The sequence below is a fragment of the Hemibagrus wyckioides genome, linkage group LG01, assembly GCF_019097595.1.
Source record: "Hemibagrus wyckioides isolate EC202008001 linkage group LG01, SWU_Hwy_1.0, whole genome shotgun sequence".
NCBI classification, from domain to species: Eukaryota; Metazoa; Chordata; class Actinopteri; order Siluriformes; family Bagridae; genus Hemibagrus; species Hemibagrus wyckioides.
The window spans coordinates 25,356,860-25,428,948 of NC_080710.1; the positions used below are offsets into that span (position 1 = coordinate 25,356,860).

The following is a 72,089-nucleotide window of genomic DNA, read 5'->3' on the forward strand; positions in this document are numbered from 1 at the left end:
AATTTCAAAGATTGCTTTCAAATTGTTTAACAAGCAATGCTTCATGTGCGAGACCACAATCAGGAAACCATTTCACCAGGGTTAAACAAGGCCAAAGCAATAAACAAAGCCAAACAGTAACACTCCAAACAAAAGTACCTTCACTAAAAACAAAATGTTTCTTCATGAAACACAATACGCACCTCAACAAGCTTCCTAATCTAAAACCCAGAGAAAAGTTATTAAGAAAATGACATACCACCTTCCAGCAGTTTAGGCACGATTACACACAATTTATACAGATACAAACATAATAGCAAAAGGATTCAACATTTTCTCCTCTCTTTTACACTCCTTGCTCAGAAAAATGCCCTACCTGTAGCACTCAACACAACAGCCCAGCATGATGATGACGACTCCCCCTAGGGTGAGGGAGGACTGATGCAAGCAAACAAGAGAATACAAAGCACAAAATACATACAAAGTGTTCCATAACATCTAGAAGTATGTATATCCCTAACCCTTTTAGTGATGCCACCTCATATATTTCTAACGCAGTAAAAAATTACAATCTGAAATTACTGTTTTAAAGCAATAAGTAATTACGTTTTTATTTTGTTTGAGTGTTCTTGTAAGTCTGTCTCCACAGAGAATGATGCAATGAAATTATATATAATGCAGTAAATGGCACACGAGAAACCACTAACACTAATTATCTCCAACAGGAAATTTAGCACTGAAATTAAGCCAACACTTCAATTTGTACTTAAGTATATTGCCTCCAAATGGAACATGAGTCAATAAAAATAGGAAACAATCAGAGCAAAGTAATCGACATTCAAATTCACTTTATTAGTAACAATAAGACCCTATTTACCACTAAATTAATCCCCAAGGAAGCAATTAAATACACACTAACAGCTAATTTAAATGATTGGCATTGACCTCAGTGTTTGCATTCAGACCATTTCTAATGCGGCCTTTTAGATTTCAAAACTAGGAAGTGATTATGAAACACTACAAAACCCTTTCATCTCCCTTTTACCCATGATTGAAAAAGCCAAGTCTTGCTTCGGTTCATCTTCCACTAGTGCACTTATGAGGGATTCCACGATCTCTGTTGTCCTTTGAAATAGAAGGCTCTTTATTAAGTAACCAAGCTAGAATTAATTTATAGCATCTGCTATGACTTTAAGAAACGCATAGGCCAAATTTAAAAATAAAACAAAAGTAAATGAGCAGTGGGATATGCTGACAGCGAGTGTTCATTTAGAGAAAGAGTCTGAGGAAAAGCAGATTAAAGCTTAAGGCAGAAGGGGCTTGGATCAGGACTTGGAATATGCAAATTAAAGGAAGAGTGAAACTAGATTACTACAAAACATTTTATGCTCCATGACATCATTAGGGACATACCCAGACTCTCTCTGCCATGCAAAGAAGGCAGATTAGTTAAAAGCTAAATGGGCTGTGTTAAAAAATAAATGGACTGCTAATGTATTAATGTGCAATGTTTATTTCCGCAGGCACAAGTATATATAGTCATTACACAGTCAATATACGTTTGCAGTTTAACTTTTTTACTTTTCTTACATATATACATATATCTTATCATATATTTCTTACATACGTATACATATAGTGTATATTCTCTCCTATGTGTAAGACACGTTTTTATATAAGCAGTGAACAGTGTACACTGTCAATGTGTCCTGTGTTATATTTACCATTTACTTTCTTGAAATAGATATCTGTTTTTTATTGTACTTTTATCCAGCCAGACTAAATAAAAATAAGTTAGTCAGGTCCATAAATATTTGGTGATGAAGTTTTTTTCCAAATTAGATTGAATGCATTTCTCTGTAATTTGGCAGACAGAATGTTTCTGTAGCATTCATTCTGCTGCAACCGACATAAGTTCCATCATCAGTAGAGATTAGTTAACCTGTTCCAGAAGCAGCCATGAAAGCACAAACCATGACTCTACCTCCACTGTGCTTGACCGATGAGCTTGTTGGCTTTGGATCAAGAGCAGAGCCTTTCCATCACCTTAGTAGAAGTTCATCTTGGTTCCAGAACTTTTGTGGATCATTTCCCAATTTCTTTGAAAATTTCAATCTGGGCTTGTTGGCATCTTGTGGTATGGCCTCTATACTTTTGCTCTTTGAGTTTTATTCAAATTGTACCATCATACTGCCACCTCTCCCCAGTGGAGGTTGTTGGTGTTGTCACTGGCTGTTGTCTTTTTTTTTTTTTTAGGACATTCCAAATTGTTTTACTGTCTATACCCAATATTTCTGCAGTAGCTCTGATTGATTTACCTTCCTTTCATAGCTTCAAAATCTACTTCCTTTTCCTCCCCATAGACAGCTCTCTGGATCTCACATTGGTTTACAGTAGACATCCAGAGCTAATCATTATTTCAACAATCTGTGCAACAGGACACTCCTGGGCAATAAGAAACACCTTTGAGTTACATGTTCCAATATTTTTGAAAACTTGAAAAATGGTGGGTTCAAACATAAAGTGCCAGTTTCTAAGTTTAACACATCTAGATGAAAAGAAAGAGAAGCTGAAATTCTGATCTATAATCTCATTTTCATTTTTCGATCTAAAATTCAAATGTGTAGCAAAAAAAAAAGAATTTTCCTTGCCATTCCAATACTTTTATACGGGACTGTATATAATGACTATAAAGTGTAAACCCCCATGAGACCAAAGGCTATTAGACAAAACAACATAACTATAAATTTATTTGTCATTTTTAATACTTGGCTGCAAATCCTTTGCTGTCAATGACTACTTTAAGTCTGGAAACCATGAACACCACCAGACATTGGGTTTCTTCCCTAGTGATACTCTGCCAGGCTTTTAATGCAGTTGTTTGTGGAGCAATATGCCTTCTGTTTTGCCTTCAGCAAGTGAATGCATGCTCAATTGGATTCAGGTCAGGTGATCGACTTGGCCATTACAGAACATTCCTCTTCTTTGCTTTTGAATTATGCACTGTGAAGCACAGTTGAGCACAAAATGGGGTTTGAAGCATTTGGCTGAATCTGAGCAGATATTTTAGCAATAATATATTCAAGGTGATATTTGTCGCATCTGTCGCTGGTTCACCGGTTGTCATTCCTTGGAACAATTTTGGTAGGTACTAACCACTGCATATCAGGAACACCACAACAACAGCTGTTTTGGAGATCACTATTTGGACCTTGTGACAGTCGCTCAGCTCCTTGCACTTGCCCATTTTTCCTGCTTCCAATACATCAGCTTTGAGAACTGACTCTTAACTTGCTGTCTAATATATCCCACCCCTTGACAGGTACCGCTGTAATGGGATAATAAGTTTTAGTCACTTCACCTATCATTGGTTTTAATGTTATAGTTGAACTGTGTGTGTGTGTGTGTGTGTGTGTGCGTGTGTGTGCGTGTGTGTGGCTTTATACTATCTGATAATGTCTTTTTTTAATAAACAAGAGACCAAGAACAGTAAATGCAGTGCTTATAACAGCCATCATATTCACTATATTTTCTTTAAATTATACGTAAATTTATACCATTAGTAATATTTAATAATAATAATAATAATAATAATAATAATAATAATAATAATAATAATAATAATAAAATCATCTACTTAATTAAACACTAACCCTTCAGGTTTCACTATGATGCAACACTTGTGAAACTACCTCCAAAGTGAGGGGGTTTATCTATCTCCTTTACTCTCTTTTTTATTAAAACATTATGGACTCAGCTGGCAGTTGTATGACATGTATGATAGAAATGTTTCATCATACAATAACGGTGATCAAGCACAAGAACGTTATATTGATTTGCAGCGACTCTACCCTCTAAGGGGACAAGTGGCGCCAAACCATGTCAGTGCAATTTTTCACAGAGCATAACAGACCCACCATTTTTACTTTAATTTGTCACCCAGCTGTAGTATTCATACATGAATTGAACAGACTGGGAAGTGAAACCAATAGTGGTAACATATTGCAACAAGCATTTTAATTAAGAAAAGCAAAGAAAACAAATCAAGTTTTTACTGTGTGCTCCTACTAGGTTCTGTTGGTGCTTCATCCACATATGCCTGACGGCTGATCAGTGTTTCTGATCTCTCTCTATTTAGATTTAGTTGTAACACAGTAATCCAGGTAATGAAAAATGAATAGCAGCTATCATGAATAAAGGAAATGGTGATGCATTAGATCTGTTGCATCTGATTAACCTGCGGTCAATCAACTAGAAGGTCTTTCTTGTGGCTGAAGTTGCACTGCAGACCTCCCCTGCTATTTTCCCTCATAGCAAGAGTTATGATCATCTGCCACTTGTGAAATGTCAAAGCCTCATTAAGCTTCCAGCACTCTGAGACACTTTTCATGAGGAAGAGACAAAAACAGCAATATGATAATGAAGTAAAACATGCGGATGAGCAAGAAAGTGAAATAGAGCTAACTGGAATGGGAGACAAAAAAAGAAGTGGAAAAAAAAAAAAAAAAAAAAAGAGTCAATGTGTGCTCTTCTTTTCAGCTGTGAGGAGTCCTGCAGAGCTAATTTAATACCCTATGTTTAACAGTATGTCAGTCTGTTTACAATTCGCTCTCTGCATAATACAGCCCACTTCAAAGCAATCGCCTTCTGGAACAAATGGTGCATGTGTGCATGCATGGATGCTTTCCGAAAGATAAATCAAAAGATGTAGGGCTCACCCTGTCAAATTCTGCACTGTGCATGTACATACTGTGGTTAGTCAACAGTGTCATACAGTAAAAGTGAATGTTTGAAAGACTATAGTTTAGGCTCAACATGTGCACAAGTGTTGGCCTAAATAGTGAAGCAATTTTACAAAACCTAGATCTCTGTCTCTTTTGATTACTCAAAAAGGTATGACTAAAAGAAAATGAAACACACATAGAGAGAGAGAGAGCGTGAGAGAGAGAGAGAGAGAGAGAGAGAGAGGGTGGGTATGGAGGGGCAAAGGTAAAAAAACATACTTGGCATAAATGGAACACATTTTTCAAGGACATTCCAAAACAATTAAATTGTGCTTTGGCTAACTTTCCCATCAGTCCTTAAAATTTAGAAATCAAAGATTGATTCTGGATGCCAGCCAATTTCATTTGATCAGAAGTGCATTAAATGGTAAGGAAGAAAGCAGATTGAATTCACTGTTCAATTATTTGTGATGTTATATTAGTTATATAGCCATATGAAACCAAGCAGGAAAGAAAGACACTTGTCATGCAGCTGGGTTTTTCTGTTTAATGTCGGACGATTTTTATGTTTGCAAATGTAAAATGACACACAGTCTTGTCTGTACCTAGTTTCCTTGTCACTTTAGGCTGCGGATGGTATATATTTATATATTTAATTGTACTCATATATTAATATAAATGTGATGCCCAAAGAGGTCACAGAATTTCAATTTCTAATTCAGGGGATGACTTGACTTCATTATCCATGCGATAAATGGCTGAATATTTATAACCTGCAAGAATCTCAGTCTCCTAAATTTGCTGAAATGAGATCAATTAAGATTCATTTTTTTTGAGCTTTTATGTGAGATATGCAATAAAAAATGAGAGCAGCTGTCATTAATGTGCAGTCTTTAATTCCTTTCCTCTTCTTTAAATCAATAAGTATATGCATTGATCTGTGTATATTTGGATATTTTTCATGAAACATTCAAACTTATGAAAGTCCTCTTGAAAACATCTGTAGTTGTCTCTTTGTAAAAGAATCTTTTACTCTGCAAAAAAAAAACAACAAAAAAAAAACACCATATCAATAAAAAACAGGCATATTTACATTTGATGCATGATGTATGATTCTTGGCTTATTTGAGGGAGTGGTTCATAATCACAGGTTTGCTTTCATATAGAAAAAAATCTTCCCAAACCCGTGTTGGATAGAACACACATGTCTATGTGCTGTTGGGTTTGCAAAATGGAAGGTCATAGGTCCATCTATTTCATTTTTTCCTTTTGGTACTAACACTCAAGCAGTAAAAAGCACCATTTTGTGGATGCATGGCATGCCGTCATGCTGGAATACCACCTGCAAAAGAGGACCCAATCTCAGACAAGAAGATTTTTAGTTATGGTCTGGTTTTATATATCAATGAAGTGTTCCCTATCCTCTACTGACCACAAAAAACCCTTTCCCCACCATTGTGAAACTTAAAATAGGAAGTAACTTGAGAAGCTGAACCATCAGGTCACTCGGCATGGCAGATAGCTTCTATACCTGATGCCACCTACACAGGAGTTCAGAGGAAGCGAACTCCAGATCACTGTTTTCAAAAGGTTTTCTGATTTATATTTATTGCATTTGACAGACACTCTTATCTAGAGCAACTTTCATTTTATACAACTGAGGGTTAAGGGACTTGCTCAGGGACACAGCAGCAGCAGCTTAGTGGACTGGAGATTCAAGCTCACAGCCTTCCAATCAGTAGGCCAATGCCTTGACCGCTAAGCTACCACATCCCTCCAGTTTTTCATTTCACCAAATAGAAAACTGCCCAGGCCAGAAATAAAAGTGTGAAAAATGACCTTAATCACATTAGGTATCACATCTTTAGCCAATAGCCTACAGTCACAGTGACATGCCCTCACTTTCTTTTGTGTTCCTGTACATGTTTCACCAATTTCAGGAATCCTACTCAAGGTCCCCAATCCACTGTGTGTCCCAGTTATGTCTGTTCTTTTCCTGTTGTGTATGCTAGAATATGTATCAGGGGACAGATGCATACACAGTCAGAAAAAAAAAAAATCACCTGCAGGCTGCCCTTTCACTGTACTCAACTGTACAGGCAGAGGCTTGTGAGAGAGTCTACTCTCAGTGGTAGTGTGGAACTGCCATACGATCAGTGCAGAATAATCAATGAAAAGAAATATATGGGACACGGCTCACAAGTAAGTGGATGTTCATAATAAAAGCTTCATCCAGACTGGCTGCTTTTTATTTGGGTCTTGTTATTTTTATGTAGCCTAGATGCAGATTGCTTGTGTTTAAATGTTCTGGTCTTTGTTTTCAAAGTGTATTTGTTTATCTATTTGTTTGTTTGTTTAATAATAGTATAATCTCAGTGTATTGTGACTATCTTTTATCATTGTACAAACAAAAGAACTCTTAGATGTACTGTATATGGCTGCATGAACCAAAAGGAGCTCAACATAAATGCTCTGACATCAAGATGCCAAATATCTAGAATATGGTTCTGTCTATAGAATATTATTCACAAAACTTGGTTTTAAACTATCGGTCAATATACATTGTTGTTGTTTGTGGTGGTGGTGGTGGTTTTGTTGTGGCACCTTTAACCCATTGGTTGGTCTTTTGCTAGGACACACAACAATAAAACATACTTTAAGATCTAACTAAATAATACATCAGGACCTTCTAGGGATAAACTCATGAAAAGTTTGAAGATGTTAAGAGTGAGGTTGCAGTAACTTCAGTGTGTAGTTCAGTACTTCATGATCAGGACTGGGTTAACAGTAATCTATAATGATGTGAAAACCATCATAATAGTTGAAATAAAGTTTATATACATCAGAATGCCAAATGATAAATTAAGATCACTCACTTTGCGATTTCAACAGTACTTCACATGCACACTGGAAACAATGGTACGTGTTATATATAAATACCTTAAATTGCCTTAGCAATGTCATCTTTACTAGCAAGGGCATTCTTAAATATTCTCAAAAATGATGATGGACAAAATATATGTTGTCCTTATATTAATCTGGGACCTTTTTTACAGTTTCTTTATAAATATATTTTCTGATGTATAGCATTTAAAACATACAGTATAGGATATTATTAAATGCAAATTTCTTTAATCATCCCCATGTCTGAACACATATCACTAGCACAATGCGTATTATAATAATCATTAACAGACGCTTCACTAACTGATTTATCCTAGTTTTGCTTGTGGTGGACCCAGGGCCAAATCCTCGAAATACTAGGCATAAGGTGGGACAACTCACCCCAGATGGGATGCCAGTCTTTAGCGGGGCACTGTGCACTCACACATTCACACACTCATTCACACCCAAGGGCAGTTTAGCATAGCCAAACCATCTATGTATTTGGAAGGTGACAGGAAACCAGAGAACCTGTAGGAAACCCATGATAACATGCAAAACTCCATAAAGCCAATAACTGGGGAGCCACTATACCCATTGCACCAACATACACCCTTAATATTTCAGAACATTTAATAATAATAATAATAATAATAATAATAATAATAATAATAATTATTATTATTATTATTATTATTATAAGAATTTCCATTTTGAAGCCTTTGTGATAAAAGTAATTATATTTTAATGAGCTGAGTTACTACATTAAATTCTGATAAATTGTTGCAAGCCTTGAACTTGAACTTATGTCATTTTATAACAGTAATGAACTGAACAGAATTGAATTGAGCAAGTTGTTACTCATTTATAGATTAAGTTATCTTAAGTATCCTAGTCAGAGTCTTGATGCCTGGAGCCTATCCTGGAAACACTAGGCTCAAGGCAGAAATACACTTTAGCCTCTAATCCATTCCAGTAGCTGTTATTATATCCCTGATAATTACATAGACTTTTTCTATCTTTGATCTATCTATAATACCACCAGGCACTAAATTTAAGTCCCTAAGTAAGTCTCCATGCTAAGAAAAAGTTCTTGTGTTAAAAGAAAACCGAAGCAGTTTTCACACATATAATTACCACGTGTCAAGTCAGTTTAACAGGCATTGAAAAATAATGGACCTACTTAATAGCTATAATAATGTGACATTCCTTGAAACTAGGTGTATACTGTATGCAGCATATTACACAATGTTATAATAGTTCTGAAAACAAGATGGATTTAAACACAGTAATAAGAAATAAATAAATAAATAAATAAATAAATGGAAAACTGTTGGACCCATAAAACAGTGTGTAACACATGAATTGAATTTACTATGATAGTCAGTATTCAGTCGTCCACATCTGACTGGTTCCAGACACGAGAAAGAATCTATTGCTCTCACTTAACACAATAAAATATGTTGGTGGAACGAAAGAATTCCCACATGAGACAGGTATCTAATAAAAGAAAGGTCAAAATCAGCAGCTCCTGCAAACAGAGGTGGACGCTGACAGGTCTGGTATTTACTCTGCAGGAGTTCCCATTGAGCGGGTGAGCAAACTGAAGAGGAGAAACACGTGCTTCAGTAAGGGAGAGCTGACTGTATTTGCATTCTGCTACTCACTGACAGCAGCAGAAGGCATGAGGTGAGGGGAATCACGGTCTTGGTAATAACTTCACGCTGCAAATATTTTACAAAACCAGTGTGGTATTAGAATTTATGTCCAACACACCAGTAAGAAGACCTAGATTTGACCTCAGCTAAACCCTCTAAGGGAAATTCAATATTTATTTTTGACACGGTTTCCTAAGCAGTGTTTACTGCTGTGTCAACAGCATCACCAAGGATAAGAGACTATGTTTAATCAATTAATTATTTAATTACTGGGTTCCTGATTCTAAGCTCAGGTTACTGTCTGTGTAGAGTTTCAATACTGGACTATCCTTCTAATTGATAATACATATAAATTTTATAAAAATACATTGAATCTTGAACACATTTCTGTCTTTTGAAATGTTACATTTTATTATTTTAAACATTTCCAGTCAATAATATCAAATAATTTTTTAGCCTTAGTTTACTGGTGCTTATACAAAGGAATACTAAATATTTCAAATGTATATATTGGAGTGTTTGGGCATTTCAAAAGCAATGGCGCAAGGTTCTTGATAAGCTGTGAAATAACCACACACATGTTAACACAGGAAAGTAAATACCTATGAGCAGGCACAATCCACTTAAATCTACAAATACATATATTAGAAGCTTATTACTATGGGAATCTAAATGCCAGGGCATTTAATGTGTCTGAAAAAAAAACCTTTTGTATATTGGACATCTGCTCTGGGGGTTTGATTATAATCAGATTCTCCACAGACAGGCTGGAATTAGTGTAACTCAATAGCCATGACTTGAAAGTAGGAGTAATTCCTCTGTAAATGAAACCTCCCTGAGCTAAATCCAATACAGAACAATAAGCATCCTGACTTTGTTCTATTTATGGAGGTTTATGCTTCTTCCTGCATTAATGAATTGATACTTACCCTTATTCATCAAAGTTGTGTAGAAATGAGAATAAATTGCTGAAATTGCTGGAGAGTGCATGGAATATAATATGAATCTGGGTCTTAATCAAGAAAAACATTCTCAAAAAAAATGTTGGTTTGAGATCAAATGATGAATCTGCTTCCATTGCATGGACACCTGGAAAGTGGTGCTGGATTTTATACTGATGAACTGTAATGGCTTTAAATTCAAGGTCATGTTCTAAGTCAAAATCATTTATAACATGCATGCCGCTGATGTGGTCAAATGCCACCCTACATACATAACTCTCACGTAACATTTGACTCATGCTTAATATATGAGGTCTGAATTTAAAGGTACTCGCAAACTATGAATTATTATCATTGGAAAAAATATCACTTGGTCTTTTTTCCAGTTTTCAACTGTCCAGTTTTGGGGTTGTAGCCCATTCACCTCAAGATTTGACAGGCATTCTGAGATGCTCTTTGCTCACAATGGTTGTGAAAAACGCTTATTTGGGTTGCTATAGGCCTCCTGTCATATCAGACCAGCCTAGTCATTTTCCTTTGATATCTCTCATCAACAGTGTGTTTCAGTCTGCAGACCCTCCTCTCAAAGGATGTATTTTGTTCTTCACATACTATAAATGTCAGGAGATCATCAGTTTCTGAAATACTCATGTCAGCTCACTTAAGCCACAGAGATAGACAGACACTTTTTCTCTTATTCTGTTTGATGTGAGCATTAACTACAACTACAACATTAACTACTCATGAATTTCTCAAGGCATTTGATTTAGTGACCTTGTGCCACAGAAAGGGTGATAGCATGGGGAGTTTCAGAGTAGCGTAAATTCACCTGAGCTTGCATTCTACAAGACCCTGAATGCATCGTGTAGGAATACATTGCCATGCTGAAATGATTGCATTGTGTCCTTTCCAAGTCATCTCAAAGGATATTGATAGATCTGACATCTTGGTATGTACATGAGACCAATATTTTTTTCACGCAGATGTTCTTTTTTGAAGAAAGAAAGAAAGAAAGAAAGAAAGAAAGAAAGAAAGAAAGAAAGAAAGAAAGAAAGAAAGAAAAATATTTATTCCATTCAAGAAAAGGAAGGAACAAAAAGGAACGGAAAATAAAATTTATTTCCACCAAATCTATAATTCAAAATATAATTCTATAATTAAAAAATATCAAAACAATATATATATATATATATATATATATATATATATATATATATATATATATATATATATATATATATATATATATATACAGGGGTTGGACAATGAAACTGAAACACCTGGTTTTAGACCACAATAAGGCCTCCTTTTGCGGCCAATACAGCATCAATTCGTCTTGGGAATGACAGATACAAGTCCTGCACAGTGGCCAGAGGTATTTTAAGCCATTCTTCTTGCAGAATAGTGGCCAGGTCACTACGTGATGCTGGTGGAGGAAAACGTTTCCTGACTCGCTCCTCCAAAACACCCCAAAGTGGCTCAATAATATTTAGATCTGGTGACTGTGCAGGCCATGGGAGATGTTCAACTTCACTTTCATGTTCATCAAACCACTCTGTCACCAGTCTTGCTGTGTGTATTGGTGCATTATCATCCTGATACATGGCACCGCCTTCAGGATACAATGTTTGAACCATTGGGTGCACATGGTCCTCCAGAATGGTTCGGTAGTCCTTGGCAGTGATGCGCCCATCTAGCACAAGTATTGGGCCTAGGGAATGCCATGATATTGTAGCCCAAACCATCACTGATCCACCCCCATGCATCACTCTGGGCATGCAACAGTCTGGGTGGTACGCTTCTTTGGGGCTTCTCCACACTGTAACTCTCCCGGATGTGGGAAAGACAGTGAAGGTGGACTCATCAGAGAACAATACATGTTTCACATTGTCCACAGCCCAAGATTTTCGCTGCTGGCTCCATTGAAACCGACGTTTGGCATTGACACGAGTGACCAAAGGTTTGGCTATAGCAGCCCGGCCATGTACATTGACCCTGTGGAGCTCCCGACAGACAGTTTTGGTGGAAACAGGAGAGTTGAGGTGCACATTTAATTCTGCAGTGAGTTGGGCAGCTGTGGTTTTATGTTTTTTGGATACAATCCGGGTTAGCATCCGGACATCCCTTTCAGATAGCTTCCTCTTGCAACCACAGTTACTCCTGTTGGATGTGGTTCGTCCTTCTTTGTGGTATGCTGACATTACCCTGGATACCGTGACTCTTGATACATCACAAAGACTTGCTGTCTTAGTCACAGATGCGCCAGCGAGACGTGCACCAACAATTTGTCCTCTTTTGAACTCTGATCTGTCACCCATAATGTTGTGTGCATTGCAGTATTTTAAGCAAAACTGTGCTATTACTCTGCTAATTAAACCTTCACACTCTGCTCTTACTGGTGGAATGTGCAATCAATGAAGATTGGCCACCAGGCTGGTCAAATTTAGCCATGAAACCTCCAACATTAATTGGCCAGTGTTTCAGTGTCATTGTCCAACCCCTGTATATATATATATAAATCTTTTATTATTCTTTGAAATTAAAAAAGTGTGCAAGTGTGCAAGTATCATTTGCATAACCTACAATGTTAGTTATTGTTATGTATGCCATAACAAAAAATATTCTTTATGGAGCATTACACAAGTTTTTATCCAGGTTCATGTGATACATATTAATAGTAGAAATTTGTTAGACATTCATTTTGATCTTGGAGGGCAGATAATAAATAAATATATTGTAAAGAATTCTGCATAATGCATGACAAGGTGTTATTCATGGGTAGTATTGCTACTAAAGTAAACACACTCACAGGTTCCTCACCTTTAGATTATCAGATGCACCATGTATAATGTCTGTGGATGTAATTGTTCAATGTTACTCACATCTGTAAAAGCATTCCTAAATATGACATATTTATGTACTGTTGGAGCAGCAGCCCAGAACCCCTAACTGCCAACATTTTGTCCCCAGAATACTGATGCAACCTCTGCATTTCATGGGCTCTCAGTATGTAAACATGCTGGAAATATTAATTTGCAAATCTTGCTAGACATTGTGGTTGTGTATGTGAATGAATTGTATTTGGATTGTGCCTCCAATCAATGTGATACTCCAGTAATTGTCAAAACTAGGTTTGATGCTTTGTAAGCCATGGATCCTTGCTCTCTCAAGGTCAGCTACTAGAATGTTCAATGGATCCAGCAGATCTTTTTTGCTCTGGAGCAGATAATAAGGAAAAGCATAGAAAACTGACCCAGCACAGCTTATGCCCCCAGTTTCATGCACAACCTCCCAAAACAAAATCAGTAACTCCTAATCTCAACATGCAATACCCCCATGCTGCTTATTTTAATGTTTCTCTGAGCAAACCACTTCAGTAATATGGAAGGGTGGTTAATTTACTGATTAATTGGACCAGACATGTTGGAAGCAGAGAAACATATATAGCATTGGGAAAGGGTTAGGAACTTGTGATCTACAGCAATTAAATGATCAAAATAAAGGCTTTCTTTAAAATCCATGAGAATGGAACCAATGTGTGGAATAAGGAATAAAGATAGGTCACTCATTGTTGAAGAGAAGATTTGTGCTATGGAGAAAAGAGCCATTTCTGGGAAGGATGTCAAGCATGTCCTAGGTGGGAATTGCTGTCACAAACTTGTTGGAATGTACACTCACTGGATACTTAATTAGAAAAACCTGTACACCTACACATTCATGCAATTAGCTTATCAGCCATTCATGTGGCAGCAGTGCAATGCATAAAACTATGAAAACGGGCCAGCAGCTTTGGGTAATGTTCACATCAACGATTAGAATGTGGAAAAAGTGTGGTCGCAGTGATTTGACCATAGCAGACAGGCTGGTTGTATATTTGTATAACTGTGAATCCTGAGATTTTCAGGACCAGTCTCTAGAGTTTATTCAGAATGATGCAATGAAAGGAAAATATCTAGTGAGCAGCAGTTTTGTGGATGGAAACACGCCCTTGATAATGGACGTCAACAGAAAATGGCCAGACTGGTTTGAGCTGGCAGTAATTCAGATAACCATGCTGTACAATTGTAGTGAGCATCTCAGAATGCACTAAACATCAAACCTCTGGATGGACTACAACAGCAGAAGACCACATCGGGTTCCTCTCCTGTCAGCTGAGACCAAATATATGAGGATGCAGTGGATGACAGGTTCACGAAAATTGCACAGTTGAAAACATTACCTGGTCTGATGAATCTTGATTTCTGCTGAGGCAAATAAATGGCAGGGTCAGAACAGCATGAATCCAACGTGTCAACAGTCCAGGCTGGTGGAGGTGTTATACTGGTGTGGGGAATGTATTCTTTGCACACCTTGGTCCTTTCTTAAAATATAAAATATCACAGCCTATTTAAACATTGTTGCTGACCATGTGCATCCCTTAATAGCCACAATTTATCTATTTCTATTGGCTTCTAATGGCTACTACCAGCGTGGTAATGTCACAAAGAAAAGGTTGTCTCAAACACAGTTCAGTGTTCTTCTTAGCACTCTTCTGCCTCCTAAAACACTGAAGAAGACTGGAATCTTCCCTAACATCATGAACAATCTAAATAGAAAGTCCATCCATTTAACCAGCAGCTACAGGATTCGTCTTTGTCTCTTCATTGATGAGAGAGGCTTTACAATCTCTCATAATTACTGCCATCAGCCTTGGAACAGGTATGAAGGATCTTTACGAGCCTACATTTAAATAGTGCAAATAGTACAAACTCATTCAGATCAAAATGTCAGGTCATTATGCCACGGCCATGCACCTTTTCCTTTTAATTTACACATGGAGAAATAAAAGTAGTCTTAGAAGAATAGTAGTACTGGGTGGAAGGGTTAGAGTATCCTTTGTTGTTTCTCCCATACTGCCTCAACCTAGAATATGTGAAATCAACAAACAGACTGAATTCCTTACAAGCTTGATGGACACACATTTTCAGACAATTCAAGGTTATCCTAACATACAGAAGTAAACAAACACAAAGGTAGATGCCTTCTCTGGAATTTATGAAGGAAGCCTTGAACTTGAACAGACCATCCTTCCACCTATTTACATTCTAGCCATTATTTCATCCTCATCCTACTGGAAATCATAGAGGAACTCATTCGGGCACAAATATAGAAAAGCCCAGAGCTTGGTAATGTCCTCTGGTCAAAACCATTGTCCATAAGGTAAAAATGAATCTGAAGAGTTTATCCTTCATTAAGGACAGTTTTCTTTAGGTTTTGAGAGCCCAAATGTGGTTGCCCTCTTTTAACAAGACAATCACATATTTTGTCAAAGGCTGTCTAGTCTGTGCACAAACTAGTCTTCACTACCATCATTCCACAGGACTCTACCTCTACATTCACTACCATAATCATCATCAACCATTCCTAAAGACCACTGTCTGGTACCTCTTCCTAAACTTCCAACTATCCAATGAACATAAGGTATAATATTCCAGGGTTTTTAGGGATTATAGAATGAACAATTAGATTGATTACTAATTCATCCCACTATCTTGTACTATCACTTGGTAATGTTCAATACTGAAACCAAAAAATATGAAGGACATATTTTGCCCAACAATACACAAAACTGTCAAGAAAGTGGAGAGTCTGGAATGGTATTACAAATACCGCTCTTGTGTTAATACATGTAACCCTTTCAGGGGTTCATGAAAATGGTGCCAAATGTGGAATAATAATAAAAAATAATGGTGTTTTTAAGGACATTGCTGTCCTAACACTGAACCTCAATTTTCCATCTTCCTTTCACTTTTTCCAAATGACCCACCAGGCTTGCTGGAAGATGGTTTTCAATTCTCCATTCACTTCTTTCCACTCAGGCTTGCTGGGATACCTTTATCATTATAATTTTCATTTGCAGAGGAAACACTTAAGAGAATATCTCATAGATAGAAAAAAGGGAGGCTGGTCCAGTGGCTCAAGGTATAAAAACATGGATTCTTTTGGGATACAGCTTACATGCATGTAGCATTAAGTGAACAGTAAGATGGTCTCAGATGCCAAATTCCTAGCTCTACCACGGTTATACCTGCTATCAATCGTATCTATGTAGCTATATATAGACCATGTACATATATTTTTCTCCATGTCAAAAAAATTCTTTCCCACTCACTTAATTTCTAACTTTTCTGTTATTTGGCACCATATTTTGGTCTTTCGGGTGCTATTAACCTGTTAAATAATAAATACTTTTATATGTATAAAGATAGATTTCATGCCTTTGGCTCATTTCACCTGTGTGAGCTTTACCTTTCATGGAATTTTGTTGGCATCACCAAATGCAAATCAGCTCTTTTGTGCATGCGTCTGGTAAATTATGGGTAATTGGCATTTAACAGTATACACGATAAATGCTGTTTCTGAAACCTTTGTAAACATTTACAAATATTTAAACAAATCTTTATTAACAGGTTGATAAATGAGGGCCATTTTGCGGCCAGCTATAATTTTCTGAATGCCTTTATGATCATACTTAAATTCATACGTAAATTGCATAGTCTGCACAGGTGTCAACTGGCCCTTCTAATAATTTACTCTCACTCCTAGAGCTCCCACATTTTCCACATCAGGATCTTTGTCTTGCTCATCACTATCCACATAGCAACCATCCATGTACTTACACGAGTATGCGCAAACCTTTGCTTTGCATGGGTTCACTTTTACTATTTTATATCTAAAATGGGATGAATTCTACCACCTTTTTGGGAATTTTTGGGAACGGTCAGGTTGAACATTCAAATCAAGTAATGATTATCTTGTGGTTTCTATTGCCTGGTTCTTAGTAATGACTCTTGCCATTTACCTGTGTGGTCAGTATAGCTACTGGGTTCATCCTCATACCTCTGAAGTCAGTATTGAAACTGTAAATGATGCTATGTGGACAGCCTGTTCATTAACCACTGATCTGTTGTTAACAAGCTCTACTGCTTCAGTTTCAGAGAGACAAACTGACACCAGGATCCATTGGTAGTTTCACTAAAAGCATGCTCTAGAGGTTTGATTGTGCTTTGTCATGACAGGAGACTACTTTTGTGTTTTGGGCTGCCACAGCAAAGCTGATGCAGTTTGTGCTATAACCCTGCAGTCTTTGAAAACTGGAAATAATGTGATAGCTCATATGAGAAGCTAGAGGCAATCTGTTGCTTCATCTGTTTGTATGCCTTGAGAAAAATGAGGTAATAATTTAATCTTTCCTGGTTGTGTATGCCTATGACAAGTCCAGGTACAGGTGTACAGCTGGGATAGCCCATTTTTACCAGGCTCCAATAATGGCATTTTGGCCAGTCAAACCAAAATTTTAAAATCAGTGGTTTGTTGCTTGCTGATGCTAGAACTTACTATACATAAGTGCTGTCTGCAAGATTTCTGTGTCCACTGTAACTCCTTCTGAAATCATTATCTCTTTAAGGGCTCGAGTTTATAACTACTAAAGATTTTAACATTTCTTAATAACAGTGTTCTGCATCTGCAATGCCCATACTGTTAAATGATATTTTAAATAAAACTTTGTAAAGTATTATGTTTTATATATACTTTTGACTGTGTATAGGTCACAACTAATGCAAATGATGATGACCACAACTGGAGAAGTTGGATAATTAACCTTAGGATACAAAATTGAGTTTAGGATCTTTCAATCCTTTTGTCTGGAACAATGCAATGAAATAGCAGGCAAGGGCGAAAACAGAGACAGGGAGAGATAATTAACTAGATAATTAACTTTTCATTTTTCTTATATAATGAGTAACTTTGAGTAACAAACATTTATGGCTTCATTTATGACAAATGCAGATCCAAGTTTGCAAAATCTATACCATTTTATTGCACATTTGTTTATGGTAGATTTCTGCCAAATATTAAGCTTTGAGTTGAGCCAATACTTAAAAGCAATGCAATGTGAATCCTCTCTAGGCTATTTTGGAGTAAGCAACAAATGGTGTTGCTTTAAGCAAAAAGATATTATCCTGCTTTGCAATTGCAGTCGTAATACTCAGCATATTTGGATCCAATTTACCACCCTTTCGGCTGGTTCATACAGAGTGAGCAACATGAAGGTACAATAAAAGCAGGGTAAAAGAACTAATAAAACAATAGTAAAAAAAAAAAAAAAAAAGTATGGTAAAAAAAAATACTTGGCAGTATTTTAGATAAGAACATGAAAAGCTCCTATGTTTCTCATAAGTTCATTGCCAGCTTTTTTCCAAACATCACAAACAACAAAAACAAGCTCAAAGCCATCACTGTATTCATGTTTTACTGAGATTGTTGCTCCATTTTCCAGCTTCACTGAAGATGCCACTTAACCTCAATACTTCTCTGAGGATGTCTCTCCACCTTTGTGATATTCTTAAGACATTGCACCTCCCTGCTGCTGAAATTGCGCCACCCCTAACTTGCAGAGGATGACACTTCACTTTGGGCTTGGTGGAGACCATTGCTTTCCCCTCTGGCATTGTGGACGATGTCACCTAACTGTCTGACCCTATACAAGATGTTGTTCCACCCTCACTCTTCACAGAGGGTACTAATGTGCTACCTCACTCTGTTGTGGACACCCCTCTGCCTCTGTGTTCTGCTGATGATTCCACCTATGTGCTCTGCTGAGGATGTCACTCTTCCTGGCCAATGCCTGCATCAAGGCCCATGGAATGCTGTGTCCATCACATCCCTCAGATGTTAAGGGTATTCAACCCTCTTGGAGAAGGTATAGTATGCATTCTGGATGGTCCCTCCTACTGACTCAATAGTGCTACTGGAGGAATTCAGTTCTCAATCTTGGCTGGTGACAAGGACCTGCAGTTGTGTTTCAGTTTTAGTGGAATCATATCACTTGGCCTTCCTGGAAGTCTGCAATGGATCTGTTGAAGATACTCTGATAGTCTGATAGTTCTCTACTCTTGCACAGCTTTGATTTTGGTCATAGAAGTAAATTAAAGTCTATGTGTGTTTGTGAATTTGATCTATAATCATATGATTATGGTGGGAGTTATTACTAAGAGCGTACTGGGTATCAAAGTCGATGCTTTGGGTGATCTCTCTTTAAGTGCAGTATCTGCATTCTGGGTGGATATTGGACTTTATCAAGGGCGTGTCTTCTGTCTGAAGGTTGTGAAAACCATACACTATCAAAGTGCAAGCATTAATAGCTTTCAAGGCACAATGGGTAGTACTCTTTCCATTTACTGCTTTGAGTTAAATGTCACTGCTTGAGTCTGGGAATGACTTTTTGACCTCCCTTGGAGAGCCATCTTCTAATGACAACTTTGCAGGTTGAGAAAACTAAACCACTATGAGCTGGTGGTGTGGACCTGCGAATTGTTAATGTGGGGCAGATATAATCTTAGGCATTGGAATAATTGCAGTATGATGCCTTTTGATTTTATATGAATGGTGACACAGGTCACGTGTGTACTGGAGAGCTTCTGACCATTAACATAGTTGCTGCTTCACAACTCCACCACTTAACTTTCTCTCTTAACATCTGTCTTATCTATCTTAACATCTGCCTATGGAAAACCCTCTTAAAACACACTACCTGTATTTGTTTAGCTAGAAACCATATCTAGTTCCATATTGCAGTCATGGCCAAGAGAATCCATAGTAGTCTATGGATATTAGTAGTCTAAGGCTCTTCTGCCTGACAACTACTCTATCTCTGGTTGAACTCTCTCAGTACCACTGCAATGGCTTCTACCCAGTATCAGCTGAATACCATACCATAATTGCTAAGGTCAGCCATTCCTTGTCTGACACTGTTCTGTACCCAACAAGCCAGGAATTGCCCAAAGGAATACAGCTTATTGCTAAGGTTCCTTTTATACAGATATCCTGATAAGGAGTGGCAGTTTAACTACAGTAAAACCTGATTCAATAGGCATCACACAGGGTATATACACTCCTGGACACCTGTTTAGGGGTTCTTCAGTTATCCCCCTGGGGTAACCGATAAAGGTTTTATATAGAACCACACTGCAGTGTTTACCTATGAAAAATGGTTTAAATTAAACCCGTTCGAATGTGAAAGTTTGTAAAATTGAGTTAATGCTATAAATATTTTATATATGTGCCAAGGGATATGTCAAGTGTTATGCCAAAATATTTAAATAAAGAGTTAGACTTTTAATGTTGTTGTTCTTTCAGCTGCTCCCTGTTCGGGGTCATCACAGCGGATCATCTGGTCCGCATATTTGATTTAGCATGGGTTTTATGCCGGATGCCCTTCCTGACACAACCATCCCCTTTTATCTAGGCTTGGGACAGGCACTGAGAGTTAACCCCTCAGTGGCTGGGGTTGTTCCCTGCGCAGGAATTGAATCCAGGCCACAGCAATATCTGCCAGGGGACATTTAATCAATTAGTTAAAACCACAGAATTTCTCAGATAGACTCTTATAATTTCAACATCTCTAAATGAGCAATTTTAGATGTGCCATTGTATAGATGTGTTTGATACAGCAAATATGTTTACTTGCCCCTATTGTGTCTGGGATGCTGTCAGGAATGGATTGTAACAATGGATGCCAGCACAGGATAGTGTAAATTATAGCTAAGCATAGAGGAAGAGGAAAAATTCTCAGTGAAACAAAGAGGCAGTGCAATATTAGCAATACTGTAAGTGTTACCGTGATTCTCTTTGGCTCAGAGGTTGGCTCAGAGGGGAGAGCAACAAGACAGCACAATATCGTGAGGTTAAAAGGATGAGAGATGGTCCTAGCCTGGTCAAGAACGGGACAGGGCTTGCATTGCATCCATTCGCTCTTTCCCTGTTGCTCCCGCATCAGGTGCTAAAATTTCAAAAATCGTGCTGCATTCATTGTTTGGTCATTCTTTCTGTCAGGAATGGTTTACAGAGACAGATGCAAGTTCAAGACACAATACATATCAAAGTGACAATGACTAAAGACCAACAAGGAGTGCTATAATATGCATGACTTAAATAACAGTAATAATCAGAGAATTTTATAATCCCTCTTTCTTTTTCCTTTTTTACATCATTGACAAACTGTTAATAACTCTTTAAGATTTGTGCAAATCTATTGATTTAAATCAAATTTTGCTTTTCCTTTGCTATGAAATAAGCAATTGACTGCTGCAGAGTATTATTATTATTATTATTATTATTATTATTATTATTATTATTATTATTATTATTTAAAAATAGCACAATTCAGCAGCCCTGTCATTAAATGTCCTGTACACTTCCCACTTGAACATCTACTTGAACATGAGCATGCAAGGTGTTCCCTGCCCCAATGGGCCTCTACTACTGCTTGCTGCAGATTCCATTTCTGTGGAATTAAGTGAGGAAGTGAGCACACTGTCCAGTGATTACACAACATCTACAGCATTTGTTTATACAAAATCAGTGGAACATCCATTTTATGTGTCAAATAGAGACATTTTAAATTGCTGGTCACAGAAACATGCATTCATTTGGAAATGATGAAGATTATCATTTGTGGAATTGCTTTTATGTATCCATGGCCCACCTGCCCCGGTGGACAAGCCCCTTCTGATGTGTACAGTTAGTGGCAAATAAAGACATTGAAAAATATTGCTTCTTTTAACGTGGACTATTCATTCACCAATTCCAGTGACCCATGTCGGTCTCCTCATGTGGCATATCTGCACTTGCTTACACCCAAACACATCCCTGTACCCAACCAGTCTCTAATTCCCGAATGCGTCCAGTTTTTGTGTGTTTGTGTATAAACAGAAACCTACTAGGATGTGCATTTTCATGCTCACATTCATCTTGGAGAGTCATTTAGCATGCAGTGAGGGGTCAGCTGTGACGTAATCACCCGGTTTTAAAACCCCCAGAAGCAAATGGCACCTCACATCAACTCCACTTGGTTGCTTTGAGGGCTTTTAGAGCCAAATCTGACGAGGGAAAAAAAAAAAAAAATCAATGTTGAGAAAACATATTTATATTTATTTTTGAGTGTTGCTGTTTTTCAGGTATGATTTTTCATCCCTAAACTAGCGCATACTTTACATAAACGGATGCTCTTTAGTTTTAAACCGTGGTTAGTTTTAAGCCTATCGGTTTGCAGTCTGATGAGCAGTCAGTAGCTTGGCGCCGTTGGCGGGAGCCGCGCGCGCTGACGTTTCAGCAGCAGTAGCGGCCACGCGCGCCGAGAGGGAAGGCATCGCGCCTCTTCTCACATCCATCTGAGCGGCTCGCGCACACAGAGCCCAGCAGCACCAGCGCACAACTTCACCGGGAGTCGCATCTGAACCTGAAGTTAGAGCGATGCAACACAGTCGCCATTTAAAGTCCAACCACATCTCGTCGACTTCTTTTTAACAACCACAAAACGACATTTTCTTTCTTTTTTTTCCCTTTCTTCTTCGGAACATATTGTTTTTTTTTTCCCCCGGTTGATGCGAGACCTTCTCCGTCATATGGAAACGATGTGGACCTTACACGACTCTGTTGGATTGGTTTTCTTTTCCTGTTTGTCGATCCAGATCGGATTTTCTCTTCAAGGTGAGCGATTAAAAAGAAAAAAAAAACGAGATAGATCATAATATCCGATCACACTTTAATCAAAATTATTTGTTTTGGGGTTTTTTTTTTGGTCGTATTGGATGACGGTCTAATATCGATCACAGAATTAATCTCGATTGATGTGATTCGTAGGCAGAATGATGATTTTTTTAGGGCATGTTGCCTGTTATTAGTAACAACTGTTGATTTTGGAAAACTGAATAACGTGCCTTTTGGCCCCGCTAGTGACTATGCATGGGGCTCGCGCTACCAAAGCTCGTGATGCTCTTTCTTGGCGTTAAGCGCGAGGGAATAAACTTTGAAGGGGCGTCACGCGCGAGCTGCATCTCAAGTTGTCGGATGTGCAGACGCTAGGCTCGATTTTGGGGCTTCGGGGTCTCACATACAGTCAAAAATAAATAAAAATCGTGAATGCAAAAGTCAGCGTCGACCATGTGGACGCATATTAATTTGTTTAGACCTCAAAGCTTTTATTTTTTTAAAGAAAGCATTTGGAAAAAAAATATATATTTCCCTTAAATTTGCCCATACTCGTGCGCAAACAGAACCAGTATTGATCTTGAACGTTACCAAGCAGTTTTTATTGTGTGATGGATGATATACTTCGGCTGCATTTTAAGTAATCATAAAAAGAGTAGCAGCGCAACAGACTGTGCTTTTCTATTGCGCATGCATTTGCGATAGCTTATGTATGGGCGCATTTGCTTCGCAGGCAGATTCACCGATCTGCCATCAAACATCACTGCCAGGGAGGGCCAGAACATTGAGATGGCGTGCGCTTTCCAGAGCGGCACCTCCTCCGTTTACTTGGAGATCCAGTGGTGGTTCATCCGCGCTCCTGAGGAGCCGAGAACGAGCGAGGAGGAGGAGGAGGAGTCGGAGGAGGAGGAGACCGAGGTAATCACGCGTTATGGCGCTACAAGATGGGGAAAAATCTGGGAAACTGTGAATGATGGTGTATATGTATATATATATATATATATATATATATATATATATATATATATATATGCACATACTCTATTACTTTATACTTTATTTCATTTACAACAGATTTTTTTTCCTTTTCTGCAAGTAGAAAACAGATGCTATACAAATAAATAATGATCAATGTGTTCTTACTGTTTGGACTAAATAAGAAGGATGGGAGGACATGAATATTATATTTGAGACAGACAGACAGATAGATAGATAGATAGATAGATAGATAGATAGATAGATAGATAGATAGATAGATAGATAGATAGATATACACGTCCATGTATATACTCATTTTCCTTGTGTTACAGGCAGAATTTATCATTCACCTACTATACTAGGAAAAGCTCAATCCATGAACATTATATAAATAATTAACTAAAACATTAAAAGCTTAACACAAACAGTATGTCAACACCAGTGGCTTTAGTAAGTATGCATTTGCGTTGTCTAACCAAACTGATCGTGAAGGGCTACTTTCTCCTGTAAAAACACATTTCACTTTCTAAAGCAATCTGCTCTTGATGTTAAAATGAAGTGATTTAATGGCATTCACATTCATGTATATAAATGGCATATAAATAAATATGGACAAATTGATCGATCTTCACATATAGAGATAATTAATGTTCATCTACTGACTTGACTTGACTTGAGCTGGAAAAGCCTCGCTTTGTAAAGTTAGAACATCCATATCTATTGTGCAGAAATGCTCTGAAATGCAAAACCATCCATTGTCTCGCAACTGCAGAAACAGTTCTCAAGTCTTTATTCTGATCCTGCTTGACAGAGCTCAGAAACCTGCTGCATTCTGTGGTGTTTTATCTATGTTTGTATGGTTTGTTCAATTGTTTACTTTATATTCTGCACACACACATACACACACACACACACACACATACAGAATATAGTGTTTATATAATTGGCTGTTTATATAAAATACTGTCATATTCAGTGTCAGTGAAATTCCACCAGCATGATTCCCACCAAATTTAAGTTGCACCTTTCGTGAGATCCCCATAGATTTGTGTGACATACTCGCCGTGAGGCAACTGGGCTCATTTTGAAGGACAGGATGTAGGACTGGGGCATATCTGGAGATGGCATCTTAGGCTTCCAGCCGGCTTATTAGTAATGGCATTGCCTGAATGACAACAAGTCTGTGTGTGACAGTGTGCGTCTGTGATGTTTCTAAAAGGGGCTGATTCTGAAACATTTGTGACAGCATTACAAAAGCACTGTGACATTCATTTGTAGTGTGTGACATGTTCTGTGTTTATTTATAAAGTAAATTGTAATCTGTGTTATACCTTATCATGTCTAAGACTGCCTTGTGGCTCACATTTTAGAGAGGCACAGATATACTTAACCTTGTCACAATGCTTGATAATCACTTTGAGCAAATGCCATGGCTTGTTGTGACATTCCATTAAGTCATCAGAGCTGTTTTTTTATTACAGTGGAATTGCAGTCAATGGCACTGCAGTAATACCACTGCTTGCTCGTATTAAGCCTTCACTCAGTCACTGTGTATTTGGGGGCATTTTACAGTTTGTCATCACTGACACCAAGCGCAGGATTGCTTCCTTTCAAAAGTGCCTTTTCCTTCACCTGGACTGCACAATGAGGTGAAGGTGGCTCTTTTTTCCTCTCCCCAGAAAAATCTGCTTGGGTTTAATACCACTATTACTGCACTATTGTGGTCACTCATCATGCACATATTGCTGAGGCTTTGATCCACGATTTCTATCAGTTTCAGATCGGGAATGACAATAGCTGCTGTGCTGTATGTGGCGTTGTTCATAGAAACTCATTCTTTCCAGAACAGCATGCTTCACATGACTGGGTCTCTGGTGAGCTGAGGCTTTGACAAAAAAACAAGGATTGAAGAGGTATTCTATAAAAAGCTGTTATTGACAAGTCAGAGTAATAAGATGGGTGACTACTGCAAATGGGCTCCGAGATGTTACACTAAAAGCGCTCACCTATGAAGGGTATCCATTAAGAACATGAATATGAATTTGTGTTGAGCATACTGGTGATCTGGACTGCAGCAGTGATGTTATTGTGTAAGCATAATATAAAGCATGTCATGAGAGCTCTCTGAGACTGTTCACCCTTAAAAATAATGAATGAAGTCATATTTATTCAAATAGTTGTAATTGTGAATTTAAGAATACACACCTGCTTGTGGTAGGATTTTGTCGGCTCTGATCCTTGCTATCGTAATCCTAATGGGTGAATCAGATTTGTCTCCAGTAGGTTCAGTGACAGCTGGTAATGATACTGAATGCCATATAGCATGGGGTGTCATAGTAGGCACTTTTGTGCATACGCATAAGAACCCACACATTAATTGCTTTCTTTTTTAATTCAAGGGTTCCAAGCCTGTAATCACGCCATGTCTGTTCCAAACAGCATGCATGGAAAACACTTGCTATTAGACAATTCTTTCATTTAGAACACAAAACATACTGTTTGTTTCTGCCATATGTGCCTTTGCATATTTTGCACTGTGAATGCACAAAGTAAGCTTAGTCTATTTATTTCTAATATCTCCCCTCCCAAGACGATTTTAAAAATGTATTACCGAGAAAGAAATCCACTTCTTTTATGTTTATGACCCCTCCAACTGTATTTGGTGCGCTTTTTCTCAGTTACTGCTGATGATATGTTTTAGATGTTAGATGTTTGAGCGAAGCAGGCTTAAATAAATCTCAGTGGACACTAAATCAAGGGAATGTTTCATCTTGATACTCTGCATGAATCTATGGTCAAGGTTAGAAAGAAATCAGCTCAATCCTATTACTTATACTACTCTGCCCTATACACGTTCTTACTTAGTGGCGTTGCTATTTTATTTTAAATCATTTTTTATTTATTTTACAAATAAAAAAATCTGCTTTAGCAGATGCAACACTCATAAGATGACGTGTATGTCAAACATTAGATTCATTATTTTTTTTTTTAAAGAGAAAAGCTCTTGTCCATTTGTAGAACCCAACCTTGAGAAGAATAAAAAAATAATAATTCCTGGAATGACATTGCTTTTGTTTATTACTGCCATTTGATGTTATCATTGTATACCTCTTGAAGAAAGAAAAATGCTTTTGTAAATCTCTGCACTTCATTTATTTGCTTAAGTAAACAATTAAATCACTAGATTTTCTTTTTCTTTTGCTAGTGAGTACTTTCTTGTTCAGCACCTCTTTTATTATTCAGTTAAATCAAGTCTCTTTGTACTGAGTATTGGTAACTATATAGCTTGCCAGATGTAGAATGAATCACAGTTATATTATCAAATGGCAATAATTACTTGAAAGGAACATTGGTCCACGGACAAGTCCTGTTTGAAGAAATCATGTTCACTTTTCCTGAAAATACTTTTGTATCCGAATTTTGAGAGTGGTTCATAGCTGGTACTACCATGGCAGAGACACATCAGCTGTTCTTCTATGCATACAGAAAATGATAGCTGAATGTCAAAAACAAAATCATCCCCCAGCTGAGATTTGGTCTGAGATTCTCAAAAGCATATTCATGTTAAGATGATCTTAAGTGCTACATATGTATGTTTAAAAGAACCCCTTTTCTCCCATCTTCTTATGATCTTTTGCCACTCTGCTTTGGGGAAACCATATTCACAAGAAGCTCAATTGAGGTTTTACCTTTTTTAGATCAAGAGAATGTCATGCATAATACACTGCATATTCATTTAAAAACCATTAAACCAGATGGAGTATGCTCCAAAAATAATATCTTTTTTATTTTCCACTCTTTAGAAAGTCCCCCAAATTACTAGCATTAAAATGTCCATTAGTGTACTCATGCCATTCATTAATATATGTTAAAACCAAAGATTAGACGACAAAACAGAAGTGAGCTGAATGAACCAGAGTCATCAGCAGATTACTCAAAGAACTTGCTCAGCCATAACATTGGTATGTCCACAGAACATAGACAGACACATTTGATTACCCTGACCCTCACCAAACCTACTTCAGTGGTGTAGTTAGGAATTACAGTGCTTCTGACCGGTAGAGCAAACAGGTGCCTAGTAGTGAGGCCATGAGCCTGACAGCTGGGGTTCATATGGCATCTGTGATATCAGACCACCAAAAAAATCATCTGGAATTTCTGAAACGTAACAAGTGACACACTGTCAAGTTGTGAATCTCCAAAACGTGGCTGTGTGCTGGTTATGCTGCCTACCATGCATGCCATAAGGTTGCCTACCATGCATGTCCAAACACTTGACTTAAGCATTTAAAATGATATATTGACAGGATTCATAAGCGACAATGTCAACCTTCTTCAATGAGAATAGAGGGAAGCCTGCATCACTGATAATTGTTTGTAACTAAATGCATTAAAGATATTTTAGCTAAACAGTCAACAAACATGTGTTTAAAATTCTTACAACCACATCAGCATCTATACATTTTATAATGCACAAATGATGCAACATGTGATATGGTAAAACATGGATTATAAAGTTCCTACCTGTTTTGGGTTTTTTTTTTTTTTTTGCTAATTGGAAGGAAAGTATTCAAATGGGAATGTTACATGTGTGATTGTGAATATTGAATTGACTAGTATGCCTCGTTTATTACATTTTGGCTGCTGCTGATTTTTCATACAAACAACTGTGATTATAAAGTCAATTATATTAATTTTTCTGTTGGAAATAATGTAGGTATAACAGTAATGGTAGTGTAAAAACACAAAAACACATATCTAAGGTAGAGCCATTTATCAATGCTGAAACTGTATGTAAGGTTGATTTCAGTCTAGCATTTAAACTGTCAAAAATTGCAAAGAGAACCATGGAGCAAATAATAAGCTAAAGGAATAATTTAAACCCTGCGGCTACTGAAAACATGGTCGCATAAACAATGTGCCACAGAAAAAGTTCTGTAAATAAATAAATTATTATGGCAAACCAAGCCATATTCTTTTAGTAAAACTTACAAACCCAATAAACAATACTTTCAGGGAACAGAAAACACTTACAAATACTGCACTGGTCAAATAATTTTAGAATAATGGATAAACTGTGATGGAGTGATTTGATAACACTGATAAAGTCAATGAGAATAAGTTGTATATTTGCAGTCTACGTATATTTCTACGGAAACATGATTTGATTCAGAGAGCAGACCCTTCACAGGCACAAGGAAATACAAAATCCATCTTTCAGGTTTTCTCTTTCAGCCTGGTTTTAGGTCAGTTTTCTAGCAGGTTCCCTAACCCCGATGGTTGATGACAATAAGGATGGCAGCTCAATGAAAACGCTTGGCTCTGATAACTGCTCCCATCGACCAGCTCCTCATTAAGAAGACACATTGACAATCAGTGTTGTCGCTGTCCTGATCATTCTGTTACCTGTAGATGGGTTTTGGGTCTCAAAAAATGACTCCTTATGCTGATCTATGACCAGTAAGTTGTTTAAAGCAGCATATTAGAAACCACAAAACCAATTTGTCTTTGTAATTAAATCATGTTACTGTTTTACTTGCACAAGAAACAGATCTGTTCAAATCGTACACAGTTACAGTAAAACTGATAATGAAATTAAAGACAATATGCTTACCTCACACTTTACACAGTGAAAGTGTTAACCTGTGATAATAGTGGAGTATGTTGTCTTTGTGAAAAAAAAAACATTGTCTATTGACTCAATACGCAATTAAGGGTACTGTTTTACACATTTAAATGGATCATTAATGCAAATATCTAATAAATATAAAATACATTATTGGGCCATTATGGTTCATTAGCTGTACTCAGCATCCCTCAAACATTTTGTCAACAAAAACTTAGATAAAAATCTATTTTTAAATCTACTGATTTAAGAACCATTTCTTATGGCATGTTCATTCTTTAAACCAGCAGTTGTCATACCTTCTGCAGTCAAGGACGAAATAATTTCCACTGACTCCCTTAAAACAGATTTCATTCATGACCATAATCAAACGGTTCACATGAGGCACATTATTTAAATGTAAGCAAAAAGTTTATGCTTGTTTCTAATAATATTCTGTTGGCTACTTTTCATGGACACACGGTGCTCCCCAGAGCTCACTATGAGTGGCACCACTTCAATGTGTACATAATATACAGTACATCCGAGCATCACATCACATCACTTCACATGTACTGATATTCATACATCTTAGGAATGACTGGAGAATACATGCCTGGAAAATGGGAACTGTAAAATTGGGTCTATCTCTGTTCCTATTACTTATAAACACTTCCCAGTGGACATGTGTAATGGAATGGATCTCATTGTCTTTGCAAATGGCAGTTAATAGAATTTGAACTAAGAACTGATCCAATAGGGAGCTGTATTTGCACACATAGCCATAGTTTACAATACTGCTGTGCAATACAAAAGAAAGTGTGGGAACAGCAAAAAGAGAACAAGAAGTCATTGATCAGGGCCTTTTTGTTTGTTTTCTTTCTTAGTGTACATAATTTCATTAGAACTTCTTTGAAAAGTTTAGTGGAGCATGTCTATATGATATATAGCTGGCCTAATTTAGGAACACACAGCACATTTGACCTTTAAGACCTGGGTGGAAAAAATATTGTGGAGTTTATAATGCAATGCATGATTTAATTAATTAAATAATACATCCTGCGCTTGCTATTTTGTACTGTATACGTGCACCAATTAGATGATAATTGGGAGACATTCAGAATGTTCTCAGTAAATCTATCACAGAGCATGATGAACCATTAGTAGAGTACATTTTTCTCATTTAGATGACAGAAATAGATCAACATAGTGGTTAAAATATAAATATTTTTCCTCAAATCTTGTTAAGTGTTGGTACACCGTTTGGCATGGCTGATTAGCTTTGATTGCTTCTAAATGTCATGACATTTGACCTTAATAATCTGGGAGTGAGCCAACATGGCAGAGTAAATGTTTGTCCTCCGTGTGGAATGCATGCTGGTGCAGGTTGGACTTCAAAAAGAGGACTGGCTTCAAAAGTATTATACATAGCAAAAATAAAGAAAAATAATAAATAAATAAATAAATAAATAAATAAATAAATAAATAAATAAATAAATAAATAAATAAATAAATAAATAAATAAATAAAAAAAAAGGAAAAAAGAATGACACTGAGAATAAACTGTTAGGGCTATAGAGTCAGAGTAAAATGCATTTATACAAATGGAATAATGAAAAATTTGTTATTCTGACATTTTGGTATATTCATAATAATGTCACACTGAAATTATGGGTTGAGCTGTAGATACACTCAAAAGAAGGGCGTATTAATTACACAAACTTGTATGCTCCTTTAAAGTATATGAAATTTATTAAACTATGAAAAGTATTTTTTCTTTTCCCAGAGGAAGCTTAGGTTTTCTTTACAGAAGAGCATTTGACTTAAACAAACAAACAAACAAAAAAAACAGCATTATTATATCCATATGACAATTCACAATTCAATTAAATGCATAATAAAATTGCTTATATCCCGTGCACACATTACAATTTCATGACCTTCATAACATAAAATGCACAATACTATGATATAGTGCAGGATTCAGGATGCAGCAGTATACGGGCAATATACTTAACTATGTTATTAACCGTTTCATTGCTTCTCATGTTATCATTCATATATCATTCTACCAGAATTCTAATTTTGGGGGGATTTTTGTCTCATTGTCACTTTTTTGTTGCATTTTACTAAATATTACGGCAAAGATAAACATGTTTTCCATCTACAGCCTGCATTTTTTATCTGTGAATTTTGGGTGGCTTAAAAGCAAGTGTGTTTTTGAAGACAGTGGTCCAAATACTACTGAAAATCCCAATCTTAGACACCTCATGTATGGTAAGACCAAAAAATTGACATAAGCAACGGTGTAACCGGGGTAATCTCTGATTATACGTAACATTCCCAGCTTAAATACTGTTTTATGTTGGTCATTAATTTCTAAATATTGCACAGATAATACAGTTACATACAATTAATTTTAATGTTTCAAACTCTAAAAGGATCGGATTGAGAAAACCTTCAGTAAGCTGTTGGAGAAAACCTTGAGAGGTAAAATCATCTTCAGAAATTCGTTTACTCTGTGATTTGCCCGAAAGCCTAAGATTTGTTTTAGAAGACATTTCAGTGAAGGTGCTCATATATCATGGGTGAAAAGTCAATTTTTCCTGAAAGCAGACAAATAAGAATTGGTGTGACTGTAGTGTTAAATGAGTGCATCTGCAGTGTATATGGTGTGTGTGTGTGTGCTGGTGTAAATTATAATGACTCCACAAAAGTGATTTTCCCACCATAACCATGGACAAAGATACTAAATATCCTTAATCTAGAAAGAGAGAGAGAGAGAGAGAGAGGCACAGGGAGGAAGAGGCACAGGGAGGAAGAGGTGGGGGAGAAAGAGTAAGAAAAGGAGTGGACAGAAGGATGGAGAGGGAGGAGGATGGGGATTCAGTGAACATGCACTATGCAGTGAAGATGCCAGCAGCGTGGTCCAATTCAATTTACTAGATCAAAACAAACGTTGTTCTCTTTGAAGACACTGGGCACAAGGGCATCCAATTAGTGAATGACTTGCATTTGATCTGGCTCAGCCCCTTGCAAGAACATGGCTATAGCTGTTATCGCCACATGTGCAAATGTGCATGCCTGCATTATGCCTCACAGAACTGCTTGCAGTACCAGCCTATTGTATATTTAGCATTGGGCTATAATGTTTTTAAAAGAAGCAAAAGAAATATGAAAGAAATGTTCATATGTCACTCTGAACCCTGGTGTGTTGATTGCATTGTGCCAGCAAATCTGTGTTCAGTCATCCTGCTCTGCCTCCCACTGTTCATGTGTCACTCGTGGAGAGGAAGCGGAAGATACTGCTGTTTTGTTCAATTGGGAAATTAGCACCAGACTAGAATCCAAAGCTTAGCTGAAAATTACTCATGGACTTATATTGATCCGAATCTCAAGATAATCAGTGTTAGATTGCACAAAATTAGAGGAAGTCTGTGTGGTAAGCATGCAAATGTCATAAATAAAAAAGCAAAAAAGTGGAGTAGGTTTTGATCTCTCATTCGTGTTCATATTTTAGAAAAGCAGAGCAGTACGTTCACCTTGCCAATTTATATTACTAGCCATTTTATACATGAATGTCTGAATGCAGGAAAACGTTCCTGTGAACTTTATCGCAGATTCATGTGTAAATGAAATAAAAACATGGATGACAGAACAAAAGAATGAGCCATACTCTTGTTTTTCCATGTACACCTGCAACAACACAGAAGAAATCTCAAATTACATAGCAGTGCATTGATCAGGTGCACACATTAAAACATAGAGCACCCATAAGCTCCTGTTTGGCGAGTGAAATAAACTAAACAATTGGTAATAAAGCAGAATTTCAAAGTTAATCAAGACCAGTTAAGTTTAGCTTGTTTAATTTTGCCTTGGTAAGATGACAGTGCTAAATATTTGGATAAATATGTAGGTAGAAAGATCCATTTGAATCCACAAATTTTATGTTTCTTGTGTTGTTTATTTTTCACATATTCATATTCTTTCTTTGTCTTTTGAATTTGTTTTTTGTAACAGGAACATATCATTAGATTTGCCCTAGAGGAGAAAATCAGTAGAGTAAAAAGATGTTAAATTGTTCCTCACAGTTTAATTTTAAATAAACGTATAAAAATAAATAAATATTTGTTGTAGTTGTTCATATTTTTCCTTCTTTGTACAGCCCCAAAAACTGTTATTCTGACTATTATAGAATTTAATCTATAACCTAATTTCCCATATTCTGAGCAAATACCATTGAGCGTATGTGTCTCCTTGGTCTCTTATGCTAAACTATAACACTGTCCCTATCTAAATACCCCTCAGCCCTTTGCTATAATGGGATGAATTAAGAGCCAATTGTGACTCTTTGGAAGAGAAGCCTGTGGACGTCTGCCTGCAGCCGTAAAGGAGATGAGTGCCCACACATAAAAGTGGCAGATTAGATTAAACACAGACGGCTCAGTTTGATGTGTGGGATGACTTTGACCCCCTTCTGGGTTTAGCCTCTTGCCCTCTGCTCTGCCAATGGGCCTCTTGCCTCTCATTCCTGCCACCAAATAAAATGCATTCACTCAGGAGGGCTTCGGTTCATGTAGCCTGCTCAAATGGAACTGCCACACTGTTTTGATTAAGGATGTCGATTTGAAGCTGTAATTGCCACTGTGCCTCATTGTGTGAAAGTCGTTTGCAGAGGGTAGGAAAAGCATATTGTATTGCATGGCAACCGATGAGCACTGATTAAATGGTATTGTGTGTATTTGTGGGTTTTTTCACAGCTGTGCTTTATAAGTACCATGTAAATAATAGTCTTAAAAAGCTACAAAAAGCATCAGTACAATGAATGTTTTACTGCATGGACAAAAACCTATTGTATTGTATTGCTATGCAATCAGGACATTTAGTATTAATAAAATGGCATTAATTTTCACAAGGTCTTAATCATGGATTTCAGATATAAACATGGAATTTGGTGATTTAGGAGAGATTATTACAAATAAAAAAATGAAATATTTAGAAAATACCTAGCATGACGATAACATTAAAAACAATTATATAGATTTTTATATGGATTATATACTGTATATCAGACTTTTTTGTTATTTAAGTTGCAAAAAAACAAGTTAAAGATATTTAAGATTTATGTTCAATACAGTAAGGATAATGTATTTTCAAAAAGGTTTTGAAACATATAAACAACATATAAACAATAATATTATATTTATAGTTAGATAGATATGCTAAGGCTACAACATGTGACTTAGGGCTTAATATAATTATAATAAACCAATTTTTCAGATAGAACTATATAATTCCAAGCTCTCAATTTGCCAATTATATTTTTTTGACAAATGATTGCCAATTTTGCTGAGGATATTTTATTATTAATAGTTGTATAGTATAACTAGTATAACTGACACTCCTGTCATAGCTGTGCTGTTATAGAAATTTAATCAACACCTTCTTCCCAATCAGAATCAAGAATTCAACAGTGATGGTGCACAAACAAACATTTGTCCGCATTAATTCTGTCAAGCTTCCGTGTCTTAGTGTCTTTGTGTTTGAACAGTGGATTAGCTAGTTACATGTGCACTAGAGTACTCAAAAAATGTTTTTTTTTTTGTTTGTTTGTTTGGCATCACTCAAATTGTGTTGGTTGTTACCTTGTTTGATTAGTATCATGACCACAAATTTCTAGAAAATGAGTTCCTTCCATATAGTGTAGCTATAACTAAATCATTTGATATTCACAAATACACAAGAGAAATGATGGTTCTCTCCACATAAGAGCAGATTCACCTTCATCTTTTTTATTGATAGTTGATTTTACAGGCATCATACAGGGAATGAAATGTTTGAGCAAACATTGCATGTACTGAACAGAAATGTTAGCGTGAGAGTGTAATATTCCTTGGTGTTCTTTTCAGTTTTATACAAGATACAGGATTAGTGATGATAAGTCATGAAACAAGGTTAAAAGATTGTATATCTGAATGCCTACACAAAAGAAATCTGATCAAGTGCCAATATTTATCAGCTTACAGAACAGAAGTAAAAGTAGGATACTGTACTTATGAATAAACCCTGATGAACTGTCTGATGAACCCTGATTTCCTCTAGTGCCACATCAATTCACAGATGACCTGCCTGACCTGCTTTAACACACCTATATCAGTTTTTCTAGCTAAGTATCAGCTCCTTCATCAGTTAAACCAGACAGAGAGAACATCATAGTATCAAGTCAAGTTAGCATTTAATAGGAACGAGCTGCAAAGCAGAAAAACACCAGGAGCTGCTTACTTTTGGATATATTTTATTTACTTGTTGTATGCAATTTAGGAAAAACAAATTTAAAGTAAAAATTGTACAGCATGTCTTTGTATTCTATAGAGTTACAATTTCCTTTAACTGGAACTAAGAGGCTGAAAATTTGTTCAGCAGTTATCTTTTTGTGTTTTTTTTTGTATTTCTTAAATAGTACATGCATTTTAGGTGAATTCTGTGAATTATGGTCTGCCTTATATACACAAATTTAATCATATTACTGTCCAAAACCTAAATATTTGTGAACATGTTTGCAAGCATCTTATATTATGAAAAGAAAAGAATATTTATATCTTGCATTGGAATACAAAAACTCTGTTTTGTGATGTATTGGATCGACAATAAGGTCAGTGGACAGCAAAGACATAAGACACATATAGAACGCAGACAAAAAAAATTGTGCTTCAGGGAAGGATGTGGAGCGAAACCACTCCAAATCCAAGTGAAATAATTCATTCCAAGCTGTCAGTCATGGGCAGATAGAATGTCTAGTTCAAGGCTAAAGCTATCAATCATATCTGGGGTGTCTCTCTCATCATAGTGAGTCACATCTGCAGATCCTCATACAGGGCAGTGTTAATTGTACATGCTGAGGCATCTACTGAGTAGCCTGCCTAAAATGTGTTAGTAAGGTGTTGGGCCACAATGAGCTGCCACATCAACATTGATGCTCTTGTCATAGATTCTACAAGTCTCTGAAAGAGTATTGGAGAGATGAACACGTTCTTCCAAAAGATACCGGTCTTGATGCTCATTCCAAATTTTTTGACACCGATCTTGCATTTTTGTCCTACCTGTTTGCATATATGCAAGATTTTATCCATATCCAATTTCCATTTAAGTGGTTAACATATTTTAGATCAAAATGCCAATGCCATTTATAAAAACACTAAATGACAAATGCATGTAGACACCTGACCATCAGACCCATATGTGGAACTTCCCCAAACTATTGCCACAATGTTTAAAGCAAAGATTACATAAAATGTGTTTTGTATGCTGTAGCATTAGAATTTCCCTCCAGTGTAACTAAGCTGAAACCTGTGCCAGCAGGCCAGTGACCCTGTACACAAAACAAGCTCCAGGAAGACATGGTTTGCCATGGTTGGAGTGGAAGATCTCAAGTGGCCTGCACAGAGCCCTGACCTCAACCCCACTAAACACCTTAGGAATTCCAACTACACACCAGGCTTCCTCAGCCAACATCAGTGCCTGACCCCACTAATGCTCTCGTTGCTGAATGGGCAAATAGCCCTAGCCATGGTCCAAAATCTAGTGGCCAGTGGAAAGCCTTCCCAGAAGTGTGGATTTACTGTACTGCCTTTGTTCTGCCATGGTCTGAGAAATGTCCTGGTAGACAGAACAGCTTCTGTAGGTTTTTTTTTTTTTTTTGGAACTTGTCTTCCTTAAAAGATTGATAACAGTTTTTATCTTTTTATCTTTCTATCATTTTATCTGGGATCTACCAAATGATTATATGGTCTTGCCTATGTGAGCATACCAATGACAATATAATTTTAGAAATAAAACTATACCAGATAACTGATATTTTTCAGATCTAGAGCCTCGTTTGAATGCAGCTATTATTAAAATGTCAAGTTAGAAGACGTTAAAAAATGAATTTGTCTGGAAGTATAAATACAGACATACTGTTAGTTGAAGTGTTGATGAGGGAGGAGGTGGAATACACTGTCTAACTAGGTGTAGCAATAGTCATAACTTATTATACACAGTGTATCATTTTCAATCAATAAACCATTAAGTTAGCTCTTGTGCCCTGTGAATGTGAGACAGTCTCATCCTGGAAGAGACCACTCCTATCAGGGTAGAAATGTTTCACTGTTGGATCAGATAATCAGTTAGAATGCAGTCAATTACAAATACATTTACATTAATTTACCAAGTTCTTACATTTTTAGAATTAAATAATGTGTCTAACACGGTGTTAGCTTTAGAGGATAGTTATTTCAATTCTATGAAAATCAGTTATTGCTGATTTTATTTTGTATTTATCTACTCTGAGCCAATATGCAGCCCACGCTTTCGCAACCTTTGATCTATATGAATAATATAACAGAATATATTTTTCATTGTTATACTTTTGTTTTACATATGGAGTCAGCACATTCTCCCAGAGCACACATTGAACTTTAATTCAACATGGATATTAGTTTAATATATGCATGATTTACTGAGAAATGGATATTGCATTTGGGAGATGTTTTGAGAACAAAGTACAGTATCTTGATGACTTCTTGTGAATGCAGTTCCATTGCAACGGTATTAACAGATATGTTTGATCTGCATGCCAACAAATAATATTATATTGGTGTTGATTATATGGAGGTGCATTTAAAAATAATTGTGTAATTAGTATATAATCTGCAATAATGTTTAATTAGTTATGTATTTCAGCTTGTTTTCTAGTTGTAGCTTTTAACCCAAAATGAGAGTGAGCGAACCACTTAATTAAAAATCCACTTAATGAACTCTTTGCAACTTATTATAGTGTCCCTAAAATTCTAAGAGAGGGCATTGATGACTTTCCTTTTTGTGTCTGAACTCTTCATAACCTATGGAAAGAAAATTCACGATTATATTTAGACTCAGCCCATAACGTGAAGCCCAGCTTTTAAATAATGCAACACACGCACTTTCTTAGAATATCAAGTTAAAAGAACAAAGAAAAAAGCACTATCATTTGATTCAGGACAATGCTCAATGCTGGCAGACAGTGAAGAGGATGTGCTTCAGTGTGGTATTTGATATATTTGTGCAATCACAAAGCCTGTAGACTTTTGAGTGTTTATGTGAGCTTGGATTCAGCTTCCTGTAAACTCCTAATGTAAAAAATCATGTTAAATACAAGTGCTAATTACAGCTGAGTCCATTTCATTTTTTTTCTCATTTACATTTATAAATTTGTCAGAATACCAGTATATAGCTGAGCAGTCAAGTGTTAAATGCTACTACTACTACTACTACTAATAATAATAAAACTGAAGATGAAGATGAACATCTTGGATATTATTTTTTATAATTAACATATGATCTTCATTGTCATCCAACATTTAATTTGTAATGAAATTCTGTGTTGAAGTTAAACTTTATTCACTGACATGTTCATCTTGTTTCACATCCACTAATAGTTTCCTCCAATGCAGACTATCGACTTCCTGCAGATTGTAGCACAAGTAAGAATTACCCTTTCTAAAAAGAGTGATGCAGCACTGCTTTTTGTGCTTTCGTGTCTTCTTTCACCTCCTAATATGTACACTAGACAGTTCAGCTTCCAAAGGTTCAGCTTTCATGCTAATACCAACGTCAACATCATTTCACCAGCTTTCATGCTAATACCAGCGTCAACATTATCATTCTTGCCATCTCATAGATCACTAACTAGCCAAGTGGGTCTCTGCTGTAACTCAGAACAACTGTGTTCCATCTGCATTACATTCTTGAACTTTGAGTCCAACATTATCAGCAACATCTCCACTAATTCTATTTTAGATTTTCTTATTAGTTTGACAGTAATCATTGCTGGAATAAAGGAGCTCAGAATAGGGCCTTATGCTTCTTTGGTTTGGTTTTAGGAGCTAATAATGAAACCTGACCCTTGTTATGTTATTAAACATCATTGTATCTTTGCTAGCAATGTTATTCTCCTTGTAATATCTGTGCATCAGACAAACACTAACCTTTCACAGGAATAATGAAAGTACAGGACTAACCAACATATTAAAAACTTCACAAATATTTCAATTTATAAGCATATTTACTGTGCATCTGTAACGTCCCGATGCCCCCACCCTGTGCAGGGCTCGAACCCGGGCCTCCATGGTAGCTGCGCGCCAGCCCGCCATGGAGACCAACCCAGATGCCGGTGATCAATTAAGCACTGCTTTATTAACATAAACACAAGACATGGGGAAGACTAACAAACGCTAGACATGACGCTAATAAAACAAAATCTAACATACGAAACAAGGAACATAGAACAATGGCCAACAAGGACAGGTACAAAAGGATCCCTATTTATAGGGCTAAACATTAAGGCTAATAGGGAACAGGTGAAACAGCGGGAACAAGAACAACAGGAAAGGCATGGCACAAAATACACACAATAAAGCAGGCTCCATAGAATCACCTGCCAGCACCCTCTCCAGGCGTGGTAGGGAACTGTCCAGCGGTTCCTGACACCATCAGACTGGAGTTTTTGGAGGTTAATGTTCCTCAAAGGCCTAACTGTGGTTTTCCTACAACCTTTTTTTTTGAGCAGAGAACCTTAACAGCAGTTCAACTCCCCACTGTGTCTTTGTATCTACACAATTTAATATGCAACTGAAACTATATTTAAAGCAAGACATTCTACTTGTCGTTTTATTAAAGCTATGATTTCTCCCCGTACTCGCAATGCAAGTTGCATTTTAGTGCTCAAAGCCTCAGTAAATTGAACCAAGCATGCAAGATTTGTAAGCCATGTTATACCCTGAAGTCATGAACAAATGTGACAAGTATTCCCTTGTTCTATACCTGAGATAAAATCAATCACCAACATCTGTCTCTTCCTAGACTCACTGGAGTTAACAAGTCATTTCCTTCAAGATGTCTACATATGTATAACAATTCTCTGCAGCTTAGAGATTTATGACTTGAATCAACAGAACATCAACACAACAAACTACAAAAGAAATATGTACACACACACACACACAAACAAACAGACACACACATGTCTTCAAGCTAGCAAAATTCATTAAGTTCATAGTTGTCAGGAGCCGCCAAGGAGTAAGTTATATGTCTGAGATTTCTGTGGATGTCTTGCCAGTGTTATGAAGGACTGTCAGGGAGGGAAAAAAATCATACATTTGATGGCTTGAAGACACACCGAACACTGGAAACAGGCTACTGAGGAGATTTCCAACAGTGAAGAAAGACAGAAAATATTGACAAGGGTAGAAAAGTTCAGGGCTGTACCTGTTCAATGAGCAAAGCAACTGATTCATGGATCATTTTGGGATGACTCTCGACATTTACTAGCGAGCACTGTATGTTGTATGGTATTATGCAGTGAAAAAGAACGAAGGCATAACGTGGCTATTTTCAGGCATACCATAGGCTGACGTTCCTCATTGCAATGAAAATAATGCACTTAGCATATAACAAAAGTAAACTGTTTGCATTAATGTACTGCATTAGGGTAAGAAAATCCACTTATAACAAATCTAGATGTATTAACACAATCGACAAAATGAGTCTAGCAGGCCATTCCTGATGACGCGAGATAATTATATCAGAATCAGTGCAGATAAATGTTATTAAATGTACATCCTGATGTGTGATTATTAAGCAAACTGCTTAAGTGCATGCAAGAGCGTAATTAGTTCTTATCTCCCTGCTTTTAAAACTGCAAGTCCAGAGCTTGTTCACCTCGAAGTAGACGAGGCCGTGATGTGAAATTTGCAGATGCACACACATTTGTTTTATTCCACAGAGCCCTGAGGTCATTATGTGTGAACGAGAGTATGTTTAGCATATGTCTACTCAGCTGTGGTTCATCTGGTCCAGGGGTTGTTAAAGCCCTGGCGCTGCCATTATAATGTATCTGGGCTCCATTTTGCATACACAGGGCAAACCTCAGCAATAAAAGCCATGTAACGTTTATTTGGTGTTCGTCTTTTCGCCGATGCTGTTTAACTGTCTTTAAGAATGCTTTATATTCGTGCTAAAAGAGGGGCAAAGATTTATAAATATAGCAGAGAATGAGGAGACTTTAGGCTAAATTTCATTGTAATGAAGTACAAATGCTATACAACCACAGCCATTCATCAGCACTACGCCCTTTTTTTTTTACCAGAATTGATGCCATTCACCTTTTCTGACATTAATTTAGCACTCAGACTTCAGAGCTTCATGCATTATGCAAAATGATCATGGGGCACCTTTTAAAAGAAGCTAATCTCACTGAACACAAGGCAAGACAGGGTCTTCTGAATGAAGCAGCCTATTGTAAAGGGCCAACAATCAGAAGTGGTCCATCAAGAACATTCAGAGACTTGTGGCTTCATAGACGGTCACGCATTTACATTTGAATGGTAAAAATATTTTGTTGTTCTGTATAGGGCTAGGCATAAAAAGGATGGCTTGCATTTCCAAAAGCAATTGTATTTGAGCAGTACATATCTACTGAAAATTGCATTTGGTGGATGAATTTGGTCATCAGTTTCAGTCCTGCAGAGACAGAAGCTAGCGATTCAACTTTAACAGCTTTAAAGCAAGTTGTTGTACTCCCAATTGAATGTTAGAAATGTGGGTTGCAATTAAAAATCCATTAGATCACAATTAGCTTGTATTTGTTGTACTTTGATGAATGTATATCTATTGTAAATCCAACTGGATTCACTGTCATCAGGTATCAGGCTTGTTGAGCGCCATTTTACAAGAACACTTTTTTAGCTTTCATTCATTTGTTCACATCAGTAACCATTTTATCCTGGTCAGGGTCACAGGATCAGGAATCTATCCTAGGGGGACGCTGGGTGAGGGGGTAAGGCAATATGGGTGTCTTCTCATAGCATCTTTCAAGCAGCACAGAGTTAGGGGATTTCCTCAAGAGCCTGGTAGCAGAAGTCAAAGGAAGAGCGCTTAAACCTAAAGCCCTCCAGCACAAGCTCTCCATCCACAACGCCCATGCAGGGATAAAACCAGGAACCCTTCAGCTTCACTGTCCTTTGTACTTCTTCTGTGTGACAGGCTTTCTTTCCTGATGTTGTTTCCTTGTTGAAGTACTTTTTGAATATTTTAAACTTCCTAAATAGCAGAAAAAAAGGTTTTCGAGCTGCCATCTGTCGCTGTGACTGTTCTAATGAACCAGCGTTCCCTTCAGCTGTCAAGAAAGAAATGCCTTGTAGAAACTGCATGATGTCTTTTCCTCTCCCTTGAACAGAAAAAGCTACAGAGTCTTTGAAACGTTTACAGTCTAGGTTGGTACTATGACTTGCAAATAAGTATTTCAGAGCATGCTTATTAAGAGATGAAGTGGTCTGAACTTGTGAAGGTGAAGGGTGTTGATGTAAGATTACATCATGGATTAAAATGACAACCTGAAGGCAGCCTTTCATGTTTTTGATGCTTCCATTAAATTCTAGATGGAGCTTATACCGGAGCCAGACCCAGATGATGAAGGAACTAAAATAAGTGTAAGTTGATGTTTTTCATGAGTATCGATTGCAAAATGCAAGTCAGATTGGAAATTAAAATGAACGATTGACAGATTGGATGTTATTTAAACCCTGTTGCCCATTATTCTCACAGACAGTCAAGGTCCAAGGCAATGACATTTCCCACAAGCTTCAAATTGCACGGGTGAGCAAGAACGATGAGGGCCTATATGAGTGCCGAGTCACAGACGCCAACTACGGAGAGCTGAAGGAGTACAAGGCCCAGGCCTACCTAAAGGTCAATGCAACAGTCCGTAGAGGACTCATCAAGAAGACTTCACCTTTGCACCTGACCAATAAGAAGCCCCGTAAGAGCAGCTCGGCTTTAGGCCAAGACAGCAACGGTATGAGCTCAGACCAGCACTCCCAGTCCTCCTCTACCTCGCAGGCTTCGCAGTCCAAAACAGTCAAACACAGTGCTGGATCAGGTAACAACAGTACATCTGCATCCACAAGATGTTTTTTTGCATTCACAAGATTTTTTGCTGTTTGTTTGGTTGAGTTTTTGTTACTACTGAAGGCTTATAAAATTTAAGCTTGGCTTTCTAAAACCTCAAGAAATAATGATAATTTAAAAAAATATCTAAGAATACTAGCATTTATCAATAAAATATTCTCATTGGTGCACTACCCCAGATTTCTCACTTTAACCTTACAACTGCCAAAATAAGAAGAAACAGCTTTGCACTGCTGTCCAACTCTAAATATTCAGATATTAAAAGTGTGTTACATTTTATTACAGTAACATTTATAGGATTTGGCAGCCATCCTCATCCACACTTAAAGAAGGGCTTTATTATCTCCATCAAAAAGCACATAATGCTAGTACAAATAGGTCAGATTTCTGACAGCTAAATAATGCTGTCGACTAAAACAGTGTTGGAGAGAAGTTAATACAAGGAGTTGATCATTTTAATTTAGTGCTTATTTAAGTGCTTACTGAAGAGGTCTTCAGACTTTGTTTGAAGACAGACAGTGACTCAGCTATTCAAACAGCAAGAGGGGGTTCAGTCCACCTACACTTGGGTGCCAGACCAGAGAAAAGTCATGATGCATGTCTTCCATTTATCTTGCGGTATAATCAAGTAGACCCCCAGACTTTAATTTGTGTAGTTGATATATGGCTAATCTCATAACTGCTAATTAAGTTTGATGCACATTTTCCTGAATGTCTCAGGCGTGAAAGCTTTCATCTGGACTTACTGGCAAAACATTAACTACTATATTCATTCATAAATTCAAATTCTAAAAGTAACTTTTAAAACTTAATAGCTTTTGTAATTTGCTTCATACGAACTGCAGCAACTTATAATGGAATTTATTGGAGTTCCTGTAAAGAACTTTATAGGCCATTTCACCTGCCAGTAAAAGCCATACCTCTCCTCATCAGTTTGATAAAGTAGATATTGCATAAGGGAATAGTGCTGATCCTAATAGAAAATTTATTTGAATCCTTTTGAAACGGTTGCTTCACACAAGACTGTAAAATTAAAAGTAGGTTGTTATAGGCTGGTTTTATTAGACAACTTTTATCTTTTAATAAATATGAACTTTTAAGTGCCTTTTATATTGATCCACAATTAGACTGACAATATTTCAGATTAAAACATCACAGCATGTTTTAGCGGTATGTCAGTACGAGTCCTACATGCCGAAAAAGACAGGGTGAAAGGCCATTTGTGCGTGTTGTCAGAGACGGCTGAAAGGTTGGAAGGGCATTTCAACATGGTGAGCAGTTTTGCTCTAACAGAATATCTGATATTCACCTCAATCTCACATGGGGATGGCAGACAAGCTTCACACACTGTCTCTCATGCACACACAGGCACACAGAGACACACACACACACACACACAGGGTCTCATCTATAGAGCAGGAGAGAGAAGAAAATGGTTGTATAGTACATCTAGACATAATAGCACAATAAAAAAAAATCATCTTAGCAAGAAAATACTTTTCTTGAAAAAGTTTTTGTTTTAATAAGGTAACAATAAACTAATATATAAAATTATTAAGCCTATTGCAATTTAATTTCAAGCTTGAAATATTGTATGGGCAGACAGTTATGCTCAAAGAATCTAGAAAGAAAGAAGCAAAATAATCTACAAAAATGAATTTGAAAATAAAGCTTGAAATCATTAAAAATATCTATAAATCACCATAATAATTTTTAAATTATATTGGGTTTATTCTGTCTTATCAAATGAAATGCTAGTTCATTTTTACTTATAAAAATGAAAATGATGAAAGAATGCAAAATTTGACATCTCTACATACTGGATGTAGGATTGGCTTGGTAATATTAATCATAATGACAATAAAACATAAAAGTTTATTACCGCTATCTTTAATGCAGATCCGGAATATGCCTCAGGCACGTTTACCAAACTACACCTACACAGTAATCCATCTAAAAGATCAGCAAGCTCTAATTACAGGCCGTGATATATTCTGACATGACTCTTGACTCTAGTTATGGCTAATTGGACAGAACTGGTTATAAAAGTGCCGATGCAATGTGTAATTGACAGACTCAGAGAGCAAAAACAGCCAGCAGGAATGATGTAACATTAGGTTACATTATTCTTGTCACAGAGTGTCCTAGGGTGGAGATTTAGAGACAAATGATTAATTATTCCCTATAAAGAGGAGGAGGAAACCACGGGACGCTTCAGCCAACTGTGATTGCTTCTCCGCAGCAAAGCTCCTGCTCAGTTGATCAACATGGGCTGAATGAAATCTGGCAGGGAGGAGCATGAGGTCGCAAGCTTGTATCTCTCTCTTCTCTTCTTGCTATTCTCTGCTCCTTCCTGAGAGAGACTCCCTAGACACTCCTCCTCTCAAACAAGTACTTGGTTTAAAGGAAGAATCCCGTAAATGTCACAGTGATTTACCGAAAATTTCATTTTCCATTTCCTCAATGTTGCCTTTTTATTAGGGGTTTTATGGCCACATATACATCTCTCTCTCTCTCTCTCTCTCTCTCTCTCTCACTCTCTCTCTCTCCATCTCTCTGTCTCTCTCGCTCTCTCTCTTACTCTCTCTCTCTCTCTTTCTAACTTTCACCTTCTCTTTTGTATCTCTATGTGGTTCACCTCTTCTGATATTTTTACCATAATTTGGAGGAAGCAATAATATATATATATATATATATATATTTGACTCATTGAATAATCAAGAAATCCATGACTAGTTCCTTATTCTCAATCAACAAGCTTCTCTTTTAATAAATGCACACGTTTTAATTGCCTATACTTCATGTTGTGATTCTTCTGATGGAAATTCATGAATGGATGCTCCAGTTTATGAGTCCTATTACAATATCCATTAATTCACTCCCTCTTATGCTAAAATGATCATTCATAAATCATCTCTTTACATAATATGGTAATAGAGCCACAAACATACTTCAGGAAAGCAGATATGTATTAGATAAATCCTTCCCCCAATTCAGGCATTGACAGGGATATGGAATATGGAATATAATATAGTTAATATTATTTATTACATGAATAAATAAATAAACAAGAAGACAATACATAGCTGAAAAAGTGTAATTCTGCAGCCTTGACCTTGCTAACGTGAAGTAAAATATGGGTACATTTCCTAACCTGCTGACACAATTTTCAATTCTCTGAGGGGGGTGGGGGGGGGATACAGGTCTCCCGAGTGACACGTGTTAGATTAGACTGTTAGATAAAGCCTCTGCACTAGAGCACTACCAGAATTGCAGGATTGCTAGATGTTCAGATAGAGCAAAGTTTCCAACCCATAACAACATCTTCTTTTGTGTAACTAGAAGTGGAAATAGGTATCAAAATTCATGCCTTTCCAGGATTCCACAACATGTTTATCTGAAGTAAATTGACTGGTTTCTAGCTATAACAAGATCAATAACTGGCAAAATGCATGTGCTTCATGATACGTTGTGAATGTTGACTTGGATGTAATTGATACCCATGACTCACTGTTCACTGTTTGCTCTGTCAGCTTTAGGATAACAAATCTGCCTGTGATTTCTTCTCCAGGTACCAGGATAGATACGAGCTATGGACTCACTCTCCTGCTTTTTGCTAGCATTTGTGTGAGGGGAGCTTTGCTATAGTCTGGGACTCTCTTTTCCCCTTTCACTGTTCTTTTAAAGCCAAGAGAAATATCATCTGCTATTTCCATAGCACGGACGCCACCGTTGCCCCAGTTTTTTGCACCCAGTGTTATAATTATCTATACCAGAATCACTTTTGGTCAAAAATATAAGGCCTAGAGCATAAGACTGTATTCTTGGACATGTATTTGGTGACCCTGATATTAAAATTGGATGGACACGAACTAATTATGGACTTCATCCAGATATTATTAATAATTTGGTTGTGTTTTCTTTCTGTTCATATTCAGCTGTGAATTTAATATAAGATGCTCTAAAGCCTGGAAAGAATTTATATTTGTGTATTATATAAATATAAATACAGATACATATATAATGATATGATTTTGAACCTTCTTGAACTCTGTACAGCCTGCATCCATCCTGGAATATTATGTGTTCAAGGACACTGAAGTAAATGTGAATATAACAGCACTGACATTTAAGTAAATATTGTGGCTGGATAGGAGTTCTGCTTAACTATGTGATGTTCTGCGCTGTTTAATCTGCTTTGAAGTTTCCTGATTTTTCCTGGTTTTTATGCAGATTGTTCCTGCTCAAATGCACATGCTATTCCTTTGTTATTGTAGGGTATTTTTGTTTTGACATTTTTCTTTTCCTTTGTTTTATTTTGCATAATAAATGTGAGCTTAATTCCGTTATCAACCTGTTAGTCTGGGTTTGTCTTCAAGGACAACGAAACTCTTTTTTTTTTCTTTTCTTTTTTTTTACACATCATGTGCATGTCTAAAAAAAATTAATGCCAGGACATGTACTAATTAGCTGATAATTATCTCAGAAAATACCGACCTCTTTCTATATTGCATGAAAGTTTTTTTTTTTTTTATTATTATTTTCAGGAAGGAGAAAATATGTGACAGGAAATACTCAAGTCACCGTTTGTGGACCTATGAATATCTTATTGTCTTATTGACTAAAGATGCTTAAGTGCATGTGTGTTTTGGTATTTCATCCTATTTCCACCAACTGGAGTGTGATATCGTGATATTCCTTTTGATATTCTAAGCATACCCTCATTTCCACAAAGTCTTGACCATCTGCCTTCCTGCTTCAAACTCCATTACACTCAGTCATTGAATTTCCACCATGGCTAGCCAGATGATATTTGATTTCTTTCCCCTCTCCTAGTTGGCTTTGACTTCATAACATTTATAATGGATTTATCATCGTAGCACAAGATACCAGAAAACGTCTATCTCATACTGCAGCATTCAAAGAGTGAACAGGAAAGCCATGGTGTATCATGTCATCTTTTTTTTTTTTTTAAGATATTTAGCTCATCCATTACCTCATCTAGTTTTTCTCCCATCTATGTACCAAAATACATGGGTACTTTCTTTTGGAAGAGCTCAGTATGCTACTTCATGTAAAATGCTAATCATTAGTAAGACCATTAAACATCCATCTATGTTTTACAATCAAGCACTAACCCAATATACCATTTACTAAGCTCCGGGCATATTAAAAGATTTAAGATTGGGGTCATGAGGAAGTTAAGATTTGTAAACAAATCATTAAGACAAGATGACACCTCAGAAAAAACTTCATAAACGCATCTGGACATGACCTTTCCAACCGTCATCATTATGCAGTGTACCCCCTGTGTACATTCTGCTCTCAGTTCATACAATAAAATGCCACGTCATTGTCTTTGGGAACACTTGAGTTTATGAAGCAAAGGCTCCAGTGTAGCTTACAAAAACAAACCAATTCTTTTGTATATGCCTATGAGAAGGTATTTTGAATGAGATTCAGACTTGTACAACTGGCATCTACGTCTGTTTAGTGTCTTTGTAAAAGCCACAGTAAATTACGTAAACAGCATGATTGTCTTCATTTATTTCAGCAACATTAAAGTATGTTCTCCACAACGCTGTCCATGATTTGTAAAGATGTTTCCTGCAAAGGCTTGACATCTCCATATCCTCTGGGTTTTCAAATTTTGCCTACACTTGTCTAATACTATTTTCTCTTCTGTATGCCCAGAAGGAGCAGTGCACTGGAAAGTTTGTGGGTTATATGGAAATTTTTCTTCCAAAAAAAAAAAAAAGAAAGAAAAGAAAAACTGTTGTAGAGGGGTAAATTGAGATGTTTTTAGCTTTTTCATCCAATTTTTTATATTGATTTGGTTCTTTCTTGTGAATCATAATGGTCCATTTGCCAGCGCATGGAGATATTATGATTTTTTTTTTTTTCTTTTTTTATTGACACTCTGAAAAGCAGTGTGGCAGTTTGTGCTGCAGTGTCAATAAAGCTGTAATGTGTAATTAATCATAACCAGTTGACAGATTCATTTGACATTTATCAACATTTTAAAGCCCTTTTTATCTCTGATACAGAATAGGAGTTGCATGATTTGCAGTTTCTACAAATATGGCCTTGACAATTTTAGCAGGTATTTGGGCAAGTGTGTTGTAGAAAGCCTCCGAAAGGTTTAAGTGTGAATAGAGAACTATGTGTAATTATATTTCTCAGTACATTTCACATGACGAAAACACAATTAACTGAAAGACTGAGGTTGAATCAGTGTTTATTACATGCTACAAGTGTGTCAGGAAGCAATCAGTGGTTTGGTTTCAAATCTCTGTATGAACAGGCATGTAAGTAAGAAACAGATGATTAAATATCGCTCTTATCTTGTCCATTAGGGTTTCACTTGACATTGGGGTCTTATCACATTACAGAATGCAATTATTCACATGAATGGATGAAGCACACTTTGCACATGCAGACACTAAAAAAAAACAATTAACAATTACCGGAACACTCTGAGTGCCAAAACTATTAGTTGTATAAAATGCATTCTATATTCAGTAATAATTCAGTTGTAATATTCTATATTCAGTATTCAGTTGTAATATTGACTTGGATAATAAAACCTGTTTCCAGATCCTTCTTAGCCACTTTAAGTGAAACCTGCTATGCCTGTCTCCTGTTACAAGTATTACCAATTTCACATCCCTTGCATACTGACCCGGACTATTCCGCACTCATCCACTCACACAGCAAAGTGCTACTAATGAATGTATACATGACCCTTAAATGAAAAACAATCCATATTTAAAAGAAACCCAACTGACCCCACATATTGTTAATTGAGCTTGTCTCTGCCAAAGAAATAAAAAAAAATTGTGACAAGCGCTAACAATACCCTTTTTTATTATTTATTTACAATGAGAGAGTCAGTCTTCCCTTGTCCAACATCTCAACCAATTATGCAGACTTTTCATTTTGACAGAGATCTTGTTATTCTGTGGAAGTCCTCAAGAAATGAGCCTGTCACTTTTCATCCGATCTTTATTTTGTCGAGGGGAAAGAGATAAAAAGCCACTTGAAATTCACATTTGATATTTGCGAGTGCCAGAGTCATTGGGTTTGTGTAATCAGCAGGACTGGGAAAACGAGGGCGAAGGGAGATTGGCAGAGTGTGAAACGGGACCCAGGGGGGGAAGTGGCGAATGATTTCCAGGGTCTCTGTTTGTTAATTTGGTCAACATCGCATGGTTATTTGTGTGGAAATGAGCAGCCCTTTCCCCTGGCACTTTCACTGGGGTTCTGGCTCCCCTTCAGCTCTCTGCAGATATGAGCTGGTGGGATATTGCAGCATGAATAAATCAGCACAGTATGCATGATTTTTTTTTTCCTTTTAAAAAAAGCTTTTTAATCTGTTGTAGGGTTATGGTATTTCTGCAGTTTAAACCCCCAGATATTAGCTTTTCTATATATTTGAAATGATATTGTGGACTGCCAGAAGTCACGGCTATGCAACCATAATGCAGCCTTTATCATCTAAGGCTGAGATTAGATATCCCGTCTAGATTCCTTTGTTCCAAGTTGATTTGATGCTTTTTGAAGTTTAACTTTTTTTCCCTTACATTCAAAGCCATTCTCATTATTCATATTATAGATCGTAAAGTACAAGCAGTACTTTATATTTAGATTCCTACAAAAAGTCTTGATGTGTTCTTGATAATGGCACCATCAACCCAAAAAATAGCCGCACTTTCACAGTGCTGGATTTTTTGGTATTTTTCTGATGATCGTTTTAGCTCTGAAACACAGAGACGTTTTATAATGTTATATATTGATTAGATTTTTCTTACATATTTCCAATTAATATTTTACTGGTATACATTACCCACTGTCTGACAAAATTGATATAGATACGGTTTTTATCTTATTTTGTGCTGGGGTCTTAAATTAGTTAAATCTAGTTAAATATGTGCTGTGTTTTTGTTTGTATTTTTTCGTCCAGATAAAATAATTAGGTCAGTTGGATTTAGTTAGTAACTGGTTGGATAAGTAGAATATTTGCTGAAATGGCGTGACATAAAAACATCCTCAAATATGGCACAGCTGATGTCAGGAAAATACCATTTTGGCATTTTGTCTGTGCAGGGGTCCCAGGTGGCCAGAAAAGTGAGCACAATTTTGGACCAAAGTAGGTCTGAAAATACCATTGGCCTGGCTGAAAAAAGGGGGGCACAAAAGAAAAGTGAATTTGAAACCCAGTGATGCCACAGCTATTCATGGACTGGAGCCCTCTGGGTGTGAGGGATGTTATATTGTGATATATTGATCAGAAGTTTAAAATATGTGGATGACTGACTTCATATGTCTTGTAGGAAGCATATGTTAGCCTTTATCCTTCCTGGATGGTATCTGTAGTATCACAGGGAGAACTGTCTGGTGGATATAAATTGGAAAGTAGCCAATTTTAGGAGGAAATGAAGAAAAAGGCTCAATGTACTTATATCTTATACCACTAAATTGTTTTCTGCACAAAGATTGAGCCATAATCCACAATCCTAGGGGAGAAAAAGTGCCTATTGGGGTTTATTAGATAGTCACAGGCTCTTGGCTTCATTACAAGGTTCTACTTGATATCAGTTCTTTTGTAAGGTTCAACATAATCCTTTAATAACACAATAAGGGATAGGCAGTGCATAGTCATGATATTGTCAACATGCCATGCTGATGTTACATTAAATAACATTCAGTGATAATATCTTACAATATCAAAATATGTCAAATTTAATGTCAGATTAAAAATATCTTATTCACTTTAATGACTGTTTAGAGATATGAACTGTGCTCATAATGAAATGCAATGCAATGCAATATACAATATCTCTCAACAAAATCAAGATTCTCAACTACCTACCTGGTTACATTCTCACACACATAAAAAAAGGCTTGCATTATTTATCTGTTATCTGGAATTGCAATCAATTGGAGCTGACATTGATGTAAGGTCCCTTAATGGCACCTCAGAACCCTTAACATTAATGAACTGTGGCTCTATCTGTCAGCACTGATGTAATGACTCTTTTCGCCATAAAACAAAGCCAGAAGGAGAGAAATAAGGTGAAGGTGATGAAAACCGACAAAAAGCAACTATTTTCATTTCTCCCTTGGCATCTTAATAAAGAGTGATACAGTGTTTTCAAATTGTTGGCGCAATAAAGAAATGACCTTGCTGTGTTAAACAAGTGCAACACGCAGGAGCAAGTAGGCCAGTTTTTGTCCCTGTGAGTCTGATGCAGTGGCAGGGAGAATAGGGAATTGGAACAGCTGCAAGTCATGAGTGGGTGTTAGTTATGAGAGAGAGAGAGAGAGAGAGAGAGAGAGAGAGAGAGAGAAGAATAAAGAGATATATGGAGGCTTTGGGAAATGGGAGAAGCACTCAACAATGCAGGGATAATGCATCCAAACATATTTGCGCCTTTAGAGGGAAAATAGAAGAGAGGCAGAGAGTGTAGAGAGGATTAACATGACACATGATTGATAGTGAATTAAAGGCCTGGTCCTCTACTCATTAAAGCTAGCACTGACACTACAATGGAAATGACAGTGCAGTGAAAACTACCATTTGAAAATGCATGCAGAGAGCTGAACTATAATGTCACTGAGTCATCATGAAATATAATAACATTGGATTTATTCGTGAAATGAATAAGCTCTGCTGATGTCAATCATTTTAAACATGTATTGTGTGTTAAAGAGCAAGGCATCCCATCATCACTTACTACAAATATGGCTCTGTTCATCACTTTGGGATTTTTTTAGAGATTTCCTTTATGGAGACCAGCCTAAAGCCCCATACAAGGTAAACATGTCAGATATTCCTATCCTTGTGAGGCCATGTGGTCCCGACTGAGATATAAAAACAAGCCTCCCAACACACACAAATACAGCCAATGATACAAAACACAATGAGCTTCATGAACACTTAATATTGTAAAAAGAATTGAATTCCTGGATTTCATTTTTGCTGCAAATGTAGTGTTTTATTGGATTCTTTGGGGGGGGTTATCACACCTTCACGGAGATTTGGAGAGTACTGGCTGCGGATAACACATGACGCAACTGGGATTTAAACTCAGATCTGTAAATGTGCTGTCTGTACTACTCAGGGATATCTTGTATATAAAATACGTTCCCTGAACTGCTGCCCATCTCTCTTTCCTTTCTTGTAGTCATTCAAAAGCAATCACTGCTGACGTTAAGAACTTTCCCTTTTATTCTAACTCTAGCCAGTAGCTTTATTATACTGTACATGTCATGAGTCAGCCATGGAGCCAAGCAGAGGTGGTCCAGGCCATTCAATATGAAAGGATGAGGATGGAACATAATATATTGTCATTTCTTCATTCATGTCTCTCTGCAGACTGTAACTTATCTGAGGCATTATGAAGCAATTTAGAGCAAGCCCTTCCTCTTAGTTAACTTTTAGGATGAGTTAAGCATTAAAGTGCTGCTCATAAAGAGCTAAACTGTGCATATTAATAAAATGAAATGACTGGCCATTACTTGATTGATATTTATTGATGCGAGGGCTGTCAGTGATTGTCAGTTAACGGTGATAACTCTGTAAGTGGAAGATAATTAATAGCTATATTACTAGAGTAAAATGAAAAATGAGTAGGTGCTGTTAATAATGCTTGAGGAAGTATACTGCAGCTATGAATGAAAGTTTCCTGGATTTTTTTCTAGAAATATTTTCTGGTATTATAAACTCCGGCAGCATTTTATTCGGAATGATTAATTCATGTTGACGGATTAATTTAAGGCAGTGTTAGAAATGTAACCAACATGCACATGTTACAAATGGCATGGAGCAGGCAGTTTTTAACCATTAATTAACCTTTACAATTTGTTTATATCGATAACTGTAAATGTCTAAGTCTTCCCGAGGAAAAAGAAATTAGCATGCCATGACTTTCAAAGTTTTGATTCTGGTGGTTTATTAGTGCTGGCAGAGTCCAAGGAAGACAAGCTCATTTTGACCTAAAAAAGGTCTCTGACTCAGACTCTGGCTTCAGGGATCCTGTCTGATTAACATTTTAATTAACACAAAATATTGCTAACTCTCGGCCATTCTCTGAGTCTCTACTCAAACAGATTAATTAATGCGGTGTTCGCCCTACTCAACTGGCCTACAAAGTGATTATTAAGAAGAAGGAGAAAGAAAAAAAAACATATGGAAAGATAAATGTCATCACCCACCCCATTACAATATACGGTGGTCTTTTTCCAAAGAGAGAAACAGGCGTCAACTGAAGATGAGTGAAACCACAAAACATCTTCATTTTCAACAATTTTTTTTTGTACTTAATCTACAAGATGGCCCACTTGCCATGGCAACCAGAAAAATGACTCAGAGTGGACTACTTTTTCTCAAAATCTGCCTAATATAGGCCAGTGCAATTTTCAGTTGGGGATTAATTAAAATCTACAGTGTATTCTAATTCTAAGAAAGACTGTAAGAAAATTAGATGTTATAAAGTAGCTATACCTATGGTTACATGGAAATACTTTCACGAAGGTGCCGTATGTAGTAAATAAGGCATGATGTGCTGTTGTTGGAAAATAATCAATGATAGAAATAGGTGATGACATTCCACACCTCAAATTGTTATACAATAGTTCTCTTACACTATAGCAACTTGCCAACAATCACAATTTTAAATTCATTCAAGAATGCCACGCTATACTTCTTATCCAAGTATAATTACATTTGATGTTGTAGAGCATCTGCTAAACAAGTTCCTGTTATCATTTACATTATAGCAGCTATAAACTATTGTCCCCCTAAGCCTTTAAATTAATAAGGCAGAAAAAGGCATCTTGTTACAGAGAAACAAAGTGCTAAGCCCTTCATCCACAGACTTTCCTGTGGCTGAAAATGTTTCTTGTGGGTTTTTTTTTTTGTTTTTTTTGTATTAATTTATAAGCACATAAAGGTCAGATAGAATGTTATACACAACACAGAACAAAGTAATTACTGCCCACAACAATAAGCGACATAATATTCAGGTTAAGAAACATTGAGACAGGACAAACTTTAATGGAAAGTTGCTTACAGATATCCTTACTGCTGTGTCAGAAAACTGTACCTCTGGTACAAAGCACTCACATTAGTGTCTCCTTCCATAAATGTCAAATAATTTTATTTCCCATATGTGTTTCTTCCCCAACTGATGCCCCAAAGCATAAGATGTCTTTGTCATCTTTCCAGCGTGACAATGCCCATGTGCACAAAGCAATGATGCACGAAGCGATGTCCATAAAGACATGGTTCGTGAAGGTTGGAGTGTACTGCACAGAGTTCTGACCTCAACCCCACTGGGATGAACCGGAACACCGACTGCATCCCAGAACTCCTCACCTAACATCAGTGCCTGACCTCACTAATGCTCTTGTAGCTGAATGAACACAAATCCCCACAGCCATGCTCCAAAATCGAATGGAAATCCTTTCGAAAAGAGGGGAGCTTATTATAACAGCAAAGGGGGAATAACTCTGAAATGGGATGTTCAACAAGATCATATGGGTGTGATGGTCATGTATCCACAAACGTGGCCATAGAGTATACCTGGTATGAGATGTCGCTATAGAAAAAATAAGACTGAGAACATTAATATAAGCTTATCATTTATTTTACATACATATCAATTTATAATTATTTTAGGTGCATCTCTAAGGAAATCAAGCAAATTAGAGATTGTAATTGACTGCTGAAAATGATTGTTGCTGGTGTGATTATTAGTTTTAAAATCATTCTAGAGGAATCTATGTATATATATATATATGTGTGTGTGTGTGTGTGTGTGTGTGTGTGTGTGTGTAACTCAGGGGAAGACCTCTCTATTGATCAAGGATGCAAAGTAAAATACCTCTGTCTGCTAAAGTCTTTTAAGGAGTCATAGCTACTCATTACGAGGTGTGGATATGTGGTATTAGGCACTTGAGTGGGCTTGCGCACATTTCACCAGCACCATTAACAACAACCTCCAACAACAAATTTTCAGTGTTAAATTAACACCTAAAGCATCCCTCTGAAAACAATGCTGCTTCACTGTACACTGGAGGTATTAATTTAACACCTGATTGTGTCGCGCTCCAGCTGAGAGGGTGACTTGAAGCACCGTTGTTAAGACTGGAACATCTTGTTACCGAACTTGTTAAAGAAGGACCTGCACATGGTATTTTAGGATGCCCTGATATATCAACATAAAAAGACGGTTTTTGGAAAAAGTACAACGCCTGCGAATGCAGCATGCTCTTTTTTATTGCCAGATTTCAAATGTGGCACAGAACACAGTGAACAGAGAGAATTACATTAGGAGGTGGAAAATAAGAAGCAGAGGAAATGAATTATTCAGCATTCATGAAGAACAGCGGCAACAGTCTACTAATTAGAGTCACACACTTTCTGTATACTTTCTATGGCTGGTAATATCATTTTATCAAAATTTGAATTATACTTTACCATGCAGTATACGGTGAGTGTGCGTATGGGATGAATGTTTTTGAAGAATTCACTTTTCATACATTCAATTAAATCCAATTCAATTTTACTTGAATAACACTTTTAACAATGGATATTGTCTCAAAGCAGCTTTACAGAACATAAGAAATCTAGTACAAAAAGTTCAAGATTCATGTTAGACAAAAAGTTCATTAATACTAGACTTATATTTAATTTTATTTAAATTTTAAATCCCTAATCCCAAATGAGCAAGCCTGAGGTGACTGTGACAAGGAAAAACTCCCTCCAGATATATGTTTCTCCTATGTCAGAAAGAAATAAAAGGGACATAATAAACAACTTTGGAACAAACTCCTCCTATTAGATAGATGTTTGCAAAATTTCAAATTAGAAAGCAAAGTAATGTTTACTGTAATTAACTTATTTACCAGACTGCAGTGAAAGAACAATTCGAAAGTTATTAGATAAAGAAAAATACACAAGAAAGCGATGCTGCAAATAATATTTTTTGAGTAACCCTTTTATGCTTCAAGGCTCTTTACCACCTCTGTCCTTCATCTGTTTAGGCCTCATTTACTTTAGTCACAATTTCCTTGAATCTTGTGTATATAATTCATTATAAATGCATTTATATTGTATGATTTTCAGTTTTTTAGCCCTGGTAGTGGCATGAGTGTGGGTATACAGTATCTGTATTATAATTAATCGATCTTTTGGTTTGTAAGGAAATCTGTCAAACCCTAAATGAAGTGAAGTCATTTAAGTGTGAAAAGCACTTCACAGGTAAGGCATTCGTGTGAGCTGTAAATGCTCTTGTCATTCTTCAGGTTGATTGTCAGATTGTCATATGTAACTGCTGATTCAAAAAGACGTGCAATTTTCTATTTCTTGCTATGGTAAGCGTAGACATCTGGACTTTTGAATCTCAGAGGCATTTTTTTTCACCGATCCGATGGAGCCTCATCAGTTATATTCAAGACAAGTCAGGTTTTTCTGTCATCCCTTCTCATCACAGACAGTCACGAATGAAATACAGTTTACCTGGAGCTACATTTTACACTGGGCAGCAGCGGCAGCAGAGAAGAGGAGACAGCAGCAAAATATAATAAATACAATAAACACATTCATTCATTCGGCATTCATCAGTTTCAAATGACAGGAATAAATCAAGAAATTTGTTACACTATAAAATAAACTCTGCAAAAACAACACCGCAGTGCAAATTAGGATGGAACAAACTGACAATATAATACACAGTATAATGCAGCATCTCCTAATAGCAAAGACTTTCTATGAGGCTCATATTCGTATGCCATTCACTATTATTATGTTGGCTTGAAAAAGCCAACATTCTGTTTATTATTATTATTATTATTATTATTATTATTATTATTATTATTATTATTATTATTAACTGTGATTTCTTTGCCTTTATTATGCATGTATGTTGGTAATTACTTCATGTAAGCATTTTTTTATTAAATGCCTCATAAAGCTCAAATAACCGTCTATAAATTATTCCTTGACAACTTACAACCACATTGTCTCATTATATATGACATATATGTCTCATTATATTTGAAATGTCAGCACTGTGTGCTTCCAAAGATGACACATAACTAATGATACAATAAGGACACATAAGTAGAGCGTTTAACAGTAAATAACGTGTTAAACTCTACATGCTTCATGTTTAAGTAAATCTATATCTTTGTCTGTTTGTGTATTTTATTTGGAATTGCCTGGGACATGGTTACATTCCAAACATGAAGTGTCTTACAGCATAGAATGTAAAATAGTTGATACAGTAGCATCATTTGCAATGAATTCCATAGGCCCTTATTGTAGAATTATAAAACTGATACTTAAGGTTATAAGATATAGTGGATAATTTACAGAACATTATTAGGGTTTTTATGAGACATTATTAGATATTATAAAATCAAGTAGAATTACCTTGTCATTATTATATGCCTAGCTATAATGATTTAAGCATATGGGCTTTATAGAAAGAGCTACTGCCTTGTACTGCTGTATTTTTTTGTCTTAACTTTGTAGATCATTTATCAGAAGCAGATCATATTAAAGTGCAATCTATGTGCACAATAAACAGTTTATAAAATGCAGTGCCAGGGGTGAAATGTGAAATATGAAATTTGGAAAGGTTGAGTACAACAGGAAGAGTGAGGTACAGGGAGATGAAAAATGCTGGCTTTGGTAGTAAACCAGTCTGAGGACCATCAGGCAGGTAGTAGTTGATGTTACATTCATATTCTGTGTATTAAATGTCCTCGAAGGGTGACAAAATATGGAATGCTGCATTGATTTAAAGCCAATAATGTTGAATGGGGTCTTAGATTTTCATTTTACATTTACAGCATCTGGGAGACGCCTTTATGAAACATGACTTACAGAAGTGACTTATAGTCTCTATCAAAATGTATCATCATGCTCATTGTACAATGAATTAGTACTGCAAAGGAAACTGTACACATCAAGTCTCTGGTTTATTTAGTTCTACTTGAGCTCTTTTAATGATTGCCTAGGGAAGAAACACTTAAATGACATTTCACTTAAATGGTAAGATCATATTACAATAATCAGAGGTTAAAAGGTGTTGGAGATCTGACCTCTGTCATGGCTGCCATAAAGTGTTATTTTATGGTGTTTTCAACAATGATACTGTGGAAATGTGGTCTAGCACGATTAAACTACATAAACAGTTTAGGTAAGGAAGGTTTTAATATCCTTATTTACCACACTTAGTAAGCATCACAATAAGTAAACAACATTGTAAATAATGAAGTTGACTATCAAGTTTAATAAAAATGCACTCAGTGAAAAGAGATTTAATTTTAACGTTTTTGGTGGTGAGGGAGAATGCTTTGGAATTACTTCATCTGTAACGCTACAGCATGAAAATCATAACCACAATAATCTGGGCCAATTAACGGCTGATGTAAATGAAGCAAGCCAAACACCATGAAACAGCAGGATGCCTCAAAAAACATATTTGCATGACTGAGAAATCCAGCAGAATGAGAGGAGGAGGATGTGCCTTTTCATAAAACCATATAAACATGCAGCACAGGGGGAAAAGCTCACAGATGGAACATTTGAACATTTGAAGTGAATTAAATGCATCAGTTTTGCATCTGACCAATCGATTGCATCAGGGATTATGTCAGCATGGTTTATCACAGTGAATAGCTAAATAGATCGAACGCGCAGCTCTTCGTGCTGTTGATACAAACCAAAAGGAGAGGAGCTTTGCATATCTTTTTCAACCTAAATGTTGAAACCTATAAATACTAAGGCATTATGTATGGCACATTGCACCTTATAAACACATTGGGTATAGAAGATATCAAGAAAATTCTACAAGTTTATAAAGTATATTCTTACATTTTACTTTTCCAAAAGATTTGAACTACACTTCAGTAACGGACTTAATTGACTGTCACTTAACTTGTGCATATGTCAGCAATATGTCTAAGTGACATCTGTTGAATATTGTCTGCACTGTCCTTCACACAAACACTGTCTGTACTACCATGTGTCTGATAAAGGAGATTTGCTATAATTATTTCACCTACTGCTGGGTCTCATGCACCATGTGGAGCATCTAAGCCATCGTTATGCTGCCAAGAATTACTGAAGCCATGAGAGAGTTTGCTCAATAAAATAGCCATTCAACCAGCTCACTGAAGATCATCTATGTGCAATGTCTACAGGAAAGTCTATCTTCATCAATAAATGACATGACTCAGTGAACTAACAAAGCCCTGTATTGAGCCAAAGCTTAAAGCTGAAATTTCCATTATGGCGAAGCATGAAGTTGGAAAATTTGTTTTATTATTGCATTCCGTTAATCCGATTTCAGCACTGGCAACAATTTCAACATTAATTGAACCTTAATGATTCATTTAAATAAGCAATAAAACATGACACGATGCTGTTATGGGAAAATAATCAAGAACAGGGTGTGATGCAGCCTGACACAAAGCAGAGTTGGTATTACCAGGCTAAACTTGAATTATTTTCCAAAGTATTTCCATAAATCCATCCATTTACTGTACCACTTATCCCACACACGGTCCTAGGGAGCCTGGAGTCTGTCCTGGGGAGTCAGAGCACAAAGTGCAGGGACACCATTCCAATCCATCGGAGGGCACAATTGCACACCCATTCACACACTACATACAATTTAAGGAGGCCAATCAGCCTACTGAACATGTTCTTGGACTCGGGGAGGAAACTGGAGTAACTGGAGGAAACCCCCAAATCACATAGAGAACATGCAACATCTGCACACACGGGGTGGAGGCAGAAATCAAATCAAACCCCCACATGCAGAGGTGCATTAACACTTACACTTACTGTTGTAGAATGTCCCAAAATAATACAGCTTTTTATGTAACAGAGAATTTGAGGTCTTTGACCCTTAAAAATGAAAGCTGATTTTCATATTACTGTCATGTTAAAACACATCTCCTTACAGATAATAGAAAACAAATTGCTGATTATACTTTATTTTTTCTTAAATATATTTTTAATTCATTTTTTCATTAGTTGACAAAATTTTCTGTGAATTTGCTGTTACTATACACCGATCAGGCATAACATTATGAGTACTGACAGGTGAAGTGAATAACACTGATGATCTCCTCATCATGGCACCTGTTAGTGGGTGGGATATATTAGGCAGCAGGTGAACATTTTGTCCTCAAAGTTGATGTGTTAGAAGCAGGAAAAATGGACAAGCGTAAGGATTTGAGCGAGTTTGACAAGGACCAAATTGTGATGGCTAGACCACTGGATCAGAGCATCTCCAAAACTGCAGCTCTTTTGTCAGCAGTGGTCAGTATCTATCAAAAGTGGTCCAAGGAAGGAACAGTGGTGAACCGGCGACAGGGTCATGGGCGGCCAAGGCTCATTGATGCATGTGGATAGTGAAGGCTGACCCGTGTGATCCGATCCAACAGACGAGCTACTGTTGCTCAAATTGCTGAAGAAGTTAATGCTGGTTCTGATAGAAAGGTGTCAGAATACACAGTGCATGGGACTGTTTTAGCAGAAACAGGGGGACCAACACAATATTAGGCAGGTGGTCATAATGTTAAGCCTGATCAGTGTATAAGAAAACGTGCTTTAATATAATGTGATTTGGCTTGAAGCTACTTTTACTATCACATGCTACTGATATAAAATGAGTCTTTTCATCAGTCAACTTTAAGAATTCAATGGTGCTTTGTTATATTAAATTCTAAAGATTTTTTCCCAGATGAAAATAAAAAGATTCTGTATAAAATCTAAAAGATTCTATATAAAAAAAAAGTCAAATATAAATGCAGACTTAAATATGTTTAATTAACTGTTAATGTAATCTGAGAGAGTCACATTTTCTATACTATCAAGGGCAAACACAAACAGCTATGCAGCTGCAATGATATGACGAGATAAATGTATTAATTATCACACACAAAGATGTTGTGAAGCTCTGTGACTTTAGGGAGAAAATGCATGAGAAAATTTTAAGTGGTGTAATTTTCAACAGAAGGCTTACTAGGCCTGGGAATCATTTAAGATGACCCTGTCCAATTACTGCATGTCACATACACAAGTTACACAGAGAAGATTATATTGTTATTTTTAATCATTTAATATCTCAGAACCTGACCCTGGGTCCACAATTACACATACACACTGTAGATAACCAATAATTTACTTATTTTTATTATACTGTTTAGATGATTAAGATGATTTCATGTGCTTCATTGGTTTCAGTGGGAATTGTTTGATTCTCCAATAATAAAATTACATAATAATAATAATAATAATAATAATAATAATAGAAGAAGAAGAAGAAGAAGAAGAAGAAGAAGAAGAAGTAACTCACCTTATATTTTAAATAACAATTAAATAAGCGTTCCTAATTTCAGCACTCATAATTACCATGACTTTGGCAAGTAATCAACCACAAAACAAGATAGGTAATAGGTAATTTTTGTTTCATTGCTTGCTTGACGGTATTTTTGTATTTGCGTGTTTTGTTTGCGTGTATATAATATTTCTTTTCTTAGACATTTATTAAACATGCAAACATTTGAACATTTAGTTAAAAATCATTTATTTTGCAATCAAGCTATCTAACATTTTTAAATAAAGATCAATTACATTTATAACAAGGTAGAATCTGGAGGACTGGAGGACACTTTTTTTAAATGGAAGGGAGGATGGATGGACTGAGTTCTTTCTTTCTTTCTTTCTTTCTTTCTTATTTTTCTTTCTTTCTTTCTTTCTTTCTTTCTTTCTTTCTTTCTTTCTTTCTTTCTTTCTTTCTTTCTTTCTTCCATAGCTATTCATTCTTTGGACTACAAATAGACAAAATGAGATCAGATAAAGTGGATATGTGGCAGCTTACTATTGTTTTACTACTGTCTTTGCTTTTGCCTGCAATCTAGCATTTCTCAATACATTCATTTACAGGTAAGATTTCATTTCACCAGAGCAGATTGCAATACATATTCTTTCTTATTCAAATCCAAACTGTATTCAGAACAATGTAAATTTGCTGTATGCTTGCAGTTCTGCAGGGCTATGTATGTGTAAAATATACAGTGTTAGATGCAAGATTCTTCAAAAAAAAATGTATTTGAAAAGATATGCTCAGAGAATATTGTATTCAGGTAGTGAACAAACTGTAAAGCCATAGCCACATCAGAGACACCTTTTATGAAGGCCTTTTAATGTAAAAAGAGGATCCACTGGCATTTATCCTCAGCTCACATTGGATATTATTCCATGGAGTGCACTGGCGTTTCAACTACCTTTTTCTTCAGTCACTGTTGTTTACCTATTATTCTCTGGAGGTAATATACCAGACAGCTGGTATACACCAGAGGATCTTCACTTTTAGCTAGATCAGTAAATTGCTTCTTGAGAATAGACACGGCAAATAGTGTCTTAGAACACTTAAGATCATTAGGCTGGGGTGATGCATCAGGCAGCTTGGCTGACACGAGCAGATTAACCTCACTGTTTTTAGAGTGCTGCTCCAAAGTGCAGTTTCCGATCACTGATTTGTCTACTCCTAGTTCTGTTCTGTGTGTATGTGTGTGTGTGTATGTGTAAACTAGCAGTCTTTAGTCTCTAGTATACCTCTAGTATACTACTTTTTGGCTTTATATGGAAGACGTATTGTGTAAATGAAGAACAGTTTGCAATAGTTCCACTCCATCAGCTTAATGAAGAAAGGCTACCAATGTCTGTACGTCCTGAAGAGGCTCAAATGGACTGGCCTGGGCTCCAGAGTGCTCACATCCTTTTATAGGTGTGTGGTGGAGAGCATCCTTACGTCATGTGTTACTGTTTGGTATAGAAACTGTTCTGTCACAGAGAGGGAGGCTCTGCAGCGGGTTGTTAAATCTCCACAGAGGATCACTGGCAGCGGTTTTCCAACAATGGAGAACAAGAGATGTAGAAACAGTATCACTCCATCCTGCACATATTCTGTTTGCCTACCGACCTTCAGAAAGAAGACAGCGCAGCATCAGGGCCAGAACAACCAGACTCAAAAGCATCTTCTTTCCAGAAGCAGTGAGGCTTACAAACTCTTTCCATTGACAATAATACCCTACACTGTGATCTCATTTGCAATAATACCCTTAAACTCATGTGCAATATCTTTACACTGTGCAATAGCATACACCACATTTCATGTGCAATAGCTTAATAACTGCCACATTACAGACCCCTCATGTGCAATAACATAGGAATGTACATTCTTACATATAAGAATGGACACTTTGTTATCCACTCATTGTACTGTTTACATTACACTGTTGTTCTTTACTATTACTCTGTTCAGTCGTTCTAAGTTATATTTTTACAGTTTTATATACATATATATATATATATATATATATATATAGCTTTTTTTCTCAGTTGTATATTTTCTGGCTGCTATTTCTGTACCACATGTTCTGGAATGACAATATACCTTCCTTGATCTTTGAGCCTAGATTTCCAGAACTCTAATTCCCAGAATTCACAGTCCATAACCACATCAACATCACGACTGGCCTCAAACTACAATCCATCACGTTCATCAGGATTCAGTAGCCCTCAGCTGTTATACTCATACTCACCTATACACTCTTTCACCCCATAGTATTTAGTTGTGTCCATAAGCATTTAGACAGTGATGCAATTTTTGTCACTTCCTCAGTAGTTCATGACAAACTAATGAAATAAAGTATTACAAGTATTGAATTTGTATTTGGTTGCTGTTCATGGGTACTCTCAAAATGCTGTTATTATGCAAGTGAAGAAAAACAAAACAGACCTGTCAGATAAATAGCACAAACTACAGGAGTGGCCAAATCAACAACTTGGTACCTGCTTAAAAAAGGACTGTGCAGGTGAACTCAGCAACACCAAAAGGCTTAATAGACCACAGAAAACAACTAAAGTGGATGATTGCAGATGTTGATTCAGAGATGATTCTTTCCTTGGAAAAGAAAAACACATTCTCAAGATCTAGTCAAGGCAAGAACACCCTCGGGGATGTAGGCATATCACTGACAAAGTCTACAATCAAGAAATGCCTTCATGAATATAAATACAATGGATTTACCTCAGGATGTAAACCACAGGTGATGCTCAAAAGAAAGGTTCAGTCTCAGTTCTGGAACAAGATTTTTTGGACAGTGGAAACTAAGAATAGCTTACACCAGAATGATGGAAAGAGAAGGAAAGGAAGGTCTCATGATTCAAGGGCTCATGATACCGCATAATCTGTTAAAGATGGTGGAGGCAGTGTTATGGCATAAGCATGCATGGTTGCCAGAGGAAGTGGTGTTTATTGATGATGTGACTGATTATGGAAGTGGTATGATAAATTCTGAACTGTACAGAGCTAGGCTTTCTGCTCTGAATGCTGCAAAACTGATAGGACAGTACAGATGGAGAATGACCCAAAAACATGACAGTAAATGCAACCCAAGAATGTTCTTAAATGGGCTGAGTCAGTCAGCCAACTGAGCATGATTTTCACTTAGTGAAGACAAAACTGAATGCATAAACAGCAACTGAAGGCAGTCATAGAAGTATGGGATTGGCTCAGGGGAGAAAATTCGGCATTTGGTGAAGTGCATGGGTTTCAAACTTCTTATGGACCCATAGGTATGGTCCTGACCATACATATAAAAGAATATGACAATTCATCAGTGATATATCAATCAGAGATAATTGGTTAAAAAAAATAAATAATAATAAAAATAAAATAAAAAATAAATAAAATAATAATAATAATAATAATAATAATAATAATAATAATAATAATAATAATAATAATAATAATAATCATATATGATATCATATTTTTTATATTGTTAGGCTTGTCATGCTATAAAATTAATTTTATTTTAGAAATCAAAACAATTTTAATTAATACAAATGTTGCATTTTTTACTCAACAATTTGGATACACTGAAGCTATCATATCTGTCTATAAACCCTGCATATGTTTTATGAGCCTTGAGCTATTTTTATTTAACCGTTTTAAAAATCCCATATGTGCATTTCAATCCTCCGGCACTTGCACTAATAGTTCCTATTCAAAAACCAGATGGAAGTTCTCTAGTATAATAAGATATTCATCAGCCATGTGTTTTTGTAATGTATCATTTAGAGATACAAATATGAATATCACTTATGCCAGGAGTTTGCACCCCTGGAGAGATTGCAGTCATTATGGTTTAATGTTGTGAGTTGCCTAGCTGTATTGAGGTTCCTAAAAGGGCTTCTTTGCTCCGTTTCTGTGATGGAGATAGTCGACCCCAAAATACTTTGATCACAAAGTCTCTAAGCCTCACTGAGGGTGGGGATTCTGTAATGAAAACCTTAGTCTACTGTTAGTGTTAATGTTCTTACGAAAAACTGGCTGCAAAGTTTAACGTTATTCAAATGGAAACAAACCACCTACATACACTCTAGTTAAAACTTGAGCAAAGAACATGGAATCACATTTACATTTACATAATATATACATTTTAATATAGCATAATATAGTAATATAGTATTGTGTGATATTACTCTAAGTAGATTTTATTGTCAAAACAAAAAATAGACATACAAAATTTTATTACAGGAAATTATAGAAAATCATCTTGTATTACAAATTTACAATAAATTGCAGTAATATTGTACTGCATTATTACGCCATTATTATTCCCAATGCTCAATATGTGCGCATGGTCTCTTGCAATGGATTGGCCATCCCATTCATTGTGCACTTCTGCCTTGTGCCCAGTGCTCCTGGATAGTCTTCAGATCCACAGAGGCCCTGACCAGGATAAAGTGGTTACTAAGATACAGCTGAGTTAAAGATCCTTAATCTTGAAGCTTAAGTCAAATTGTACAGGTTTATGTATACCCTGTCTGAGGCTGAGTTGTAGATAAAAATCAGTGCCATTTATCCAAGCTTTGGCACCATTGTGTTTGTGCTAGATTTACAGCAGTCATTACATGGTGCATTATAAAGGAGAGTCCCAAGGCCATTTACGAAATAATAATAATAATAATAATAATAATATAACAACATAATGTGGCCAGCACTGAGGGGGAAAACTACAGCAGTTTCCTCAATCACATAGAAGAAAATGAAGAAGAAATAATGAATAGTACCATGGAATGGCGACGCTTAAGCGACTGTAAGTTAGTTCTTCTTGCATTACATATTTTGTGCTTTGTGTTATATGCACCTGGTGTAGAATCACAGAAAGTGTGGGAAGAAGGGACACATTGGTATTTCTATTTCATTTGTATAATATTTTAGAAGTTAAAGTAAGGTAAAAAAAAAAATGTAACCTGTTCTATTCACCAGATGCTTAGAAAAAGGTTATTCAATCATTCCTTATGGGGTTCTTTATATACTTTAATGTTTAGATTTTTTCGATTTCTTGTAAAATTCCATTGGAATACTTTGATAGAGAAACTGATCAGTGATAGAAATCTGTTGTACATTTTTGCACAGAATAACTAAGGGACAATTGCAGACATTAACTCATTCATCTACAGAATGTTTTTATCTTGGTGGAGACTGTGGTGGCTCCAGAATCAATCCTGGGCACAAGGTGTGAAAATTCACACTAAATGGGATGCTAGTTCACATACAAATTCACATTTAGCCTCAACTTTAGCTGTATGCTCTTGAACAGTGGGAGAAAACCAAGGAATATGAAACAAACCCCTGTGAATAAGAAGAAAATATGCACAAAAGATACAGACAAACAGTAACTCAAGCTCAGAATCAATCCAGGGAATTAAGGCAGCAATGTGCCACCATGCCACCATAGTAAAAAAAGGTACTGATTCAAACGTCAGATTTTACCCTCCGTTAGTCGTCATTTCATCTAATACTGCTCTACTTTTATTAAGATTTCTAAATGGATCATTTTAACCTGAAAAAGAAATGGTAAGTAAGAAAAGTAACCTTCTCAGACATAATATGTAAACTTGTTGCAATGTGAAAGATTTTGCACAAATACGTAGGCAATATTTGAGACAGACTGATGCAACCAAAATCTGGAGGAAGCAAGTATTGAATAATTGTTCTTTTGGAGAAAGGCAGAAAGCAGGAGAGAATAATCTGTACGCTTTCAAAGGCTATCCTGGCATGAAATGCAGAGAGCATTGTAAAAGAAAAAGCGGTGCTGAAAAGAAAATACGAAAAATTGCCGTCAGGCCGACACATTGGGGCCACAGGTGTCAAGAAATACAACCAGGCACAAGACATGTCACTCTTGATCATTTTCTAAGACTGATGGGGAAATGATGTAATGTGACCTGACCTTTACAGAGTCATTGCAAATCCTGGGTTGCATAAGCTTTATTACATAAACTACAAGCAGAAAGTACACAAAGGTAAGAGTGATCTTTTTAGTCGGGAAATGGTCTCTTTGATGTCCTGCTTGAGCGGTTCAATAAAAGACAGGCGATCCCCCCCCCTGTATCTGTCTTTTGCGAGGAACTGTTGATCGATGCCAAGTTAGTTAGGTCTGTCAGTTACACTGCTGGTAAGGATGAAGATCTTATTGCCACCTGCCACCCTGTTGGTTCATATTGACAATGTAAAGCATTTAATAGGTTGGATTGCACTGATGAGACATCGTTTTACAGATATCTGAGAAGACGAGCCAGACCATGACTGCTATTTGATTTTCTTCCCTGTGGTTTTCTTTGATCTTCATATCATACGCCTCCCATAGATGACCAATATTAATGTTATGAGAGGGCAGAAGACTTGGGAATTCCTCTGCTGGGTAATTGCAATGAGAGCAGACAAGGAGCTAGTCAATCTCACACTTCTGCAGCCTGTCCAATTACTAAATGCCATGTAGAGGCTTATTAGAGTCTCACAATCAGAAAGACCTAAAAGCTGGCTAAAATGAACATGTAATGGTTTTCTTGGGGGGAAAAAAGGACTTATGTAGTATTATGTATCATGACTATAATACTAATGCCATCACACATGTGTCTACTGAGCTATTTATTGGTAAGTAAATAGAGAATATAATGGCTCTTCCTGTCTTCACTGCCATAATGCGAAGTGAAAACTGCAGCCGCACATCCCTACAGAACAGCACAATGTGCTTGAACGGTTTTAGCCATCTGTTGACAACATTTAGTCAGTAAATAATTTATCACCTGTAAACAAGAAGGCAGAGGAGTTGGTAATATATACAATCATTTTACATACAATTTTATATGCCATTTACATATATACATATACTCACCAGGGACATAAATTTACATGATAAGGTCCACAGGCATTTGGACAATGACACTGTTCACTCATCATTTTGTCATTGTACACTGCCACAGTGGCTTTGAAATTAAGCAATGAAGATACAATTGAAGTGTAGATTTTCAGCTTTTACTCAAGGGGTTTTAATGAAAAGCATTGAATTGAATTAACCATTTAGCAATCAAAGCCATTTTTCAAAGTAAAAATCTACTTATGAGGCAAATGTCCAGGGATTATGTAAAATATGGTTGCAGTCTCTAATGTAATATTCCAAATCCACTGTCATGGTGTAGATTGGCAAAAAAAAAGAAATGTAAATGTCCAAATACAATGTACAAATAATGTGTTTTAAACATACAGATACTAATATGAGGTGCGATATTCGTTGTTTTAGATTTTCAGAAATATTTGCAATGCTTCTGGTTGAGACTAGAGCTGTGCCTCATCCTGAAGGAAGCCAAAAAAAGTCACATAAGTGGAAATTTCATGTGGGTGTGAGTATGCAGTGACATGTGAAGCTGCTAGGTAAACAGATAGATAGATAGATAGATAGATAGATAGATAGATAGATAGATAGATAGATAGATAGATAGATAGATAGATAGATAGATAGATAGATAGATAGATAGATAGATAGATAGACCCACTGAGTCATGGACTACAAGACCTCTGAATGTGTGTTGTGGTATCTGGCACCAAGACATTGGACATCAGAACTCTCTGTCATATTTCTCAAACTTTTTCTGAACAATTTTTGCCATATGGCAGGGTGCCTAATCCTCCTGAAAAAAAGCCCACTGTCATTAGGAAATTCAGTTGCCATGAATGGGTGTGCTTGGACAGAGATTAAGTAGGTGGTACATGTCAAAGGAACATCCAGATAAATGCCAGGATCCAGCATTTCCCAGCAGAACACTGCCCAGAGCATCACACTGCCTCAACCAGCTTGACTTATTCCCATAGTGCATTCTGGTGGCATCTCTACCCAAGATAAGCAATACACACATAGTGCCAGTTCTGATAATCACATGCCCATTGTAGGTTCTTAGAGCAGTGGACAGAGGTAAGCATGGACACTCTGACCAGTCTGTGGCTATACAACTATGTGTGATGCGTTGTATGTACTGACAAATTTCTATCACTGGCAACATTAACTTCTTGAACAATTTGTGCTATAGCAGCTCTTCTGGGATCGGACCAAATGGGTTAGACTTCGCTCCCAGCACATCAAAGATCCATCAGCACCCATCATCAGCTGTCCTTCCTTGGACAATTTATGGTAGGTACTAACCACTGCATACCATGAACACCCCACAAGACCTGACATTTTGGAGAGAGATGCTCTGACCCGTAAGTCGTCTAGCCATCCCAATTTGTCTCTTGTCAAAGTCTCTCAGATCCTCATGCTTGCCCATTTTTCCTGCCACGCATCAACTTTGAGAACTGACTGTTCCCTTGTTACCTAATATATCCCTCTCTTTGACAGGTGCCACTGTAACAAGATAATCAATATTATTCCCATCACCTGTCAGTGGTTTTAATGATATGTCTGACCAGAGTATATACGTACACTGGGATCAATGGGAAAACCCCAGATGTAGAAATGACAGTACTGTCAGAACCAGAACCAATACATTATACTGACAGTACTGTCATTTCTACAGCGGGGTTTTCCCCATTGTTCCCAGAGGCATAGGAGTATTATTTATATTTTATTCAAAAAGACCATGCCCACTCTAGGTTTATATACAAATATGGATATGTACAAGGATATTTTGGCGCATTAAACAGATAATTATACATACATTTCTATATTGAGTTACACCCTTAATGTACACTATATTTAACTGCCACATTAGGTCTGTTTTTAAAAAATGCTAATCCTTTATATAATCCTTTATATATTCTAAGTTCAGAATTAGTACAAAAAGTGACATGTTTTACACCTTGAAAGCCATATGTGTATTTATATAATTTGTTCCATATTTTCAGCAATTTACTCTGCAAAATCTCCTCAACAAACTCCCAAGTTTAAACCTTATAGCCTGCATTTGGATTCAAATCAAACTTTATTAGGATTGTAGGTGTTCATTCAGCACTGGGGATTTTGCTGGGTGGTTTGCAACTCTCTTTTTTCTTTTCTTTTTTTCAAAAAAATCTCTTTTTTAAGCACTCAGGGGGGATTAGTGAGTAGGTGTATTCATTTCAGCATGGAAAATGGTTTTAATAATAGATGTGAAAAATGGATATGCCTCATTGAGCTAATACAGGCCTATCAATGGCATGACTGTAGGTTGTCTCCATTACACTCAGTCGAATTAAGCATTAATTAAGTCTTTTACCAAAAGTCATACTGGTTTTCAGAAAGCAAGAACAAGGAATCATGTTTACGAGCAAGAAAATCTGGGATGTAATTAAGACACAGTTATAGGTGCTGGCTAGGTACTATTATTTTTTATTATTTTTAATTATGTTGTATTTTGTCATTATTTTAGTATATAATAATTATTATT

The 72,089-nt window shown here is 36.6% G+C and overlaps 1 protein-coding gene across 1 annotated transcript; it reads left to right on the top strand.

Moving 5' to 3' along the window:
• Positions 1-22,241: 22,241 nt before the first annotated feature.
• On the top strand, positions 22,242-49,153 carry vstm2a (V-set and transmembrane domain containing 2A). Its single transcript, XM_058373768.1, has 5 exons — positions 22,242-22,716; positions 23,450-23,634; positions 42,754-42,804; positions 42,920-43,253; positions 46,854-49,153. The coding sequence occupies exons 1-5, from the start codon at positions 22,611-22,613 to the stop codon at positions 46,928-46,930; spliced, it is 753 nt and encodes a 250-aa protein (XP_058229751.1). The 5' UTR covers positions 22,242-22,610; the 3' UTR covers positions 46,931-49,153.
• The last annotated feature ends 22,936 nt before the right edge of the window (positions 49,154-72,089 follow it).

Excerpts from the sequence above, each read along its gene's own strand:
- vstm2a (XM_058373768.1), top strand. The coding sequence starts at position 22,611 with ATGCGAGACCTTCTCCGTCATATGGAAACGATGTGGACCTTACACGAC. Across the intron at positions 23,635-42,753 it reads CGGAGGAGGAGGAGACCGAG|ATGGAGCTTATACCGGAGCC; the intron begins GTAATCACGCGT and ends ATTAAATTCTAG. Across the intron at positions 42,805-42,919 it reads ATGAAGGAACTAAAATAAGT|ACAGTCAAGGTCCAAGGCAA; the intron begins GTAAGTTGATGT and ends TTATTCTCACAG.